Below are 72,089 nucleotides of genomic sequence, written 5' to 3' on the forward strand. Positions count from 1 at the left end.
TTCCTTGTCATATGAAAAGTATTTATTTTACATTGCAGTTAGCTGGAGCTTCTATGATGTGTCTGAGAAAGAGAAATGTTGTAATTGCTCTGTCAATTACTTTTAAAGTTCCGTTTTCACATTGCTCCACACTTTTTTACTTAGTGATCACAATTACTGAATTCACATCTCATACGTTATTTCTATAAAATCATATTTTTATAGTGGCCTTTTGTTGAAGAGGAATTAAATTGAAGGCCTTCGTCCTCTTTGGGCACTTCATGGCTTTTAGTTGCTGATTCACACTGTTTACACTGATGAGGTTAGTCTTGCTCATTGTAACTTGTTCTTCTTAGGCTCGTAACGCTATGTCCTTAACAATTTGACAAAATTCTTGATCAGATAGCTAAAATAGTTCTTGAAGCCTAATACTAGAAATGTTATATTTTTGTATATTATCTAGTTTAAATATATTAATTTTTAAACTTTGATGAATTTTTGTCACGATCCATTAATTTGTGTATATATATATATATATATATATATATATATATATATATATATTTTGCACATCTTCTCTTTATTAAAAGGTGCTTTAGATTAATATTTTATCGTCAAAATTATTATCGGAGAACAAAGGAAAGAGGGCAGTAATTGTTGTTGCCCTACGGTTTGGCCGAAGGCTGCTTGCAACCTTGGTCGAGAGCAAACCTTGCTACTCTTGGCCTGGCCAAAGGCAGCAAGGTCAAGGCAGCATGGCTGCTTATGGCCTAGGTATTGGCTATTAGGAATGAGTTTGCACTAAGAGGGGGAGGGGGGGGGGGGGGGGTGAATTAGTATCACGGTAAAAATGTTTGTTTCGAAAAATTCTTTTGTACGTTGAAAATCGATCTCGGAAATATGTTAACTTGAAAGTGTATGCGAGCATAAGCGTAGTAAAAGCATAGTAAGGAGGAGAGGCAGTTTGCTATAAAAGTAAATTGCTCAAAGTAAATGTAAGCCGAGTCTATAGTGGTTCGGTCGCCGTGACCTACATCCACTCTCGATTCCTCCTCCGTCAAGGCCATCGGCATCCACTATCGGTCTTCCTTCAATAGGCGAAGATCAATCACCTTTTACACCCCTCTTCTCCTTTTCACAGGTTTAGGAGACAACCTTTATAAGCATTCACTCCTCTCTCAAACTATTCTAACACTTAGACTAGAAGAGGAGGATTCTCACAAGAGATTACAATAGCGTTTTTCCCTTTTTAAATTCTCTATGTTTGTGTATTTTGACCAGAGACGAGAGGGGTATTTATAGGCCCTAATGTCTTCAAAATTAGAGTCAAAAAGTGTCACATCTCCGAATTTCGGAGTACTAGCGGTACCACTACCGTTATTGGGCAGTACTACCGTCGCTGGTCTGACACTAGGCGGTACCACCGCCTGACAGGGGCGGTACCACCATTGGCAGCATTCACTACCGGCGGTACCATCGCCCAAACAACCCGGGAGACTGTCACCTAGGCGATGCCACCATCGGTTGGGCTTTAAAGTTCTGAATGGGCTGTTCAATCTAGCCCACCATCGGCTGGGCTTTCAAGTTCTGAATGGGTTGTTCAATCTAGCCCAATTCAGCCTTGTTAAGGGCCCAGTTGGCCCCTAATTGAGTTAATGGGATTATCTCTAAATCTTAACTCCAATTATGTGCTAACTATGAAATTTAAGGTATATAATAAGCTAAATAAGTCCGGTTTCTTCCGACGATCTTCCGACGAACTTCCGACGATCTCTCGGTAATGTTCCGGTGGACTCCCAACAAGCTCCTGGACTTCACGACGATCTTCTTGGCAAGTTCCGACGAGCTTCTTTGGCAAGCTCCAAGACTTCTCGATCAATTCCGGTAGAACTTCTAACGAACGTTTGAACTTCCGACGAACTCTCGAACTCCCAACAAAATCGTGTTCTTGACTCCGCAACTTCATTTTGCTTTATGTCTTGCTATCGTTGTTAATCCTATACACATAAAAACCAACTTCGATCTAGATAATTATTACAAAGCTTGAATCATGTTGTTTGGCATGTTATTGGTTTATCGACGCTTCGTCCGATTTTTTGGCGCATCGTTCTCTCTTGTGGCCTATTGCCCAATCGGCTAGTTGACCTCCACAACTCCGATATCCTTAGCGTAAAATCCACTCTTCTTGGCCCGATGCCTGAATTCATGGCCCGAAGCCTTCTGTCGATACGTAAACCAATCCTTCGGCCCGACATCCTATCTTCTAACATGTTTGTTCCGGCCCAATATGATTCTTCCTACTTTAATTGTCTCATCCTAATCGAAGCTTCCTGCGTCACTCAAAACGCAGATTAAATCATAAACACTTATCAATTGGTTTCATCATCAAATTCGAGATTCAACAATCTTCCTCTTTTTTATGATGACAACCAATTGATGATGAAGTTTAAATAAACTCCTGGAGTTTAAATAAACTCCTGGAGTTTAAATAAACTTCTGGAGTTTAACCAAACTCCCCCTATCAATATACCATATTGATAGAACTCTTGGATTCAAAAATTCAAGCAACATGTTATCATAAACTTATGCATAACATCATACTTCCCCCCCTTTGTCATCAACAAAAAGGAGGTGTAACTTTCAAGTGTTTAGACATACAAGTTCAAATCATTGCATTATAAATATAATCTTCAGTTTTATCATCATGTAAGCTAGCAAAAATTTGAGTTTTGCAAGTTTGTAAATTTTGCTATATGTGCAAGTTTAGCTTGTTTTGCTTCTTGAGATAGGCAACATAGCACTATTGCTTCTCTTGAGATTGCAAGCTAGCAAGTCTTGGTGATGTTCAAGATAGCAAGTTCTACATCATGCAAGCTAGCAAATTTTTACATTATTTTTTAAAAAATATAAACTAGTAATATTTGAGATGTTCAAGAAAGCAACTTTTGCTTCTTGAAATATGCAAGTTAGCAATCTTTGCTTCTCCTTTGAAGTATGCAAGCTAGCAAGCTTTATCTCTCTCTTTGTCATTGTAAAAAATAAGGGAAGAATATAATGTTGTAGTTCTTTTCCATTTATAACAATTTTCAAAGTATGACAAAGATAAAGTATCAATCTTATTTCAATATGTTTGTGCATCATTATGGTTTCAATTTACAACATGCACAATTTCAAAACTTTGCATATCATCCTTACTCTATTATGCATGATACTAAAAATAAATCAATCATCATATCATACATGATACTAACATTGGTGTTCAAAACCTTCATCATTACTCCCATGCATGATAATAAAGCATTTCATGATACCAAACATTAAATCAATATTTTTAAGCATTTATCACTTCATGATTGTTGGTACCAAACATTCATCATTAAATCAACATTTTGATCATTTATTTTCTCTTTAACAATTGGCAAACAGAAACATAGGAGAAAAATGATATAATATCTTGATTGATGCATAAGAAGTCTCTAGTTATAAATCTCGAAAAATCAAGATAAAACTCATTCAAATTCAAATCGTCAAATCAAAATCATTTTCAAAAGATTCATAAAAAGGACATAAATAGATTCATTAATTTCTCCTTTTTAGAAAAATGATAAGAAGAAATATAGGAGTTCAAAAACAAGATCTTGATTCATAGAGAAATCTCATATATTAAATATCGAGAAATCAAGATGATGATTCTTATAAAAAATATCACAAGTTATAATCAAGAGAAAAATAATCATTTATCTTCAAATCATTCAACTTGTTAAATCAACAAAGTCACTTTTAAGAGATTCATAAAAATGATACAAATAGATTCATCAAAATCAATAAGATAGAGAAAAAAAATTTTCAAAAAAAATATTTTCCTCTTTTTGTTTCAACTTATTGATTGATTTCATATTTGCATGTTCTTTTTTTTATGTCAAATCCATGCATCATTCATTAACACCAAAAAAAAACTTTCAAAAGATCACAAAAACTATCATGAGTTCGAAATATAAACTCGTTAAGCATGCTTTCAAATCATCATTACATTTTCATTAAGACATCAAGCATTGTTTCGTTGAACATAATGTTGAATGATTCATAAAGATATCTAAACTTCTTTAGTTTCAATTTATGTGATTGACTTTATATTAGCATGCCCAATATTTGTTCTTATGTCAAAACCATGCATCATGTTTAGGTTCGAAAAGTAAATTTCGTCATAAAAACCATTAAGACTAAAAAAGTATAACACATTAAACATAAGACTTCTTTAAATAAGAGATTTGATTCATCATTTTAATTCAAATGATAATATATTTTTCTTTTTATGTGTTTTATTTTAAGTGATTAATTTCATATAAACATGCTCAAGTTTTTCATATGAAAACCATACATCATCGAAAGAGCAAATCTCATCATAAAAGTCATCAAGATCAATAAATCATAAATTATCCAAAAATTACTTTAAATCATCATGCATAATTAAATATAAAATTGTCAAGCATGATACTTACATTATGTCATTATTAAACCATTAAGCATGATCATTATGCATCATTACTTTGGGCATGATATCATCAATCATAGAGCATCTTTAATCAAAATCGAGAAACAATATGGAAATCAACATGATACACATTAATGCTTCTTAAAAATATACATAGGATTATCATTAGATTTAAATCTAATATTTTATTTCTTTATCATAAAACATGTAATTTTCATTATCATTTTCAAACTTACTAACATGATCCCAATTTTTTAGTATTTTCATTACATTATTAAACATATAATTTTTTAAAAAAATAATTAAACTAAATTAAAAATAACTCATGAAAAGCATCAAGTAATTTCGAAATAAACTAAGGGGATTTTGATTACCTCATCGTCAAAAGCCGTTAAGGCGTAGTTTGTCACATTGCCTTTATTGATTTTCTTCTCGTCTTCGGATGAGCTCAATTCGTCCCAAAGTGGTTCCCTCTTCTTGCGTTCATAGCAAGTAGTTACGTTTTTTTTGTTCTTTAATTTTTATTTGATGAACTTTTTAAATTTCATAGTGAGGAGTTCAAGTTAACCATCACTTGAGCTTATGCTCGAGTGGTCTTCAATTGTTCTAAGCCCAAAATTCTTCTTGTTCTTTGGAAGGTTGTTCTCATGTTCATTTTATGCATTGTGCATCATTTCATATGTCATTAATGAACCAAAAAGTTCTTCAAGTGAAAAGTTATTAAGATCTTTTGCCTCTTGTTTTTGTTGAATCTCGGATTTTGATAATGAAGTAAATTGTCATTTGTTGTCTAATCTATGTGTTGAGATAAGTGTGCAGGATTAACTACGATGAAAGTGAGACATGCAGCAGGAGTTGCGCCGGAGTCATGACAATGATCACGTTGGGAGTTCGAGAGCTCGACGGAAGTTCGGACAGTCGTCAGAGGTTCTGCGGGAACAAATCCGAGAAGTCCAGAAGCTTGCCAAAGAAGCTTGTCGGAACTTGCCAAGTGGATCGTCGCAAGTCCAGGAGTTTGCCGGAAGTCCGCAGGAGCATCACCGAGGGTTCATCGGATGATCGACGGAAGTTCGCCGAAAACTCGTCGGAAGAAGCGATTGACGCACCAGAGCAAGCTGCAGAAATTGTCTTAGGATTTATCGTAGTTAGCACTAATGATTAAGTTGAAAATGGGAGGTGATCCCATTAGCTTAATCTTGGGGCAATTGGGCCCCTGAAAAACCCAAATTGGGCCGAATGGATCAACCCATTCGGACCCTGGTTGCTATGGGAGGTGCAACCGCCCAAGCCAGGAGGTAGCACCGCCTGGCCTAAGTCTCCCAGGGAGACTGGGCGGTGCAACTGCCCCAGCCAGGAGGTGCAACCGCCTGGGCTCAGTCTCCGAGCGAGATTGGGCGGTGCAACCTCTCCTGACAAGAGGTGGCACCGCCTGAGCTCAAGTTTCGAGCTATGCCAAGCGGTGCAACCGCCCCAGTTAGGAGGTGCAACCGCCTGAGCTCGGTCTTCGAGCTCTAGCAGAGAGGTGCAACCGCCCCTGATAGAGGTGGCATCGCCCAGAGGCTCAGTCTTCGAGCTCTGCCAAGCGGTGCAACCGCCCCAGTCAGGAGGTGCAACCGCCTGATCCCGGAATTTCGGGAATTGACAGTTTTGAGCTCCAAATTTGAACTGGGTTGGGGCCTATAAATACCCCACCCATTCAGCACTGAAAGGTAGAACTTACACTCGAAATCTTGATATCTTTCTGTGATTCTTAGAGCTCAAAACTGTTGTAAAGACCAAAAGTTCTCCTCCTTCTGTTCTTCAAAGTTTGAGTTGTAAAGAGAGGAGGGAAAACTTCTGTAAGGGTTGTCTCCTAAGCCCGTCAAAAGGAGTGAATATGTAAAAGGGTGGTTGGCCTTCGCCTATTGAAGGAAGGCCTCTAGTTGACGTCGGTGACCTCGTCGGTGGAGGAAGCCAAAAGTGGAGTAGGTCAAGATTGACCGAACCACTCTAAATCTCGGTTTGCATTTCCTTTGAGCATTTTACCTTCACTGCAAACTTCTCAATAGCTTACTGCCTTCTGCGATTTTACAAACGAGTTTCTAAGTTCAGAACTTTCCGAATCTGCGTTTAGACGTAAATCAGCTTTTTTCGTACGATCATCATATTTCAGTTTACGTTTACGTTTTGATTTCAATCATAACTGTTTACTGCCTTCTGCGATCTTACGAATAAGTTTCTAAGTTCAGAACTTTCTAAATCTGCGTTTAGACGTAAATCGGCTTTTATCGTACGAACGTCGCATTTCAGTTTGCGCTTGTATTCTGCTTTCCATCATAAACTGCAAACTGCCTTCGTAGATCTACTTTAACGTCATCTCGCTTAATCTCAAGTTAAAGTAATCTTAGAATCGGCTTTCACATCGAAATCGTTTTTATCGAACGAACGCAGCTTTCGTTTTAATCGCTGAAAAATTTTCGCTGCACTAATTCACCCCCCCCCCCCCCCCCCCCTCTTAGTGCTCTTGATCCTAACAGTTTTGTGGTTACTTTCGGATCCCAACTCTTATTAAGAGAACATAAAATTTTGTTTACAAGTTCAAAATCCGAAAAACTTCTACCAAGTGCTTTTAAACCATTAACGACATCTATAAAACGGGTGTACATGTCTCCAATGGCTTCACTTGATTTCATATGAAACAATTCAAAATCATGCATCAAAAAGTTGATTTTCGAATCTTTAACTTTGCTATTGCCTTCATGTGTGATTTCAAGAGTATGCCAAATATTGTACGCAGTTTCGCAAATAGAAACATGATTAAATTCATTTTTATTTAAGGTGTAAAGTAAAGCATTCATAGCTTTCGTATTTAAAGAAAATTTTCTTCTCCAAATCATTCCAATGATTCATTGGAAGAGAAGACCTTTGAAATCCATTTTCGATAATAATCTATAAATCAACGAAAGCAAGAAAATTCTCATTCGAGTTTTCTAATATGTATAGTCCGTCTCATTGAACAAGGGAGGACGAATGAGAGAGTGACCCTCTTGAAAGCCAAAAAGAGTCATTTCTCTTGGGTGTTAAACCAAATGAGAAATCACGAGGCTCTTATACTAACTGTTAGGAACGAGTCACTGCTAGGAGGAGGAGGGGGGGGGGGGGGGGAATTAATGTAGCAGTAAAAATGTCGGTTTCAAAAAATTCTTTCATACGTTGAAAACCGATCTCGAAAATATGTTAACTTGAAAGCATATGCGAGCATAGGCATTGTAAAAGCATAGTAAGGAGGAGATGCAGTCTGCTATAAAAGTAAATTGTTCAGAGTAAATGCAAACCAAGTTTATAGTAGTTCGATCATCGTGACCTTCATCCACTCCCGATTCCTCCTCCGTCGAGGCCACCAGCATCCATTATCGGTCTTCTTTCAATAGGTGAAGACCAATCACCTTTTACACCCCTCTTCTCTTTTTCACAGGTTTAGGAGACAACCTTTACAAGTACTCACTCCTCTCTCAAACTATTCTAACACTTAGACTATAAGAGGAGGATTCTGATAAGAGATTACTATAACATTTTTCCCTTTTTAAATTCTCTATGGTTGTGTATTTTAAATAGAGATGAGAGGGGTATCTATAGGCTCCAATGGCTTCAAAATTAGAGCCAAAAAGTGTCATATCCCCTTCAGAGTACTAGTGGTACCACCGTCGTTACTAGGCGTTACTATCGTCGTTGGTCTGACATTAGGTGGTACCACCACTAGCACCATTTACGGCCGACAGTGCCATCGCCCAGTTTGGGTGGTACCACCGCCCATACAACCCGGGAGACTGTCCCCCAAGCGGTGCCACCGTCGGTTGGGCTTTTAAGTGCTGAATAGGCTATTCAATCCAACACAATTCAGCCTTGTTAAGGGCCCAGTTGGCTCCTAATTGAGTTAATGAGATTACCTCCCAATCCTAACTCCAATTATATGCTAACTACGAAATTTAAGATATATAATAAGCTAAATAAGTCTGGTTTCTTCCAGCGAGCTTCCGGCCAACTTCCGACGATCTCTCAGTAATGTTCCGGCGGACTCCCGGCAAGCTCTTGGACTTCACGACGATCTTATTGGTGAGTTCCGATGAGCTTCTTTGGTAAGCTCTAGGACTTCTCAATCAATTATAGTAGAACTTCCGACGAACGTCCGGACTTCCGACGAACTCTCGAACTCCCAACGAAATCGCGTTCTTGACTCCGGGCTTCATTTTGCTTTATGCCTTGCTATCGTAGTTAATCCTAAACACATAAAAACTAACTTCGATCTAGACAATTATTACAAAGCTTGAATCATGTTGTTTGGCATGTAATTGGTTCATCGACGCTTCATCCGATTCTTTGGCGCATCGTCCTCTCTTGCGGCCTATTGCCTAATCGGCCAGTTGACCTCTGTAACTCCAATATCCTTGGCACAATATCCGCTCTTCTTGGCCCGATGCCCAAATTCACGACCCGAAGCCTTTTGTTGATACATCGACCGATCCTTTGGCCCGACGTCCAATGTTCTAACATATTTGCTCTGGCCCAACATGATTATTCCTGCTTCAATTGTCTTATCCTGATCGAAGGTTCCTACGTCACTCAAAACGTAGATTAAATCATAAACACTTATCAATTTGTTTCATTATCAAAATTCAAGATTTAACATTGGCAGCCCCTACAACCATGGTTTTCTAGCTGCAAGGGGCTCCTCTGGCCGTTAGGGTTTTCTTGCTGCCAAGGAGACCCCGATGATCAAGATTCCTGGCCGCATGGGGAAAGCAGGCAGCCAGGTTTCCTAGCTGCCTAAGGCTACCCTATAGCTAGGGTTTCCTGGCTATATAGGACACCTTGGTAGCTAGGGTTTCTTAGCCACACAAGGTAGCCCTATGACTTAGGCTTCCTGGTTGCAAGGGAGTCCCTTATGGCTAAGATTTCCTAGCCACATATGGTAGGGTTCTCAAAATACTATAGAATAATTAATTAAATAGTTTAATTAATTATTATTATCTAGTAGTCCTACATGATGATGTAGGACTACTAGATAACACAATCTCCCTACGTATACGTAGTTTTTCAGTTTTACGGGTTTTTATGCACCAATCCTTGCACGATGATGAAACCTTATTTTTCTATCAGAATTCTAGGATTTTGTTTTTTATTCTTCCGCTGCACATGTGATGTCACCCTAGATTTCCCAATAATCGTAATGTAGATGAGCCTCGAGGGACTCAACCAACTCAACCTATAGTGGGAATCGATTTCTCCCTATAACGATGGAAGGCCACGTGGGTCAATCTAATTGCCTCACGTTTACTGACTTAATATTATCAAGAGAGGGGATTTTGATTCAATTTCCTAATATGACATTTCATACACATATATATATTTAATATATATCTACATCGTATCTATATATACATATATATTTGGTGTATAGTCAATCACACATTATATGAGCAATCACACCAGATAAACATGGACCACAGCCTAATGTGATCCGACCCGAGCTAGTGGGCCCAATCACTCACATCACGATCTTTGTGTGCATCGATGTATCTCTATGCCTTGTGATCGTCCATCTCATCATCATCAGTTCCATCGGTATCTCGACGTATCTCCATGCATCACGATCATTTGTCTCGACCTCGTAGGTCCTACTATCACCTTCATGCTCCCGCCATACCTCCTTGTGTAACTACAACTTAATCACAAGCAACCAGGCCTAACAATAAACATGAAAGAAAAATAGAGGCTCATAAGCCCCATTAATAATAATAATCACAATACACATATATCACATCACACAATCCATGATCATCTGTCCATATCACACATCATATATATACATCATCATATAGGACTAGTAGATAATAATAATAATTAATTAAACTATTTAGATAATTATTCTATAGTATTTTGAGAACCCTACCAAAGGGTGCCTCCACATGACAATTAGTCTCTTATGTGGCTAGGAAATCTTAGCCACGAGGGACTCCCTTGCGGCCAGGAAGCCTAAGCCATAGGGCTACCTTGTGTGGCTAAGAAACCCTAGCCACTAAGGAGTCCTCTATAGCCAGGAATGCTAATCATATGTGCCCTACAAGCCAATCACGTGAGTGATGGCACGTGTGATTTGACATGTAATTTTTTGCTTATTATATTTTTGACATTTATCACTTTATATTACTTGTTGCATATATATATATATATATATATATATATATATATATATATATATATATATATATATATATATATATATATATATATATATATATATATATATATATATATATTATGATGTCCTTGGATTTGTGCAATAGGACTCGAATCGTGATGCGATCACGATAATGAGATCGATTCGCCTTTAAACATAGATCCTAAATAATCCTGCTCATAGGTTACTCGACAGGGACATTGACATAACCGGATAGACTGGTGTGTTGTATACCCATTCATATGATGGATGCAGCTGGTCTCATAGTTGCTCATGTGGGGACACTAGGGATACAATACAGGTGCTCATTGGAGAATGAGTTCATTGATTAATCCGTTTACAGAATATTAGATGGTTGATGATGCCTTATTATTAAACAATGATTTCGTAGTCACAGTAGTGTATTTGGTCATTAGACTTGAGATACCAAGGATGTCCTGTATGAGTGCTCCACTCTTTGATACCGGACTTGTAGGTTTGGATGTCCAAGATCTAGCACAGCTGATCATCGGAAGTAGTAGTTAACCTTACGAGGGGTATTGAGTGTCGATAGATGATCATCCACTCTCGATGCCATGAGAAGAATATCCCACGAGTTCTTGCTCAAACAAATCCCTAGTTAGGGTCATTTGGATTGAGAGAGAAAGTGTTCTCTAGGAGAATCCGATTCGAGTGAGACTCGAGTAGAAACCGAATGAGTTTGATAGCACCATACCCGGTATATGGTCTCTAGAATATTAGATATATGAGGGACTATAGATACACAATAACTGAGGATAGACATGTCCAATGGATTGGATTCCTCTGTATCGTCTGGGGACTACAGCGTAGTGGCCTAGTACGTCCGCAGTCGATGAGTCGAGTGAATTTATTATGAAGATAATAATTCAATGTGTTAGAAGGAGTTTTGACAAGTATGACTCACGGCTAGCTCAATATTGGACCTAGAGGGTCACACACATATGGTAGGCATTGTGATATGTAGAGGTTCGGATATGAGATATCCACCGGAGCCCTTATCTTATTGGATATCTAATAAGCCCCTAAATTATTGGATCCTATAGATAAGATCCAATAAGAGCCCATGAGAGATTATTGGATAGAGATCCACTAATCTAAGAGGCTTGGGTAGTTGGATGGAGATCTAATACCCAATATGGGATGATCCATTAGGGTTAAGTTGATAAGGGACTTCTATAAATAGGAGGGAATCAGTGGTTCATAGACTAGAGCCTTTTGCTTGCCTCTCCTATTCTCCTACCCCTTTCCACCTCAAAGTAGGCTCTCTTAAGGTCACTCATGAAGGCACTAGCCGAGTGAAAGAGTCCAAAATCAACATCCTTGTGCACTCTTATGAACTTTTCCGAATGAAACCAAGTGAGTCCATCGGAGACATGTACACCCGGTTTACGGATGTCATCAATGGACTCAAAGCTCTTAGTAAAGATTTTACTAACTTTAAACTAGTAACTAAAATCTTAAGATCCCTCCCTAAAAGTTGGGATCCAAAAGTTACGGTCATTCAAGAGGCCAAAGACCTTAAAACATTCCCTTTTGAAGAACTCATTGGGTCTCTAATGACCTACGAAATGACATGTCAAGCTCATGTCGAGCTCGAGAACCCCCTTCCAAAGAACAGGAAGGATATGGCACTCAAATCACAAGAAGACCACTTGAAAGGAACATCAAGTGATGAGGACAGTGACAATGACATTGCACTTTTGACTCAAAAATTTAAAAAATATTTAAGAAAGAATAAATTTAAAAATAATATAAAAAATAAATTCGAACAAAAGAAGGACCAAGTGATTTGCTATGAATGCAAAAAACCGGGACACTACAAGAACGATTGTCCTCAAGCCAAAAAGAGAACATCAAAGAAGAAGGCGCTCAAGGCAACGTGGGATGATTCAAGCGCGTCCGAAGAAGAGGAGTCTAACACCGAGCAAGTTGCTCATTACGCCCTAATGGCCATCGGAGAAGAGGTAACAGATTTAATTGATGCAGATTTACCTTATCATGAATTATTAAATGCTTTCCATGAGTTATTTGATGAATGTAAGACAATTAGTAGAAAATACAAATTGCTAAAAAAGGAGCATGATAGTCCCACTTGTGATATCGATAAATTAAAAACTGAATATCATGATAGTTTAGCTCCATGTATAAAATGCCATGATCTAGAATCTCTCCAAAAGGAGAACTTGCTACTTAAGGACACCTTGAAGAAATTCGAGGTTGGTAGCAAATCTTTGAACATGATCCTTACAAATAAGGGTCACGTTCCTAAAAGAAATGGAATCGGATTTGTGAGAAGTCCTTACCAAAATCCAACCACCTTCATTAAAGGCCCTATCTTACATGTTCAACACCAAAGCAATTGTAACTTTTGTTGCAAATATGGACATAAAACTTATAAATGTCCATTCAAGAAGATTAGTCCGAACAAACTAATTTGGGTTCCTAAAGGAACCATGATCAATTCTATGCAATATGATGAACAAGTTAAATAAGTTTTTAAGGCACCCAAAAGAAAATGGGTACCTAAAAATAATCCCTTCTTGTAGAAACATACACCATCACAAGCTAGGAGCAAGAGATGGTATCTAGATAGTGGATGCTCAAGACATATGATTGGAGATCCATCTCATTTCTCTATGCTCACTAGCAAAGAAGAAGGGTACGTCACCTTCGGAGACAACAACCAAGGCAAAATCATTGGCAAGGGAACTATAGGTAACAAATTAAATTTTTCTATTGATGATGTCTTACTAGTTGATGGATTGAAACATAATCTCTTGAGTGTTAGTCAATTATGCGATAAAGGTTATATCGTTAGATTTGAATCAAATGTGTGTATTATTGAAAAACCAAACCATAACATAACTATGATTGCATTAAAACAAAATAATGTCTACACCATCAACCTTGATGAACTAAGTAATGAAATGTGCTTCTCCGCTTTAAATGATGATGCTTGGCTTTGGCATAGGAGACTAGGCCATGCAAGCATGAAACTAATATCTAAGATCTCATCTAGAGAATTAGTGCAAGGAATTCCAAATATAAAGTTTATTAAGGACAAAGTATGCGATGCATGTCAACTAGGTATACAAATAAAAACTAGTTTCAAACCAAAAACTCAAATTAGCACCACTAGACCATTACAATTGATTCATTTAGACTTATTTGGACCAATTGACACGACAAGTCTAGGAGGAAGCAAATATGCGTTTGTAATTGTGGATGACTATACTAGATACACTTAGACCTATTTCTTAGCTCACAAAAGTGATTGCTTCAAGTGTTTCTCTAAATTTTGTAAACTCACTCAAAAGGAAAAAAGGTTTCATGATTTCATCAATTCGGAGTGATCACGGTGGCAAATTTCAAAACCGTGACTTTCAAAATTTTTGTGAAGTTAATGGATACAATCATAACTTCTCCACTCTGAGGAATCCCCAACCAAATGGAGTAGTTGAAAAAAAAAATAGAAACCTACAAGAAATGGCAAGAACAATGTTAAATGAATATAGTCTACCCAAGTATTTTTGGGCCGAAGCCGTAAATACGACTTGCTACATCATGAATAGGGTCCTAATAAGACCATCCCTATCAAAAACTCCCTATGAATTATGGAATAGCAAAAAACCAAATATTTCCTATTTTAAAGTTTTCGGTTGTAAATGCTTTATTTTGAATGAAAGGGATGTCTTAGGAAAATTTGATGCTAAATCTGATAAAGGCATCTTTCTTGGTTACTCTTCCGTTTCTAAGGCTTTTCGAGTTTTTAACAAAAGAACCTTAGTAATAGAAGAGTCTATTCATGTAGTTTTTAATGAAATTTCTAATTTAAAGAAAAATAATTTTTATAATGATCTTGGTTTTGATAATTTGAATTTAAATGAACCCCCTCCTCAAAATAGCAACTTGGATGCACCTTCTTCCGAAATTTCCTTACCCAAGGAATGGAAGTATATAGATGCTCATCCAAAGGAGCTAATTATAGGAGATACATCAAAAGGGGTTCAAACTCGTTCCTCTTTCAAGAATTTTTGTGCTAACGCCGCCTTCCTTTCTCAAATCGAACCTAAATGCATTGACGAGGCCATAAAAGATGATTTTTGGGTAATTGCAATGCAAGAGGAATTGAATCAATTTGAGAGGAATAAGGTATGGAAGCTTGTTCCTAGACCTAGTGACCATTTAGTCATTGGTACTAAATGGGTCTTTAGAAACAAGCAAGACGAAAATGGTATCATGGTTAGAAACAAGGCTAGATTAGTGGCCAAAGGTTTCAACCAAGAAGAAGGTATCGATTACGAAGAAACCTTCACTCCCGTGGCTCGATTAGAAGCCATAAGGATGCTCCTTGCCTATGCTAGTAGTAATAATTTTAAACTATTTCAAATGGATGTCAAAAGTGCCTTCTTGAATGGTTTTATTTCCGAAGAAGTATATGTCGAACAACCTCCCGGATTTGAAAATTCTCTTCTTCCTAATCATGTATTCAAATTGACTAAGGCTCTCTATGGCTTGAAACAAGCTCCTAGAGCTTGGTATGAAAGGCTTAGTTCCTTTCTTATTTTAAATAATTTTACCAAAGGCAAGGTTGATACTACATTATTTATTAAACATTTTGAAAATAATTTTCTTATTGTGCAAATTTATGTTGACGATATTATTTTTGGCTCTTCGGATGAATCACTATGTGAATCATTTGCCAAATGTATGAGTCATGAATTTGAAATGAGTTTAATGGGTGAATTAACTTTCTTTTTAGGATTACAAATTAAACAACTTAGGGATGATATATTTCTTAACCAATCTAAATATACATTAGAATTGTTAAAACGATTTAACATGGATAATTCAAAAGCAATAAACACCCCTATGAGTACCGCGACTAAGTTAGATATGGATGAATATAGTGAAAATTTCGATCAAAAAACATATAGGGGAATGATAGGTAGTCTACTCTACCTCACTGCGACTAGACCAGATATTATGTTTAGTGTAGGACTTTACGCTAGGTTTCAATCAAAACCTAAATTATCTCATCTTAAAAGTGTTAAAAGAATATTTAGGTATCTTAAAGGAACTCCAAATCTAGGACTGTGGTATCCAAAATCTGAAAATTTTGATTTAATAGCTTATGCAGATGCCGATTTTGGCGGATGCAAGATAGATAAAAAAGTACATCCGGAACATGCCAATTTTTAGGACATGCACTTGTTTCTTGGACTTCCAAGAAACAAAATTTAGTTGCACTATCTACGGCGGAAGCCGAGTACATTGCTATAAGTGCATGTTGTGCACAAGTTGTTTGGATGAAAAATACATTAGAAGACTATGGAATTCACTTTAAAAATATTTCCATAAAATATGATAATACTAGTGCCATTTGTCTTACTAAAAATCTAATTCAGCACTCTAGAACTAAGCACATCGATGTTAGGCATCATTTCATATGCGATCATGTCCTTAACAATGATGTTGTTCTAGAATTCATTGACACAAAGCATCAATTAGCAGATATATTTACAAAAGCTTTGAATGAAGACCAATTTGAATTCATTAGAAGGGAATTAGGTATGTTAAATTGTCCCTAAAGAATAAACTTGTTTGAATGGATTTTTCGTAAAGTTTTTCATCCTCTCTCCATTCCTCGGTGAATCTAATCCTTCTCTTTCGATTCTAAATGACATATTAAATTATCTTATCCTACCTTGAGTCAAACGTCGCTCCCATCTGATCAAGATTAATGATTTTATGATATTTTGTGAATCTCGAAATTGATTTTGATGGCTTGATTATGAGTTTCAAGTTGACAATTTGAATTTAAATGAGTTTATATTCGAATTATGATCTTGACTTATTGGAGTTACTACTTGAATTTTTTTTTTTTAATCACAATCTCTTCTTTGTACACCTACAATTTTTGTTATTTATAGAAAGAAGAGATTTGATAAAATGGATGAATGTTGAATTTTCCTTTATGATGAACTCGGCGTAAATATTTTAGCATACTTAATTTTGGATGATAAAATTTTTGTATGATCAATGTTATAATCACAAATTATGTGCTTCAAGACTCATTCCCTTTTTGTTGATGACAAAGGGGGAGAAAAGTGATGACTTGTACCATTTTGATAGTATGACTTATATGAATTGCAAAAGCTTGTATGAATGTCTTATATGTCTTGCAAAATGCCTTGCAAAATCCTTGAGAATATCACAAGATTGATTGATCATATTGAAAGCATGTCTTACATCTATATCATGAAATTAATGTTGAAAATCTTTATCTCCTGTCATAGTAAAAATTGTATCTTATCATTCGACTTGAAAATGATTTTCATCGAAGTTTCGCATTTACTTATGCTTAATGAGAATAACGATAAGTTCTACGGTTAGAACTTATTGGTTTATGCTTGAATTCAATGGGATGAAATTCAAGTGTTTTTATCTTCTCATAATATGGCATATAGATAGGGGGAGTTATGTTTAACTCCATCATCAATTGATTGTCATCATCAAAAAGGGGGAGATTGTTGAATCTCGGATTTTGATGATAAAATCAATTGATGGGTTAATTGATCTAATCCATATTATTGAGCTAAGTGTACAGGATTAACTACGATAACCAGAAAACACAAAGCAAGAATACCAGAGTCAAGTTCGATGGACGTTTAAGAGTCCGAAGAATCGTCGGAGATGCTACCGGAACCAATCGAGAAGAAATCGGGAACCTGTCGGAATTTTCGGAAGTTCGCCGAAGAGATCGTCGGAGGTTCACGGAGATCATCGAGAAGGCTCGGCTACTCGTTAAAGTCATCACAAGTTCGGGAGCTTGCTGGGAGTCCGTCGGAAGAAGTTCGTCGGAAAGCTCGCCGAAACAAGACTCGAAGTTCACGGTTGAAAACTTGCTTAGGATGTTTTTTTTGTTTTGTTATGTAGTTCACTTGTAATTACGATTAGGATTAAGAGATAATCCTATATCCTGGTTATGGGCCAACTAGGCCCAAAATTAGACTTGGTTTGGGCTAAATTTGAAGCCCAACAAGTGAACTAAAGGGTCTGGCGGTGGCACCGCCCAGCACCCGAGAGCTGGGCGGTGGCACCGCCTAACACTGTCAATGTCTGACAGTGACAGGCGGTGGCACCGCCACTGACAGGCGGTGGCATTGCCAGCATCGGGAACCCAAAGAGAATTCAAATTTTGGAGCCCAAATTTGAATCCTCTTGAGGCCTATAAATACCACTCAAATCTCAACTGAGATTACAACTTTTTGAGAAGCAATTGATTGAGAGAAAGGTCTTAGAAAGTCTTAGCAAGTCTTGTTTTTCAATTTGCTAGAGAGTTCACCTCCTTCTTTCTTATTGAAAATTTGTAAGAGGTTGAACTGCTTGTAAAAGGTTGTAAGAGGGGTATTTGCCCTTCCATTTCAAGAGATTTGCTAGTGGAAGGTGGGAGCCTCATCGAAGAGGGGCCTCGCAAGTGGATGTAGGTCATTTGACCGAACCATTATAAAATCTGCGTTATCTGGTTTGCATCCTACTCTTATCATTTTCATACTGTAAACTTCTCTACTTAGTTACTACGCTTCCATACGTTTCTAAGTTATCAAGCTTCTAAAATCGGTTTCCATTGATATTGCTTTTCATCGTACGAAAGATTTATCAAAACCGAAGTTTTAATCCACTGCACTAATTCACCCCCCCCTCTTAGTGCCGCTCCGATCCTAACAGAAACCAATTAATATGTGTATATGATTTAATATGCGTTTTGAGTGACGCAGGAAGTGTCGATCAGGATGAACAATTAAAGCACGAAGAATCATGTTGGGCCGGTAGAATATGTTAAAAGATTGGACGTCTAGCCATAGGATCGGTCGACTTATCGCCAGAATGCTTCGGGCCATGGATTCAAGCATCGGGCCAAGAAGGGCGGATATTGCGCTAAGGATATCGGTATTATGGAGGTCAACTAGTCGATTAGGCAATAGGCTGCAAGAGAGGACGATACGCCAAAGAATCGGATGAAGCATCGATGAACTAATGACATGCCGGACAACATGATTCAAGCTTTATAATAATTGTCTAGATCAAAGTTAGTTTTTATGTATGCAGGATTAACTACGATAGCAAGATATAAAGCAAAATGAAGTCTCGGAGTTAAGAACGTGATTTCGTTAGGAGTTCGAGAGTTTGTCGAAAGTTCGGACATTCTATAACATCCCCCATATTTGAAAATTTAGTAAATGCGTGTTTATAAATACAAAAATTATTTAATTATTTTTTATATTAAATAATATTATATTAAAAGTTTATGGCTAGGGACCTAAGAGTAAATATTAGAAATTTGATATGATTTATGTAAGATTCATATTTAAGTTATAAAAAAAAATGGTGGACATGTGTCACTAGCTAACAAAAGGTTGATGCCACTTATGTTTGCTCTAAAGATGACACCTAGTCCCTTTCATTGCATGCATGACACCTTGCAACTTTTGCATAAGCCAAAACTCAAATAATTAGATGAAAGGTTAAAGAAAACAAAACTTAAGGGCTGCAGTCAACGTAAGTTTGAGAAGAGAAGAAGAAGAAGTTGCATAAGCCAAAACTCAAATAATTAGATGAAAGGTTAAAGAAAACAAAACTTAAGGGCTGCAGTCAACGTAAGTTTGAGAAGAGAAGAAGAAGAAGAAGAGTTTGAGGTTTTTTTATCAATTTTCTCACATTTGGGATTCAAACTATTTTAAGATAAGTATTCTAACCCCATCCCATAGTAATCCTAATCTTTATTTTTATTTTAATTCTATATAAATTTGAAAGATTCAACTGAGAACCATACATTTCTTTCGTTTTGATACAAAGCTATGAATCTATAATTTTTCGATAATCTGACCTCTATATACTGTTTTAGACCTAACTTTTAGCACTAAACTCTGATTTAGGTAAAGCCTGATCCATTTAAAAGTAAACTCAAATATCTTTATTTTGATATTGAGATCGAATGATTTGGAGTTTAAATGCCTATCAAGACTTCTATTTCGATTAACCCTATAGATTCTACAAAATAGGGACTGTAATTTCTGACCTCTTTTTGCTTAATTGCTTATAACTTTATGTTGTGAACTCAGATTCATGCAAAGTATGATTTATTCGAAGCTAGACTCAAAATTCTTTTTATATGTACCTGATTTGAAATTTTTGGAATACAAATGCAAATTAAAAATATCTATTTTCATTGACCCTATGGATTCAGTAAAATAGAGCTGATATTTTCATATCTTTCGCTACGAAATTATTTGTAACTCCCTATAGCTAACTCCAATTCATGCAGAACTTGATTTACCTAAAACTAGATTGACACATCTTTCGAATGATACTATTTTGTATAAATTGGACTATAAATGGTTATCTAAATAATTGATAGAATGTGCCTCTCAAATTCTGTCAGAATCGAGCTTTGGTCAATTTTGCCTTAAATTCTTTGGAAATCGATTTCAGTAAAAACCTTTACTTCAGTTGAGCTTTACATTATTGCCTTAAATTCTTGTATGCTCTTATCCTTTATTTATTTGTACATCTGATTTTATTATGTAAAGTTCATATTTGTATCATAATGTTTCGTATTAGGCATATGCATTCCATTGTTCCGCATGTGTTTCGCCTTAAATTCGCCTCTTCTTGTTTCTTCTCTTTGGAAATCAATTTCGATAAAAACCCTTACTTTAGTTGAGCTTTACATTATTACTCTAAATTCCTATATGCTCTTATCATGTAATTATTTATGTACCTGATTTTATTATGTAAAGTTCATGTTTGTATCGCAATGTTTCGTATAGGCACATGCATTCTGTTGCTCCGCATGTGTTTCTGATATGTTCCAATTTTATTTTTTACTATCGTAATTAGTCCTACATCATTTTTTTCAATACATCGATTAGATCACTAATTCATCAATTGATTTCATCATCAAAATATAGATTAAACTAATCTGATTATAATAAAATAAAATATTTAATAAAATAAAAATATATAATTAGAATATAATCAGAAATTGCAGATTAACAACAGACGAATTAGAGAAACAAAGAAAAGGTAAGAAAACGGACTCCTCAAACATTAAATGATAAAGAAAAACACTAAGAAGACGTAAAAGCATGAATGTTAAAGCCGCCTTTAACGGGAACGAAAAATATTAATTATAAATTCTTAATGCTTTTTATTAAGAAAATAAAAATGCAATAAAAATTTAGTTATCATAAAAAGAACTAAAATTTTGAGCCAAGAGCTAATCCGAGAAGCAAAACGTTTACAGAGTTGATTGCGTGGTCTCCTTTCTTCCTCTCTCTCTCTGTCTCTCTTCTCTTTGATATATTTTCTCCTGCCAAAAACTGTCCTAAAACAACTCATGTTGAGTTACTTCTACAAACACAAGCTCCTCGTTACATTGTGAATCCAAAAAAGAAGAGGAAAAATTAGAATAATCTTTAGAGAAAATTATATGATATATGCATGTCCATCTCTAATCTGGATTAAACAAAACCCAGCGAGTGATTGTGGTGGGAGCAATTATCAAATCCATCTGTAATCTGCCATCTCTCATCTAATTAATTAACGTAGGAACAAGCAGAGAATACTGTATTAATCCAGCATAAATACTCAAAAAAATTAAGCAAAAATAATTTTGATAATTTTTGTTTTCAAAAGATAAATAGTGAAGGTGAGATTTAGGACTTTGCGGTAAATTGTCAAAATTTTTATCAACTAAGTTAGTAGACATGTTTAAAAAAATATAATTTATAATTTAATTAACATGCTATAAATCCAAATTTGGTTAGAGTATATATAGATATTTCCTACAAAATAGAAATGTTACATTGAAATATCAAATTATATTAATGTGCTATAATATAATTTTTTCACACAAATATTTTTATCATCATTAGTATTTCCCCTTAATCATGATTGATATCATTAGTTTCTGTTAGAGCTAGTCCCAAGAAATTTACCACAAGATAATTTTGGTAACACAACAAAGATAATAAAGCGGAAAAGATAAAAGCGACAAGAACACCAGATTTACGTGGTTCGGTCAATTGACTTTGACCTACATCCACGGACGAAAGAAGAGCAAATCACTACTATAAAAGGGACAATTACAAATGCCTTAGGAAGATGTTCCTAGGCTATAAAACACTGACTTCAAAACCCAGGCCCTTATTTATAGTTTCAATAGGAGATAACAAGTCTGGTTTTCCCGATGTGGGACTATGGGACTTGCCAAACTAACAAATCTCCACCTTGACATGTCCCAACAAAACTTGCTCCACCTTCTTCATACCAGCCCCAACGGGCAATCACCAATAATGAATACCAACCAAGTCCAAGCACTGCTTGAACTTGTAAACTGGAAGAGGCTTCGTAAGCATATCAGCTGAATCGTCCTTCGTATGAATTTTCTGAACAAGGACTTTCCCCTCAGCAATGGTATCCCATTTGCATCCAACAATTTTCTTACCCGAAGACGACTTCACAAGATCCCAAGTTCTATTCCGATGAAGGGACTCAATTTCTTCATTCATCGCAATCAACCACTTAGCGGAATTATCACAAAAAACTACATCTGAGTAGGAAGTAGGCTCACCAACTTCACTTGTCTCTTCTGCAACAGACAAAGCATATGCAACCAAATTTACATATCTTTGTGGTGGTTGAATATTTCTCCGTGGTCTATCTTTGGCTATGGAATATTGCTCTTCCTCTAGATCAACTACGTCAGTAGTCTCGGGACCACCTACTGGCATTCTTTGAGTAGAAGAGTTCGACTTAAAAGAATCTGAACTACCAATCTCAAGCTCCACCTGCTTCTGCGCACTATCATTTGTACAACTAGTAGAATCCTCTTTAGAAGATAACATAAAAAATTCATCAAAAGTAACATCTCTACTGATTACAAATTTTGGGGATTTAGGATCAGAACACCATAATCTGTATCCTTTCACCCCAGAAGCATACCCAAGGAAAATGCACTTTTTAGCCCGAGACTCTAATTTTCCTTCATTTACATGCATGTATGCTGGACACCCAAAAATTTTAAAATCAGAGTAATCAGTAGGAGTACCTGACCAAACTTCCTCTGGAGTTTTAAAGTTAAGTGTTGCAGAAGGAGCGCGGTTGACAACGTAATAGGCCATATTAATCGCCTCTGCCCAAATGTCCTTTGTCAACCCTGCATTTGAGATCATACACCTTGCTCTCTCCAATAGTGTTCTGTTCATACGTTCGGCCACACTATTTTGTTGAGGTGTCATCCTAACAGTGCGATGCCGAGCAATTCCTTCATTTTTGCAAAAATTCTTCAAAGTCACCTTCACAAAATTCCATGTCATTATCTGTTCGAAGCCGCTTAATCTGTTTACCTGTTTGTTTCTCAATCAAAGCCTTCCATTGTTTAAATGTTAGAAAAACATCATTTTTATGCTTCAGAAAATAAACCCAAACTTTTCTGGAATAATCGTCAATGAAAGTCAACATATACCTGGCACCACCCTTAGATTGAACATGAGCTGGACCCCAAAGGTCTGAATGAATATAATCAAGAGTACCTTTCGTTTTGTAAACTGCCGGAGAAGTGAAGCTGACTCTTTTCTGCTTTCCAAAAATGTAGTGTTCACAAAAATCAAGTGGCCCAGTACTCTGTCCGCAAAGTAGACCCCTTTTGCTCAATATGCTCAAACCTTTTTCGCTCATATGACTCAAACGCATATGCCATAATTTGGTGATGTCAGAATCAGACAATGATGATGACGAAACTGCAACCGAACCTATGACAGTAGTTCCCTACATAATATACAAGCTACCAGACCTACAAGCTTTCATAACAACAAGAGCACTTCTAGAAACTTTCATAACCCCACCTTCAGTTGTGTATTTACACCAAAGGGCCTCTAGGGTGCCTAAAGAGATGAGATTCTTTTTTAAATCAAGAACATGTCTAACATTAGTGAGCGTCCTCACAATACCATCATGCATTTTAATTCGGATTGTGCCTCTACCAACAACATCATATGCGACATTATTGCCCATTAAAACAATTCCACCATTACAAGATTCATATGTGGAAAACAAATCTCTATTGGGACACATGTGATAAGAACAACCTGAATCTAAAATCCATTCATTTTTAGACCTCGTCCTGTCATCAATAGCAGAAAAAATATTTCCAACATTCTCATCAGTTGCTACACTAACTTCAGCGGATTCAGTAGTTTTTTCAACAAAATTTTCCTTTTGCTTTAATTTATTTTTCAATTTAAAGCAATCAGATTTAATGTGCCCCATTTTATGACAATATCTGTATTCCAAATTTCTATGTCTGGATTTAGATCTAGATTTAGATCTTGTCAAATTCTCTTTTATCCATTCTGATAAAAGAGAATGCAGATTCTCTCTACTTTCCCCAGTGATATTCCTGTCTATCTGCTCCTTAGATTTTAGTGCAGATTTAATTTCTTGATACAAAACTGTTTCTTTTCCATAAATCAAAGTATCACGGAAATGCTTAAAAGATTGGGGAAGAGAACACAAGAGTAACAAAGCCTTATCCTCATCATCAATTTTTGCATATATATTCTCTAAATCCATAACCAAAGAATCAAACTTATCGTATAGATGTACCTTCAATCATCCGAAGCATATATAGACTCTGCTTCAAGTAGAGACGATTCTCCACTGTCCTCTTCATGTACAAGCATATGTTCTCAGCTCCCTGTAGTGTTAAATCAACTCCGTCTTGAACCAGAATGGCCTCCATCTTGAGTTGCCACAAGCCGAAGTTGAGGCAACACAACAAAGACAATAAAGCGGAAAAGATAAAAGTGACAAGAACACCAGATTTACGTGGTTCGATCAATTGACTTTGACCTACATCCACGGACGAAAAAGGAGTAAATCACTACTATAAAAGGGACAATTACAAATGCCTTAGGAAGATGTTCCTAGGCCATAAAACACCCGAAAGCAAACACTTAGGTTCTTCTTGTGGTGCCTCTTGTGGTGCCACTTGTAGTGCATCTGACTTCAAAGCTCAGATCCTTATTTATAGTTCCAATAGGAGATAACAAGTTTGGTTTTCCCGATGTGGGACTATGGGACTTGCCAAACTAACAGGTTTCTTTTAGACATCACAAATGAGCTAATTATTTTTAATCTTAGCAAAAATATCCACTCCACATATATGTATATCTCAAAATTATACAGAATTTCTTTTAAAATTAAAATTTCTAAAGATTTCCTTTCAAAAATTTATAGATTAATGTTTAGATATATTTTGAAACTACATGTAGAAATAGTATCATAATGATTTGATCTTGCCATCGAGGTTCTTAATATTATTAGTTCTTAATCGAACTACCATAAACTTTTAATAACACAATTAAAATTTCTAAAAGAATAATTTCATAAAATTAAAATTGGATGATTTTACAAAATTTTTTTTTTTTGTATTTTCGGAGGTGCTCTTTTTCAAATTTCTTAAGTGGTGCCCACCTTTCCATCATCCCGAAATATTTTCACCTTTTTTTTCCAAACACATTAATTTAAAAATAATAATTTTAATAAATTTATAATATTTTTAAAACTTTCATCAAAACATTATAATTCTATTAAAAAACATTATAATTAAAATAAACTGACTCAAAACCCAATAAAAACTAACATAAAAAATAGGGTTTCAAATAATTATTTTTATTGGTTTAAAAATAAGAACAACCAAATATGAATGCTACAATATTAGTTATATTATTTTTGAATAAATTTATCCTATTTTTAGTATCTCCATCCAAATCATACAAGTCTATTCAAAGATATTATAACTGAAATAAATAAACTCAAAAACCGAAAAAAATCAACTCATATATATATTTTAAATATATATCTTTATTTAAAAATAAAAATAAATAAATAAAATTATAAAATAGTATAAATTTATTTAAAAATATTATAACTCATATATCGGTCTAAAATTGATGGACTGATTCAACGGACGTAGATCCTCCTCTCCCCATCCCTCTTTCACTTCCTCCGTTCTACTAGTTAAATCAAAAGATTGGGAAATAGCAATTGAGTAGAAATTTCAAATCAAATAAAGCCCGAGAACCGTTGCTGTCATTTCATTTTATTTGGTGTCAACCCTCATACATGCTGTTTTGCTTAACCTGTGAGTCACGTCCTCTTTGAACAGGCTTCCACATCATAGCCTACGACGGTCTTCTCTGAAGAGGCTTCCACCATCATAGCCTATGTCTTCAGTTGAAAGTTCTCTCTTTTGCCCTTGATCGTTCCGAAGCCCTGTAGCTCTTTTATCTTTTCGTGTTGCCAATGTTGATCAAATCCTACGGAGAGCAACGGGAAATGCATATCAAGTAAAGTAGTGTTATTGTGTTATATCAGGCGTATTTTGAAAATCATGAAAAGAGTGGATACCCTTTGGTAAATATAAAAAAATATTTTTGAAAATAATTATTAAAGTTTGCTATTGATAATCCTATTATTATTATTATTATTAGTAAATTTTTTAAAAATAAGATATAATTTTATTATTTATAACTCTTCGATACTAATTTTATTTTTTTATTTTCTATAATCTCTGAGCATTGCTCATTGCTCTTATTTTATCATCATTCGACGCTCACTTGACGTTCGACACTCGACGGTCGACGCTCGACGGACGATCGATGCCTCTCATGATTAGAAGAAAAAAAAATAAAAATAAAAATATTTACATCAAGCTATATTAGGAATATTAAAAATGGGTTCGTCGATTAAAATGTTAAGAGATATATTCCGAAGAAAAGCTTCCCGTGATGAGTCCAACAACAATTACTAATTGCTCAGTGGCATATTGGTAATTTAGCACTGGCAGAAGAGATATATACCTGAACGGCCACCGTGAGTCTCACTGGGGCTATCGGTTCTCGTTAGGGTTTTGCAGCGGCCCGCCGGTTTTTTTCTCTTTCCGATCCGATCTCAATGACTGCCCAAACGCAAGAAGAACTCCTCGCTGCTCATCTCGAGCAACAAAAGATCGACGTGAGCCTTCAAATCTAAACCCTTGTCCCCATGCTGTTCCTAAATTGATGTCTCTTTCTTTTTTTTGTTTTTCGTTTCTGCTCTTTGAACCTACTTTTTTGTTCACTTCTCATGTTTGAAATGTTAAAGATGTGATCTTTTTTTAATCTTGCTTTGAAAACTTCTTTGAGTTAAGGCGTGGGCCTTTTATTTTTGGGGTCAGTGTTTGAAATTCCTTTTTTCTGTATTCTGGTGATTTATGCGTTTTGAATTGAGTGTTCGTTTTAATCTTGTGTTTAACACGTTAAAAATGCGATCTTTTGTGATCGTGTTTTGGAAAATGTTTTCGATTCGTGTGAGATTTTTATGGGCCAGTTAATGATTCTGTTCGTTTTTCTGTTTTCTTCTATCAATTTCTGCGCGATGAACTGAGTTTCTGTTACGACTTAAGTGTTTGGAACGCTAAAGATATGATCTTTGACATCTTACTCCTGAATATTGCTTTGATATCAGTATGTAGGCGTGAGATTCTTATGGGTCTGTGGTGATATGTGGTTGAACTGGCACTTCAGCAAGGAAAAATGTCTATTTTCTGAGAGATTAAACTGATTCAAATGCGTTCGATTTCTTAATCTGACATCTCGTGTTGTCCTATGTTACGTTAGGGGGCTTTTAAAGAATCAATGAAGGCACGTAAAATAAATGTTACTTTAAGATAATTCTCATGACATATTCAAGGTGGATATCATCAAGAAACAAATTGTAGCAAGAATACTGCTAGGAACATATTAAGTTCCACGGTTTGTCTATAGGTTTGATCATATCATGTTTCAGTTGAGGTATTAGAAGAAAGTATTATGTGGGAGATTTTTTTTTGTTTGGTTATATAAGTGGTTTCCTCCAATGATTTGGTTAAGTAATGTAGGAATTGCATATTTAAATGAAAAAAAGTATGGCCCGGGAAACACCATCAGTTCTGGACTTTTCATAAATATATGATTGTAGTAAACAATTTTTTAGCAGGGGAATTTATTTTATTGCTGATCCAGGCTGCCAGTGATATTTGGTGCCTGGAGGTTTTTTTATGTGAGGGTTTGTGCAATACGTTTGGATGTTATCTAGTTGTTATGTGGCAATGACAGACTTCCAGATGAGTTCTAATTGATAGGTACATTGTCTGAAATGGTCTTTTGAGGGAGTGATTCTCTAAATTTGTCAATGATATCCTAATTTTTATTCTGGTGTAGGTTTGGTAACTTGTATGGTGAAATAATGTGATCTTTTCATGGGGTTTCATGGTGGTCAGGTGATTCTTAAATTTTGCCAAAATAAGACACTTGATACCCTTTCATGGTTCTACTTGTCCGTGGAATTGAACTTTTCTGTGAATGCGCCTGTCATAGTTAAAACAGGATATAAGATCATTAATTGTTCATAACAGATCCTTGTATTTTGTACAACATTGCTTTCATCAGAGTATTATCCTGTTGATGCCCTGCTGTAAGGATTATGTTGATTAAGCAATTGGCCATATCCCATAGATCATATCGTGTCAGGATTTGTGTCTCAGCTGTTATTTAGGTTTGTATTGATATTGGTCATCTATCTGCTAGTTAAATTCTGAAATTTGGATCACTATTTTGTTCGTCATGAGGAACTATCATATACTGTTCTCTGTCTCAGCTCTTAGCTTGATTTGTATTGATATTATCTTCTGGTACCAAATATTTTGATATTATATCTCATTTGTTGGTCTTCTATATTGACCTACATATGTATTATCTCCAGCGAGATTAGCCTTATCAAGGGCATCCTTACAGAATAGTAAGACCTAAGGTTACACATATAGATTGTAGATGGATCGACTCGAGTAATTTCTTAAGGTCTCTTATAAACTGGGTTGGGGCTCATTCTGAAATCTATGGTAGTAGTGCAGAAAACACAATTTAAGACATGCTAATATGCCAATCAGCAATACTGGCTGCCTGTTAAGCTTCTCTTTAAGCATCAGGGAAGTTAGTTCTGCTGCTTCTATTATGCAACCATTACTAAAGTCTATTTTTTTGTTTCTATTCATCTGCTAGTATTCATATGAAGATGTTTTGTACTGAATATAATGTTTGCCATTTATTTTACCGGTTTGCATCTAGTTCTATAAAATGATCAAGAGGGATGTGTTCCCTTTTGATCTGTTGACTCGTGTCAAGGATTGAGGGTTGTATTGGGTGTTGTACCATTCTATCCTTTGTATATACGGATATACAACTTTATTGAGAATATATTTGAAACATTAGTTTGTAAAAGCTCAGGCTATGAGAAATTATGTTTTTCTGCTCTATAATTTCTGCATTAAATACTGGTGTTTATTGACTTGAAAGTATTTAAAGATTGATACCTGGTCTATCCGATAGTTCTTTATTGAGAGGGACATTCATGTAAAACTGTTAGGACTCTAGCTTGGAGAGTCCTAATTGAGAGGGACATTCATGTAAAACTGTTAGGACTCTAGCTAGGAGAGTCCTAATTGAGAGGGACATTCTGTTAAGACTCTAGCTAGGAGAGTCCTAATTGAGAGGGGCATTCATGTAGGAGGTTTTTTCTTATAGAAGAATTAGGAGTTGTAAGGGAATAGGAGTCTTGAGTAGGAGTCCTATTAGGAGTTGGTTAGAAGTAAGAGTCTTAAGTAGGAGTCCTATTAGGAGTTAGGGTTTAGAAGCCCTATAAATAGCCATGTATTCCTCCTCTTTTCTCAAGGAATAGATGAATCTTTTCTGCAGCCTTTGAGCAGCAACTTGGAGGGAGGAACCCCTATAGAGTTCCAAGGAGGCCGATCCCCTAAAGAAATCAACCCCAAGTTTAGAATCTGCAAGGGTTCTAACAGTGTTGTACCATTCTATCCTTTGTATATACGGATATACAACTTTATTGAGAATATATTTGAAACATTAGTTTGTAAAAGCTCAAGCTATGAGAAATTATGTTTTTCTGCTCTATAATTTCTGCATTAAATACTGGTGTTTATTGACTTGAAAGTATTTAAAGATTGATACCTGGTCCATCCGATAGTTCTTTATTTGTGGAATTTCTAATTCAGAAATATATGTTAGATAGGCATCGGTGTAATTAAACATCAAATTGAAAAGAAAATTTAAGCAGTTGCTAAAATTTACTAACTGGTTCTTTATAGTATTCTGTCATATGATCCTAGATCTAAAACTAATGCACTTTACCTGTTGTTTATTGCCTTGTATTTTCTCTCTTATGTTCTATTGATCAGCTCAATATATTGTATTGTATCTGAATCAATATTTGAATAAAAAATGTGCATTTATCTAATATAAGTTTTTTCTTTGAAGCCTGATGAACCTGTCGTTGAAGATGACGAAGAGGAGGATGATGATGATGATGAAGATGATGACAAAGATGATGCTGAAGGTATGCCTGCTTTCTGTATTATCTCTGAGAACTTTTGAGAAGACTGGTGTATTTTAGACAAAGTTATATCTTTAATATAATGAGGGGTATTTTTGTTCTTTTCTTTTTCTTGTTAAATAAATAATGGTTAAGTTAAAGTTTGGGCCGTATGTCATCTGATTACTGCCAATTTCTGATAAATGGCTCCTTACTTTCCCAGTCTTGGACTCGTGTATTTGGAATTTGCTTCACTTTGGTGGTCACAAAAATATTTAGTAACTCTTTTCTGCATGCTGTAATTTCCATATTCATGTTTTCTTGTCAAGCCATTGGTGATTATATATCGTGGGAACTGCATAATCAAGATTAGACTCAACTTAGATTGATTTCAAATTGATCAGATCTTGAACATTCTTCTTGGTATTGGCCTACTGAAGATTAGTAGTATTAGCTATGAAAGATGGATAGATTGATTGCTGTGTCTTCCCAATTATATTCTTTAAAAAGAGTAAAGAAAAGAAAAGAAAATAATTTTTTTGTGAGCTGCCTTATAGATCGTAACCCTATGTCTTATCAGTTTGCAAGTAGTTATTTAAATCTAAAAGTCAGTTATAGCAGTGTATCCTGATCTTATTCGAGGCTCATTTAATTTCCCATAGTTGTCCACTAAAACACCACTATTGTAGAATAGTATGGTTCTCATATATATATGTTGCGCTGTTCTTTCTGCACTAAGTATTTATGGTACATCTTTTAGGCGTTTGACAGTTGGAGGTTTTTGCTGCATGTACTGTGAGCTCTCAAGTGAAAGTTGGTAACAAGGTTCTGTAATGATGCATTTATTTTACTTGCCATCCTTCTTTCCAAAGGGGTTCCACTTTTCTCGAGGATCCCATAGTTACATATTGAGCCTACATGATCATGGTTGTGGGTTTCTGATAGAAAAATGGAATGGTAGATTTTTTTGTTCTTTTAGCTTGAGATGGTTTTGAACATATGCCATTCTTGTGTATGTTTTATGGGTTATTTGTTTACCCTATATTCTCTTGAACTTTAAAAAGTTTGTATGATATCTCTTTAACTATTTGTAGGGCAAGCAGGTGATGCTTCTGGAAGATCAAAGCAGAGTAGAAGCGAGAAAAAAAGTCGAAAGGCTATGCTGAAGCTTGGTATGAAGCCAATACCTGGTGTTAGTCGTGTCACTGTGAAGAAGAGCAAAAATGTAAGTTGTGGGGAAAATTTGTACAATTTTATTTCTTGCTTTAGAATAGAATTCTAAAGAAAGAAAATTCTTGTGATGCCTCAGATATTATTTGTCATCTCAAAACCGGATGTTTTCAAGAGCCCAACCTCAGACACCTATGTCATTTTTGGAGAGGCCAAAATTGAGGACCTGAGCTCACAGTTGCAGACTCAGGCTGCGGAGCAGTTCAAGGCCCCTGATCTGAGCCATGTGATCTCAAAACCTGAGCCATCTGCCGCAGCACACGATGATGAAGAAGTTGACGAAACTGGGGTGGAGCTGAAAGACATCGAATTGGTGATGACCCAGGCTGGGGTTTCCAGGTCGAAGGCTGTCAAGGCACTCAAAGCAGCTGATGGTGATATTGTCACTGCTATCATGGAACTTACCAATTGATGTTTGAAATATCTAGAAAATGTTTTTGTCAGATCCTGTTGGTCAGTTTGTGTTTCCTCGAGGATATATGTGCTGAAGCCCGCTTCATTTGTTGGCTTGGGTGGTTTTATGTTTTTATTTATATGCTGTAGTACTAATGCGCTCTTATACTGCCTAATTATATTTGTTTGCTTGTGTTTTCTACTACTTGGGTGCTTCGGGGAGTAGGATTACTAGCAACTCCTAGTTGGCCTCCTCAGGGTCATGTTTTCATTTTCCACTGCCTATTTTAGAGATATGCATTATTATTTTCAATGTCCAAATGTGTAATGTGCCAGAGCTGTGACATAAAACTGGGTTCATCAAATAACTATTTTAGAGATAAAATCAGATGTCTCCACAATTGTTGATGTTCCACGGTGGTCGTAATTTACTGCTAGATGCTTTGCTGCATTGAAATGACAGGTGACTTTGCCACGTGAGAGAACAAGATTGTGCACGTAAATTACTCTAATCATTGTTTGAACTAAAATTATCAATATAAAGTTTGAGAAATCTTGGGGGCTATTAATAATTTTGAAACAGGAAGCTTGAAATTACCAAGTTAAAAAGCTTCCTTGTTTCTCCTGTGTTAGCCTAATGAAGGTAATCATACTGGCATATTTACATCATTTTAGCTTAGTTTGCACGCTTTGTAGTCTGCATGACGTCGGTGTCGAAGATAACATGCGCATTCTCAACTGGCAAGTCTGCAGTCCAATGTTCTAAAAGGCAGTCACAATGTTCGGGAGGCTCAAAGTGCTGCATACAATGTAACCTAGAAACTTGAAGCGATCCAAACTTTTATGTGATCTATATAAAGAGCACGATGTTGAATCTCGTATTTTGATGATGAAACTCCTTGATATATGTTTATGATTTAATCTACGTTTTGAGTGACGCAGGGTGCTTCGATCAGGATGAGACAATTAAAGCAGGAAAATCATGTTGTGCCGGAGGAACATGTCAGAAGATTGGACGTCGGGCCGGTGGATCGGTCGACGTATCGACAGAAGGCTTCGGGCCGTGGACTCGGGCATCGGGCCAAGAAGAGCGGGTATTGTGCCAAGGATATCGGAGTTGCGGAGTCAACTGGCCGATTGGGCAATAGGCTGCAGGAAAGGACGATGCGCCGAAGAATCGGACGAAGCGTCGAGGGACCAATGACATGCCGGACAACTTGATTAATTGCTTAGGATTAATTGTCTCGATCGAAGTTTTTGTTTTTGTGTGTGCAGGATTAACTACGATGAAAGAAAGATAAGCAGCAGGAGTTGCGCCGGAGTCAAGTTCATGATCACGTTGGGAGTTCGAGAGTTCGACGGAAGTTCGGACGGTCGTCGGAGGTTCTGCGAGAACAGATCCGAGAAGTCCAGAAGCTTGCCAAGCGAAGCTCGTCGGAACTTGCCAAGTGGATCGTCGCAAAGTCCAGGAGTTTGCCGGAAGTCCGCAGGAGCATCACCGAGGGTTCATCGGATGATCGACGGAAGTTCGCCGGAAACTCGCCGGAAGGAGCGATTGACGCACCGAAGCAAAGCTGCAGAAATTGTCTTAGATTTAATCGTAGTTAGCACGTTGATTAAGTTGGAAAATGGGAGGTGATCCCATTGGCTTAATCTTGGGGCAATTGGGCCCCTGAAAGACTGAAATTGGGCCGAATGGAATGAACCATTCGGACCCTGATTGCACCAGGAGGTGCAACCGCCCAGGCCAGGAGGTGGCACCGCCTGGGCTAGGCCTTCCAGCGAGACTGGGCGGTGCAACCTCTCCAGCCGGGAGGTGGCACCGCCTGAGCTCAGTCTTCGAGCTAGACTGGGCGGTGCAACCTCCCTGACAGAGAGGTGGCATCGCCTGAGCTCAGTCTTCGAGCAAGACTGGGCGGTGCAACCTCCCTGGCAGAGAGGTGGCACCGCCTGAGCTCGGTCTTCGAGCTCTGCCAGGCGGTGCAACCTCTCCAGTCAGGAGGTGCAACCGCCTGATCTCGGAATTCCGGGATTTGATTGTTTTGAGCTCCAAATTTGAACTGGGTTGGGGCCTATAAATACCCCACCCATTCAGCACTGAGACAAGCAAGAACTTACCCGAAATCTTGATCTTTTCAGTGGTTCTTAGAGCTCAAAACTGCTAGTTTTTCCTCCTCCTTCTGTTCTTCAAGTTTGAGTTGTAAAGAGAGGAGAGAAAACATCTGTAAGGGTTGTCTCCTAAGCCCGTCAAAAGGAGTGAATCTGTAAAAGGGTAGTTGGCCTTCGCCTATTGAAGGAAGGCCTCTAGTTGACGTCGGTAACCTCATCGGTGGAGGAAGCCAAAAGTGGAGTAGGTCAAGACTGACCGAACCACTCTAAATCTCTGGTTTGCGTTTATTTTGAGCACTTTATTATTACTGCAAACCTCCTACATAGCTACTGCTCTCTGCGCTTTTACGAACGAGTTCTGTGCAGTTTACGTTCACGTCTTAATTCCATTTACAAACTGCAAACTGCTCTCTGCGCTTTTATGAACGAATTCTGTGCAGTTTACGTTTACGTCTTGATTCCATCTACAAACTGCAAACTGTCTCTCTGCGCTTTTACAAATGAGTTCTGTGCAGTTTACGTTTACGTCTTGATTTCACTTACAACTGCAAACTGTCTTCTGCGCTTTTTTTTTACGGACAAGGTTCTGTGCAGTTTACGTTTACGTCTTGATTTCATTTACAACTGCAAACTGTCTTCTGCGCTTTTACGAACAAGGTTCTGTGCAGTTTACGTTTACGTCTTGATTTCATTTAGAACTGCAAACTGTCATCTGCGTTTAGACGCAAACTGCGTTTAGACGCAAACTACGTTTAGACGTAAACTGCGCTTAGACGCAAACTGCGTTTAGACACAAACTGCGTTTAGACGTAAACTGCGTTTAGACGTAAACTGCGCTTAGACGCAAACTGTGTTTAGACGCAAACTGCGCTTAGACACAAACTGTGTTTAAACGCAAACTGTGTTTAGACGCAAACTGCGCTTAGACGCAATCTGCGCTTAGACGCAAACTGCACTTAGATACAAACTGTGAATCAGCTTTTGCATCATAATAGTTTCTATCGAACGAAAGTAGCTTTCGGTTTTAATCGCTGTAAAATTTCCGCTGCACTAATTCACCCCCCCTCTTAGTGCTCTCGATCCTAACAATTGGTATCAGAGCGGGGTATTTCTCATTTCGGATTTACACCCGAGAGAAATGGCTCTTCAAGAGGGCTTTTCGATCTTTCGTCCACCGTTCTTTAACGGATTGGACTACACTTATTGGAAAACTCGAATGAGAGTTTTCTTGATTTCTCTAAATCTGGATTTATGGAATATCGTTGAAAACGGTTTTCAACTTCCCTCTAAACCGATGAACGAATGGTCGGATTTAGAGAAGAAGTATTTTTCTTTAAACGCAAAGGCTATGAATGCCTTATTTTGCGCTTTGGACAAAAATGAGTTCAATCGGGTTTCTTTGTGCGAAACGGCTTTCGATATTTGGCGTGCTCTTGAAATCACGCACGAGGGAACTAGTAGAGTCAAAGACTCGAAAGTTAATATTTTACTGCATGATTTCGAGCTTTTTATATGAAACCAAGCGAAACCGTTGTTGACATGTACACCCGTTTTACGGATGTCGTCAATGGTTTAAAATCACTTGGTAAAAGCTTTTCGGATTTTGAACTCGTTAACAAAGTTTTGCGCTCACTTTCTAAAACTTGGGATTCAAAAGTAACTGCTATTCAAGAATCGAAAAACTTGAACCAATTTCCACATGAAGAACTAATTGGTTCATTGATCACATATGAAATGACGTGCAATGCACGTGAAGAACTTGAGAACCACCTTCCAAAGAACAGGAAGGATTTGGGACATAGAAAATTTGAAGACCACTCGAGCATAAGCTCAAGTGATGGTGAACTTAAACTACAAATGAAACAAAAATTAAAAAGTAAAAAGAACGGAACTACTTGCTTTGAACGCAAGAAGAAGAACAAAAACTGGGATGAATCGAGCTCCTCCGAAGACGAGGAGAAAATCAACAAAGGCGAGGTGGCAAACTACGCCTTTACGCCTTTCGACGCTAAGGTAATCAAAATTCCTTTAATTTACTTCGAAATTGCATGATGTTCTTCATGATGCATTTTTCTTTTTCTTTAAATTTTCTTGAAAATTATATTTTTAATAATTTAATAATGTAAATGCAAAAATATGAAATGATATGGTTGCTATTACTGATAATGATATGGTTGCTATTACTGATAATGATATGGTTGCTATTACTGATGTTGATATGGTTGCTATCACTGATGCTATGATTAGGCCGTACTTGCATCACCAAGAAATATATGATTGCTATCATTGCTATATGCCCTGTATCAAGATATCAAACAAAATCTTGCTTCACACTTTTACGCATTGATATCTTACCATATGATGAAATGCTACAATTGATGAACACTTGAAATGTAATCCTCTATCTTATTGATCTTTCAATAAATCTATGCTTGTCATACATGAATTTATTGAATGTAATTTTGAGGATGATTTCAGATTTGTCAAATGTTTGATTCGTATTTACGACATAAGATACACTTTAAATATGAAACATGCTTCAATCATGTTAAATGCTTCAATCATTTTCTATCTCTAGAGTTCTCGATTTTGATGAAATACAAGTGATAAATTCATTTATGATATCTTGTAAATCACTTGAATTATGAATAAGTTTTTTATGATGTGTTAAAAGAATCACTTAAAAAGAAAATGCTTTTCCCATCTTATCGAGATTAATGATTTCATGATATTGTGTGAATCTCGAAATTGATTTTGATGAAATAGTAATAACGTTATTCATGTTATGAATCTCAAAAATGATAATATGCTTCATGTGATAATATGAATACACGAAACACTTATGATATGATTTTTATACAATTCCGTGTATTCATAAAATATTTATCTCCTCATCCAATAACTTTTCTTGATATTCCTTATGAGATGAAATGAAATAATACATGAAATACAAATGAGGAGTTATTGATCATGCATGGTAGGATATAATTTGACAAAATTGATACCATCATGATATGAAACATTTATGATTTGCAATTATGCATGCAATACTTGTGCTTTCTAATTATGATGTGATGTATTGCATATGATGTAAATCATGATGAGTGCTAAGTTACACATTTTGAGAAGAAATTGCTATATTGAAACATTAATGTAATTATGAATGATGATATGATATTATGCATGTAATACTTCAACTTATGATAATGCAATGATAAAATATTCATGATGAAAAATTGTCTTGACATTCATAACTTGATTATTCATCCTTTGTCATGATTTTGAAATCGTTGTAAAAGGAAAAAGAACTACAAAACTGTATTCTTCCTTTCTTTTTGACAATGACAAAGGGGGAGATAGCTAGCTTGCACAAGTCAAGAAGATGCAAAAACTTGATTGCTAGCTTGCCTATCTTAAGTAGCAAAGATTGCTAACTTGCTTATTTCAAGAAGCAAAAGTTGTCTTCTTGAACATCACCATCTTGAATATCTCAAGAAGCAAGACTTGCAACCTGCACATTACAATAGGAAGCAATAATCATGAGCCTACACAAGAAAGTTATCTTGCATTTGCTTTCGAAGTTTTTTGCTAACTTGTATATCGTAAAAAAAAAATGCTAGCTTGTAGTCTAAAGAGAAGCGAAAAGTTGCTATCTCAAAAGAAGCAAATGTGCTATCTTGCCTATCTCAAGAGGCAAAAATGCTAACTTGCACATCTAGCAAGACTTGACAAATTTGCATATCTCAAGAAGCAAGAGTTGCTTTCTTGAACATCTCTAAATTGCTAGCTTGCATGTTCTAAAAGTGCTATCTTGTATACTGTAGAACTTGCATATCTGAAACTTGATAGCCTGAATATTCTAAGCATGATGTAACATTTGCTAAATTTTTTGGCTTCAAAACTGCATGATGATAAAACTTGATAATATGTTTTTCATGCAATAAGTTAAACCAATATCACAAACACTTGATTGTGATACTTCTCCTTTTTGTTGATGACAAAGGGGGAGAAGTATGTTGATGACATGACATGTGATGCATAAGTTTATGCATATGTTCATGTTGACGTGTTGCAAGTATTCATGATGAATATTGCAATGACTTGAATTCAGTTTGAATTCAAGGTTCTATCAATATGGCATATTGATAGGGGGAGTTTGTTTAAACTCTAGGAGTTAAGGTTAACTCCGATTATGATGACATTTTGCTTAGATTTTTGAATCTAAGAGTTTCTATCAATAAGGTATATTGATAGGGGGAGTTTGTTTAAACTTCGGGAGTTAAGTTTAACTTCGTCATCAAGTAGTTGTCATCATCAAAAAGGGGGAGATTGTTGAATCTCGTATTTTGATGATGAAACTCCTTGATATATGTTTATGATTTAATCTGCGTTTTGAGTGACGCAGGGTACTTCGATCAGGATGAGACAATTAAAGCAGGAAAATCATGTTGTGCCGGAGGAACATGTCAGAAGATTGGACGTCGGGCCGGTGGATCGGTCGACGTATCGACAGAAGGCTTCGGGCTGTGGACTCGGGCATCGGGCCAAGAAGAGCGGGTATTGTGCCAAGGATATTGGAGTTGCGGAGTCAACTGGCCGATTGGGCAATAGGCTGCAGGAAAGGACGATGCGCCGAAGAATCGGACGAAGCGTCGAGGGACCAATGACATGCCGGACAACTTGATTAATTGCTTAGGATTAATTGTCTCGATCGAAGTTTTTGTTTTTGTGTGTGCAGGATTAACTACGATGAAAGAAAGATAAGCAGCAGGAGTTGCGCCGGAGTCAAGTTCATGATCACGTTGGGAGTTCGAGAGTTCGACGGAAGTTCGGACGGTCGTCGGAGGTTCTGCGAGAACAGATCCGAGAAGTCCAGAAGCTTGCCAAGCGAAGCTCGTCGGAACTTGCCAAGTGGATCGTCGCAAAGTCCAGGAGTTTGCCGGATGTTCGCAGGAACATCACTGAGGGTTCATCGGATGATCGACGGAAGTTCGCCGGAAACTCGCCGGAAGGAGCGATTGACGCACCGAAGCAAAGCTACAGAAATTGTCTTAGATTTAATCGTAGTTAGCATGTTGATTAAGTTGGAAAATGGGAGGTGATCCCATTGGCTTAATCTTGGGGCAATTGGGCCCCTGAAAGACTGAAATTGGGCCGAATGGAATGAACCATTCAGACCCTGATTGCACCAGGAGGTGCAACCGCCCAGGCCAGGAGGTGGCACCGCCTGGGCTAGGCCTTCCAGCGAGACTGGGCGGTGCAACCTCTCCAGCCGGGAGGTGGCACCGCCTGAGCTCAGTCTTCGAGCTAGACTGGGCGGTGCAACCTCCCTGACAGAGAGGTGGCACCGCCTGAGCTCAGTCTTCGAGCAAGACTGGGCGGTGCAACCTCCCTGGCAGAGAGGTGGCACCGCCTGAGCTCGGTCTTCGAGCTCTGCCAGGCGGTGCAACCTCTCCAGTCAGGAGGTGCAACCGCCTGATCCCGGAATTCCGGGATTTGATTGTTTTGAGCTCCAAATTTGAACTGGGTTGGGGCCTATAAATACCCCACCCATTCAGCACTGAGACAAGCAAGAACTTACCCGAAATCTTGATCTTTTCAGTGGTTCTTAGAGCTCAAAACTGCTAGTTTTTCCTCCTCCTTCTGTTCTTCAAGTTTGAGTTGTAAAGAGAGGAGAGAAAACATCTGTAAGGGTTGTCTCCTAAGCCCGTCAAAAGGAGTGAATCTGTAAAAGGGTAGTTGGCCTTCGCCTATTGAAGGAAGGCCTCTAGTTGACATCGGTAACCTCATCGGTGGAGGAAGCCAAAAGTGGAGTAGGTCAAGACTGACCGAACCACTCTAAATCTCTGGTTTGCGTTTATTTTGAGCACTTTATTATTACTGCAAACCTCCTACATAGCTACTGCTCTCTGCGCTTTTACGAACGAGTTCTGTGCAGTTTACGTTCACGTCTTAATTCCATTTACAAACTGCAAACTGCTCTCTGCGCTTTTACGAACGAATTCTGTGCAGTTTACGTTTACGTCTTAATTCCATCTACAAACTGCAAACTGTCTCTCTGCGCTTTTACAAATGAGTTCTGTGCAGTTTACGTTTACGTCTTGATTTCACTTACAATTGCAAACTGTCTTCTGCGCTTTTTTTTTACGGACAAGGTTCTGTGCAGTTTACGTTTACGTCTTGATTTCATTTACAACTGCAAACTGTCTTCTGCGCTTTTACGAACAAGGTTCTGTGCAGTTTACGTTTACGTCTTGATTTCATTTACAACTGCAAACTGTCATCTGCGTTTAGACGCAAACTGCGTTTAGACGTAAACTGCGCTTAGACGCAAACTGCGTTTAGACGTAAACTGCGCTTAGACGCAAACTGCGTTTAGACACAAACTGCGTTTAGACGTAAACTGCGTTTAGACGTAAACTGCGCTTAGACGCAAACTGTGTTTAGACGCAAACTGCGCTTAGACGCAAACTGTGTTTAAACACAAACTGTGTTTAGACGTAAACTGCGCTTAGACGCAATCTGCGCTTAGACGCAAACTGCACTTAGATACAAACTGTGAATCAGCTTTTGCATCATAATAGTTTCTATCGAACGAACGTAGCTTTCGGTTTTAATCGCTGTAAAATTTCTGCTGCACTAATTCACCCCCCCTCTTAGTGCTCTCGATCCTAACAATTGGTATCAGAGCGGGGTATTTCTCATTTCGGATTTACACCCGAGAGAAATGGCTCTTCAAGAGGGCTTTTCGATCTTTCGTCCACCGTTCTTTAACGGATTGGACTACACTTATTGGAAAACTCGAATGAGAGTTTTCTTGATTTCTCTAAATCTGGATTTATGGAATATCGTTGAAAACGGTTTTCAACTTCCCTCTAAACCGATGAACGAATGGTCGGATTTAGAGAAGAAGTATTTTTCTTTAAACGCAAAGGCTATGAATGCCTTATTTTGCGTTTTGGACAAAAATGAGTTCAATCGGGTTTCTTTGTGCGAAACGGCTTTCGATATTTGGCGTGCTCTTGAAATCACGCACGAGGGAACTAGTAGAGTCAAAGACTCGAAAGTTAATATTTTACTGCATGATTTCGAGCTTTTTCATATGAAACCAAGCGAAACCGTTGTTGACATGTACACCCGTTTTACGGATGTCGTCAATGGTTTAAAATCACTTGGTAAAAGCTTTTCAGATTTTGAACTCGTTAACAAAGTTTTGCGCTCACTTTCTAAAACTTGGGATTCAAAAGTAACTGCTATTCAAGAATCGAAAAACTTGAACCAATTTCCACTTGAAGAACTAATTGGTTCATTGATCACATATGAAATGACGTGCAATGCACGTGAAGAACTTGAGAACCACCTTCCAAAGAACAGGAAGGATTTGGGACATAGAAAATTTGAAGACCACTCGAGCATAAGCTCAAGTGATGGTGAACTTAAACTACAAATGAAACAAAAATTAAAAAGTAAAAAGAACAGAACTACTTGCTTTGAACGCAAGAAGAAGAACAAAAACTGGGATGAATCGAGCTCCTCCGAAGACGAGGAGAAAATCAACAAAGGCGAGGTGGCAAACTACGCCTTTACGCCTTTCGACGCTAAGGTAATCAAAATACCTTTAATTTACTTCGAAATTACATGATGTTCTTCATGATGCATTTTTCTTTTTCTTTAAATTTTCTTGAAAATTATATTTTTAATAATTTAATAATGTAAATGCAAAAATATGAAATGATATGGTTGCTATTACTGATAATGATATGGTTGCTATTACTGATAATGATATGGTTGCTATTACTGATGTTGATATGGTTGCTATCACTGATGCTATGATTAGGCCGTACTTGCATCACCAAGAAATATATGATTGCTATCATTGCTATGTGCCCTGTATCAAGATATCAAACAAAATCTTGCTTCACACTTTTACGCATTGATATCTTACCATATGATGAAACGCTACAATTGATGAACACTTGAAATGTAATCCTCTATCTTATTGATCTTTCAATAAATCTATGCTTGTCATACATGAATTTATTGAATGTAATTTTGAGGATGATTTCAGATTTGTCAAATGTTTGATTCGTATTTACGACATAAGATACACTTTAAATATGAAACATGCTTCAATCATGTTAAATGCTTCAATCATTTTCTATCTCTAGAGTTCTCGATTTTGATGAAATACAGGTGATAAATTCATTTATGATATCTTGTAAATCACTTGAATTATGAATGAGTTTTTTATGATGTGTTAAAAGAATCACTTAAAAAGAAAATGCTTTTCCCAATCTTATCGAGATTAATGATTTCATGATATTGTGTGAATCTCGAAATTGATTTTGATGAAATAGTAATAACGTTATTCATGTTATGAATCTCAAAAATGATAATATGCTTCATGTGATAATATGAATACACGAAACACTTATGATATGATTTTTATACAATTCCGTGTATTCATAAAATATTTATCTCCTCATCCAATAACTTTTCTTGATATTCCTTATGAGATGAAATGAAATAATGCATGAAATACAAATGAGGAGTTATTGATCATGCATGGTAGGATATAATTTGACAAAATTGATACCATCATGATATGAAACATTTATGATTTGCAATTATGCATGCAATACTTGTGCTTTCTAATTATGATGTGATGTATTGCATATGATGTAAATCATGATGAGTGCTAAGTTACACATTTTGAGAAGAAATTGCTATATTGAAACATTAATGTAATTATGAATGATGATATGATATTATGCATGTAATACTTCAACTTATGATAATGCAATGATAAAATATTCATGATGACAAATTGTCTTGACATTCATAACTTGATTATTCATCCTTTGTCATGATTTTGAAATCGTTGTAAAAGGAAAAAGAACTACAAAACTGTATTCTTCCTTTCTTTTTGACAATGACAAAGGGGGAGATAGCTAGCTTGCACAAGTCAAGAAGATGCAAAAACTTGATTGCTAGCTTGCCTATCTTAAGTAGCAAAGATTGCTAACTTGCTTATTTCAAGAAGCAAAAGTTGTCTTCTTGAACATCACCATCTTGAATATCTCAAGAAGCAAGACTTGCAACCTGCACATTACAATAGGAAGCAATAATCATGAGCCTACACAAGAAAGTTATCTTGCATTTGCTTTCCAAGTTTTTTGCTAACTTGTATATCGTAAAAAAAAAAATACTAGCTTGTAGTCTGAAGAGAAGCGAAAAGTTACTATCTCAAAAGAAGCAAATGTGCTATCTTGCCTATCTCAAGAGGCAAAAATGCCAACTTGCACATCTAGCAAGACTTGACAAATTTGCATATCTCAAGAAGCAAGAGTTGCTTTCTTGAACATCTCTAAATTGCTAGCTTGCATGTTCTAAAAGTGCTATCTTGTATACTGTAGAACTTGCATATCTGAAACTTGATAGCCTGAATATTCTAAGCATGATGTAACATTTGCTAAATTTTTTGGCTTCAAAACTGCATGATGATAAAACTTGATAATATGTTTTTCATGCAATAAGTTAAACCAATATCACAAACACTTGATTGTGATACTTCTCCTTTTTGTTGATGACAAAGGGGGAGAAGTATGTTGATGACATGACATGTGATGCATAAGTTTATGCATATGTTCATGTTGACGTGTTGCAAGTATTCATGATGAATATTGCAATGACTTGAATTCAGTTTGAATTCAAGGTTCTATCAATATGGCATATTGATAGGGGGAGTTTGTTTAAACTCTGGGAGTTAAGGTTAACTCCGATTATGATGACATATTGCTTAGATTTTTGAATCTAAGAGTTTCTATCAATAAGGTATATTGATAGGGGGAGTTTGTTTAAACTTCGGGAGTTAAGTTTAACTCCATCATCAAGTAGTTGTCATCATCAAAAAGGGGGAGATTGTTGAATCTCATATTTTGATGATGAAACTCCTTGATATATGTTTATGATTTAATCTGCGTTTTGAGTGACGCAGGGTGCTTCGATCAGGATGAGACAATTAAAGCAGGAAAATCATGTTGTGCCGGAGGAACATGTCAGAAGATTGGACGTCGGGCCGGTGGATCGGTCGACGTATCGACAGAAGGCTTCGGGCCGTGGACTCGGGCATCGGGCCAAGAAGAGCGGGTATTGTGCCAAGGATATCGGAGTTGCGGAGTCAACTGGCCGATTGGGCAATAGGCTGCAGGAAAGGACGATGCGCCGAAGAATCGGACGAAGCGTCAAGGGACCAATGACATGCCGGACAACTTGATTAATTGCTTAGGATTAATTGTCTCGATCGAAGTTTTTGTTTTTGTGTGTGCAGGATTAACTACGATGAAAGAAAGATAAGCAGCAGGAGTTGCGCCGGAGTCAAGTTCATGATCACGTTGGGAGTTCGAGAGTTCGACGGAAGTTCGGACGGTCGTCGGAGGTTCTGCGAGAACAGATCCGAGAAGTCCAGAAGCTTGCCAAGCGAAGCTCGTCGGAACTTGCCAAGTGGATCGTCGCAAAGTCCAGGAGTTTGCCGGAAGTCCGCAGGAGCATCACCGAGGGTTCATCGGATGATCGACGGAAGTTCGCCGGAAACTCGCCGGAAGGAGCGATTGACGCACCGAAGCAAAGCTGCAGAAATTGTCTTAGATTTAATCGTAGTTAGCACGTTGATTAAGTTGGAAAATGGGAGGTGATCCCATTGGCTTAATCTTGGGGCAATTGGGCCCCTGAAAGACTGAAATTGGGCCGAATGGAATGAACCATTCTGACCTTGATTGCACCAGGAGGTGCAACCGCCCAGGCCAGGAGGTGGCACCGCCTGGGCTAGGCCTTCCAGCGAGACTGGGCGGTGCAACCTCTCCAGCCGGGAGGTGGCACCGCCTGAGCTCAGTCTTCGAGCTAGACTGGGCGGTGCAACCTCCCTGACAGAGAGGTGGCACCGCCTGAGCTCAGTCTTCGAGCAAGACTGGGCGGTGCAACCTCCCTGGCAGAGAGGTGGCACCGCCTGAGCTCGGTCTTCGAGCTCTGCCAGGCGGTGCAACCTCTCCAGTCAGGAGGTGCAACCGCCTGATCCCGGAATTCCGGGATTTGATTGTTTTGAGCTCCAAATTTGAACTGGGTTGGGGCCTATAAATACCCCACCCATTCAGCACTGAGACAAGCAAGAACTTACCCGAAATCTTGATCTTTTCAGTGGTTCTTAGAGCTCAAAACTGCTAGTTTTTCCTCCTCCTTCTGTTCTTCAAGTTTGAGTTGTAAAGAGAGGAGAGAAAACATCTGTAAGGGTTGTCTCCTAAGCCCGTCAAAAGGAGTGAATCTGTAAAAGGGTAGTTGGCCTTCGCCTATTGAAGGAAGGCCTCTAGTTGACGTCGGTAACCTCATCGGTGGAGGAAGCCAAAAGTGGAGTAGGTCAAGACTGACCGAACCACTCTAAATCTCTGGTTTGCGTTTATTTTGAGCACTTTATTATTACTGCAAACCTCCTACATAGCTACTGCTCTCTGCGCTTTTACGAACGAGTTCTGTGCAGTTTACGTTCACGTCTTAATTCCATTTACAAACTGCAAACTGCTCTCTGCGCTTTTACGAACGAATTCTGTGCAGTTTACGTTTACGTCTTGATTCCATCTACAAACTGCAAACTGTCTCTCTGCGCTTTTACAAATGAGTTCTGTGCAGTTTACGTTTACGTCTTGATTTCACTTACAACTGCAAACTGTCTTCTGCGCTTTTTTTTTACGGACAAGGTTCTGTGCAGTTTACGTTTACGTCTTGATTTCATTTACAACTGCAAACTGTCTTCCGCGCTTTTACGAACAAGGTTCTGTGCAGTTTACGTTTACGTCTTGATTTCATTTAGAACTGCAAACTGTCATCTGCGTTTAGACACAAACTGCGTTTAGACGCAAACTGCGTTTAGACGTAAACTGTGCTTAGACGCAAACTGCGTTTAGACACAAACTGCGTTTAGACGTAAACTGCGTTTAGACGTAAACTGCGCTTAGACGCAAACTGTGTTTAGACGCAAACTGCGCTTAGACGCAAACTGTGTTTAGACGCAAACTGTGTTTAGACGCAAACTGCGCTTAGACGCAATCTGCGCTTAGACGCAAACTGCACTTAGATACAAACTGTGAATCAGCTTTTGCATCATAATAGTTTCTATCGAACGAACGTAGCTTTCGGTTTTAATCGCTGTAAAATTTCCGCTGCACTAATTCACCCCCCCTCTTAGTGCTCTCGATCCTAACACATGAGACCTAAAATGAAACATGAATGATGATGATGTAGCACCAGCAAGGTGTAAAACATGCCCCATAGCAGATGATGGTTTTTTGGCATGCTGAAGCTGACGCTGAAGAGGTAATCTTGCAAACTGAAGTCATACTGTATTAAGCACTCCAAACACATCTTTTTTTGAATATATAGTTCAATGAAATAATTATGACCCAAAATACTTGTAGGTCCAAATTGTGATCCGTTCAAGTTTCCAGAAACTTGTAACATTCTGATAATGAGAAAAGAGGGGTGTTTGTTATATATCATCATGATTCAACTTTCTCCAAGATCAGAATTCTCCCTTTATTCTGGTGCTTTATTTCATGTTTTATTCGTAGGTAGGTAGGTAGGAGATGATTCATCAACCTTACAAGTTAGTTTCTAGAAGCTTATTTGGTAGACGGGCTGCTTGTTGGGATAAAACAGGCCAAAGTTCTGCTCGATCCCTCCAGCCTTCTGGTTCTCGTTGAACATCTCGAATATGTACGCCTCGATCTCCTTCCCTGGTCTCCTCGGCGTTCCTCCGCCAACATGCCTGATCAAGTTCTGGTTGTACGTCTGCGCGTTGCTGGTGCTCGCTTCGGCTCCTCCGCCCGCCGACGGCCACCCGCTCTCCGACACCACCACCGCCACGTTCGCCCCTCCCACTCTCTCCAGCGCCGCGAAGACCGCGTCGACGATGGCGTCGAACAGGTTCTGATAGCTGAATCGCCCATCCTGCACGACGACGCCGGAGGCCGTGAACAGGGCGTAGGGCAGCGAGATCTGTCCCGGGTTGCCGGTGTAGCTAAAATAAGGGTACACATTGACCAGGAGCGGCGCTCCGTTACTCGCCAAGAACTGCACGATGGGGCTCAGGTACGCCTGGGCGGCGGAGGAGAAGGCGCCGGCGGAGGGAGGGTAGGACGTGCCGAGGACGCCCGTGTCGACCGCGGTCGAGACCTTGATCTGGTTTTGCAGGCCAGCCGAGGACAAAGCATTGTAGATGTTGCGCATGGCGGGGAGGATGTACTGCGCCAGATCCGATCCGGGGATCAGCTCGTTTCCGACAGCTATGTATCGAAAGGAGACGCTGGGCCAGTAGGCGACGACGTTCCTCCGGATCCAGTCGCCGGCGGCCGAAGGATTGGAGGCCAGTGACTGCACGTCGGATCGGGGGACATCCAACAGGACTTGGATGTTGGAGTTCCTGAGGGCTTGCAGGGCGGCTTGGTTTGGATCGTAGAGTCTCATCCTCGCGATGTTGTTGGATTTGTAGAGACTGACCACCTCGCTGGGCGGGGGAAGATTGTTGCCGAGCATGCCGTAGCAGACACCAATCGATTGCACTCCTGCAGTAGAACACATCGGAGACTTAGCTGTGGTGCTCTATGGAAGATGATCAAGCAAATTGGTCGTGCATCTGCAAGTGGAGTAAGACTAATCTGCATTGAAAGGACTACTCATTTTATTCAGATAAAGCGAACATACGTGTGAATTATACCAAGTTTCTACCTATAATATATATATATATATATATATATATATATAGCATTGTTTCTAAAATCAATTAATTTTTTTTATCCGTTAACCAATAATCCCAAATATTTAAACAGTTACATATGAGCTAACTCAAGTAGATGACGTAAGCCAATCAAGGAAAAGAATATTGCATGAAATAAAGAGAGCAAAATGCAGGTTACAAGTTTTGAAAATATAACCTACCATGATTAAATTATCAAAAGCTTGAACTCTTATAAAAACCCTAATAAATTTGTAAGAGCTAACAATCAAATATATAATATGAGAGAGAGAGAGAGAGAGAGAGAGAGAGAGAGAGAGAGAGAGAGAGAGAGAGAGAGAGAGAACTTGTTGGAACTGCTACAAGGACTGAAACCAGCAAGGCAAAGCCTTTTATGGAGAGAGAAGCTTTTGTTGCCATGACAACAACTCTGTCAAAAGGGTTCTCTTCTTCCCCGCTGAAATGGTTTGTGTTCATCAACATGCTGTGTTCCTACTCCTTATATAGAGGTTTCGACACAGACATCATCCCCTCAGGTCTACCCTCCTCTTGAAACTCTTGGCTTCCTGATAGAAGAAAACGAAAGGCAACAGCTTGTTCTTTCTCCCCACCATCCTTATCCCTTCCAAAATTCTGGATGAGGACTTGGAAGTCTTGTTCCATTTGGAATATGGGTCACAAATAGTGGAATAGATTCTTGTCATCACATGTCCTTGACCTAATTAAGACGATGCATTGATCAAAAGAGTTAAAGATGGAAGAGACGTAATCCATGCATGCATCTAATCAACAGTCTTTAAGATGAGGTCAGGTACATTTGCAACTTGCTACCATCAACCATTTTCTCATGCTCAGCAGTAGTCACCAGACTGGACAAACCGAGTTGGTCCGTCAGTGCGTGAACTCTTCCAATTCCACATTGATGGAAAATTTGGAGTGCTTACACAGCTAACAGCCATCATAGTTTATCATCAGGAAGGGAGAATATTGCTCACACGTTTGATCCTTGACTCCCAGGGGATAAGCCTATAGTTGTGGAAGTCACACCAAGCTGCAAACTGCTGCATTGATTAGACATGACTTCAAAAAATCAATTTTCCTGTACATGTGTTCAAAAATTTCAACCTTATGGTTTACAGTTTAATTCATTAATTTCTATGTCCCTACCAGACTTTAATGGCTAGAGAACTTTTTTTTTTCCAATCAGATTAATCAAATTATTATTAATTTTAATTAAAAATAAGTGACTAAGATGAGATTCAAACTATCAAGATTTTTATCATCTAAAATAACTGATACCTACCTTATTAATTTTATTAATCCAAATTACGGAGAGTACTCTTAAAATCGGTTCGGTCATCAATCTCAATTACGGATATAACTCGATCTGATTTGAGTTCGAATTTTAGCGTGCAACAAGAATCTTGTCCAGAGACCACTGATATTAAAAGTCAGCTAAGGTTGTGGCAAATCTTTGTGTTCAGAAAAGAACGTTGCTGGGAGAGAGAACCTCATTGTTTAGAGTTGCAGTTTGAAGGATCATTATTTATAGTGAGGATTTGATTAAGTGAATATTTTGATGTTGTGCTTTGTGATGACGGAACAAATTTAATTACCCTACTTTGTTGTTTCTATCGTGTGGACGGTGAAAACTACCTTTGACATATTTGCTTTATATGTCAGCCATATGATCTTCAAAATTAAAATAACTTTAGATGGGAGAAGAATTTTGTATTCAATCTCCAAAAATAGAGGAGTCCGGGAATGTTAGGCTAAATACCAAACAATAAAAATTTAATTTAATTTAATTAATAAAATAAAAAAGAATAGATTTTAGAATTCATCCAAAATCATTATCAACTTTTCTAAGGAATGATTTTGCCCCTTCGTGCAGATTTATGGTTGAATCAATTCCCAAGATAAGTTGTAGTATCACAAGCACAAACAGAACAACATTAGAGAAAATTTAAGGAAAAGATAGAAGAGAAGATTTTTCACCATTTAAAACCAAATAGCTGATTAAAGATTTGACTTGGTTATATTATTTTTGAATTAGCTTAGAAGATAATATAAGTGGTTCAAGACCTTCGTTTTTTGGACCAATTTTTCAAAATAGGTTTCATGCTTACGTGGAACCTCAAATTCAAAACACATTTTATAGAAGGACCCGGCAAAGGACAAAGGCCAATACTTCTAATATAATAAAGACGGGCAATAGAAGAAGAACCGCAAAGAATACATTGCAGAAAAGATGAACCAGAAGCTTGGAAAAGCTTCAAGTACATTCATAATCAGTCTCAAGTTATTAGATTTTTGTGATAGTGCAAGGGTATTGGATATCGGTACTGCTTATCACATCTATAATTCATTGCAGATTCTAACAAAGCCTAAGAGATTGACTAAAGGCGAGATTAACCTCAAGATGGACAATAGAGCAAGAGTTGCTACTATTGTTGTCAACGAGGTCACTTTACAAAAGTTGCTGCTGTTGTTGTCTGTGAGCTACTATTCCATTTCATGTTTGACAATGAATGATTATAAAATTATTTTAGAGAACAATAGATATTCAATTATTAAGGATGATAAGATCATCACTAGAGGGATATCGCATAATGATTTGTTTATGTTAGACACTACTCTACATATCATGAATGTAAGTGTGTCTAAAAGAAAACAAGGTGAGGAGAACAGTGCATACTTGTGGCATTGTAGACTGGGTCATATCTATAAGGGAATGATTCGAAAGTTGCTGGAGGATGGATATGCTAGTCATAAGTGCCCCGCAAGCTAATTACGTGAGTGATGGCATATGTGAATTACACGCAGTCTTTTTATTTATTATTATTATTCGATATTTTATCACTTTATATTACTTATTGCATATTGTGATGTCCATGGATCCATGCAATGAGAATTGGATCATGATGAGATCATGATAATGAGACCGATTCGTCTTTAAATGCATATCATAAATAATCTCAATCATAGGTTACTCGAGAGGGACATCGATATAATAAGATAGACTAGTGTATTGTATACCTATACATATGATTGAGGTGACTAGTCTCATAGCTGCTCGTGTGGGGACACTAGGAACACAATGCAAGTGCTCATTGGAGAATGAGTTCACTGATTGATCCACTTATGAAATGCTAGATGGTTAATGATACCTCATTGTCAAATAGTAATTTCGTTATCCTAGTGGTGTACTTGGTCCTTAGACTTAAGACACCAAGGATGTCCTGTATGAGTACTACACTATTTGATACTAGACTTATAGGTTTGAAAGTTCTAGATCTAGCACAATTGGTCATCGGGAGTGGTAGCCAACCTTATGAGAACTATTGAGTTTCGATAGAGGATCATCTACCCTCGGTGTCATAAGAGGAATATCTCATGTGTTCTTGCTCAGACAAATCCCTAGCCAAGGTCATTCGGATTGAGAGAGAAAGAGTTCTTCGGGAGAATTCGATTAGAGCGAGACTCGAGTAGAAACTGTATGGGCTCGATAGTACTATACTCGGTATACGGTCTTTGGGGTTTTAGATGGATGAGAGACTATAGATACACGACAACTAAGGATAGACAAGTCCAATGGATTGGATTTTCTTGTATCATCTGGAGACTACGACGTAGTAGCCTAGAATGTCTGCAGTCGATGAGTTGAGTGAATTATTATGGAAATAATAATTCACTGAGCCAGAAGGAGTTCTGATAGGTATGACTCACAGCCAGTTCGATATTGGGCCTAGAGGGTCACACACATATGGTAGATATTGCAACGAGTAGAGGTTCGAATATGAGATATCCGTTGGAGCCCCTATCTTATTGGATACCCAATAAACCCATAAATTATTGGATCCTATGGATGAGATCCAATAAGAGTCAATGAGAGTTTATTGGATAGAGATCTACTAATCTAAGAGGCTTGGGTAATTGGATGTAAATCCAGTACCCAATAGGGTAGGATCCATTATGGTAAAGTTGATAAAGGGCCTATATAAATAGAAGAGAACTAAACACCCATAGGCTAGAGCTTCTTTTGTCTTCCATCTCTTATTCTTATCTCCCCTTCTCCTACTCAGATAGTAGGCCTGAAGATTTGAGAAGCATCGTTATAGCCCTATTGTGTGGATAACCACTAGAGAGGAGGATGCTTGACCTCCTTCATCCTCTCCTACAGATCTACAAGGATTTAGGGATATACGATCTCACTAGGTAAAACATAAACTATCTTATGCGTGGTTTTCGATTTTATGGATTTTGCGCACCAATCTTCACACGACGATGAACACAATTTATGAGAAATTTGGAGATTTTTGTTTTATGTTTTTCCACTGCGCATGTGATGTCGCCCTTAGATTTTCCCTATAAAGGTATCAAAGCAGGTTGTTCGTGTGAAAGATTGGTTTTGAACTGCGTGTGTTGTGTTTTGGAAAAGTTTTTGACATCAATTTCATTAATGCAAAGGCAAGAATGGGTAGCAATCGTAGCTGCCCTTGTTGCCCTCGTAGAAGTGGCCAAAGGCTGCTTGCAGCCTTAGCCACCTACGTGTAGGTGGTCGGTGTCCGACGGCCTACCTGCAGCGACGACGCTTGTTTGTAGGTTGCTCGCAGGCAAGCCACCTGCATGCAACGACAACGCTTATGGGTAGGGCTCCCGTAGGCGGGCGATGTGGGCGAGCCGCCCATAGGCAAGCGGCACATCGCCCACGGGTGAGCCGCCTGCGGGGGGCGGCCATCACCCGCAAGGGCAACGCTGCCCGCGGGCACAACACCAGTGGGCAAGTCGCCCGTAGGGGCATGCTGGCGTACATTGCCAATAGGCAAGGACTCGCTCGCCCGCAGAGGGCCGCCATCGATAGAGTTTTTTCGGCAAAAGATAGTTTTGCCCCTCGAAATTTCAGAAATTCTAAATTCTATCCTTTGTCCAAATTATAAAAATACCCCTCATAATTCAAAAAATTCCCTACATGTCCATAATTAAAAAAAAAATTTAGTTAATTAAAATATTTAATTAACTATTATTATTATCTAATAGTCTTATGTAATGATATTTACATGTGATGTATGATATGGACGGATAATCATGGACCGTGTGATGTGTGTATTTGTGATTATTATTATTATTATTATTATTATTATTATTATTGGGGCTTACGAGCTACCACTTTATTTCTCATTTATTATCGAGTTTGCGTGACTATGGTTAAGTTGTAATCACACGAGGAGATGTAGTGGGAGCGTGGAAGCGATAGCAGGACCCACGAGATCGAGACGGACGATCGCGACACATGGAGATGCATCGAGATGCCAACGGAACCAACAAGGACGAGATAGATGATCATAAGGCATGAAGATATACAACTGCACACATGGATCTTGATGTGAGTAATTAGGTCTATTGGCTCAGGCTTAATCATATTAGATTATGATCCATGATTATATGGTGAGATTGCTCATATGATATGTGATTGCTTATATACCTACTAGATATGTATATATATTTACATACGATATAGATATATATTAAATATGTATATGTGTGACAAATTCTTATCATTTTAATGCAGTCATTATAAAGGTATTGTTATGATATAAGTCCACGTCGACGTAAGAAAATAGGTTTAAAGAATTTTGTCAGATTTTTTCCAGGAATACTTCGAACAGTAGGACCTACAAACTTTCCGGATATTGCCAATTAGATTCAGCCACTGTCCTGTTATTTATTGTAAATAGCTGCATCATTTAGTTGTACATAAGAAAAGCAAAAAAAAAATATGATAAGCTTCGCATAAAGAGAAAAGAATATGAGCATAAGATGGGAAAGGGAAAAGTGAAGGATCAGGAAATAGTAAGGGGAACCTCGAGGAATCTTGAGGCACACAATCTCTTTTGTTTATTGGTTTTTTTTGTTGCATAACAAATCTAAAATATCATTAATTCGATGTCCCATAAACCATATTAGTTATTTCATAGAACTTTCTATCATAGCTACACTTATGGCTCATTAACGTAGAACTGAAGCTGGAAACTTTAAAATCTATTGGAGAACATAGAAGGTTTTCTTTTTAAGAGCCTGGATGTCTGAATTGCAATATAGACTTTTAATGTGTAAACCCACACCTTTAAGCAGTACCCTCGTTGGATGTCTTCCAAGTTTTCTTTCTGCCACATCTGTAATAAATAATGCCAGCATTTGATATTAGTAGATATCCACGGAAATCAAAGGTGAAAGTTGATTGATTCCTGAAGTGAAAAAAGTTTCTAATTCTTGATTACTCCAACAATGGAAGATATGTACAGATTCTTGTTTGTAGTACCTCATTCCCTATAAACTGATGATTGGGTTGGAAAGAGAATACTATGAATGTTATTATGGTTTCTACTGAGTTCGTCGAAAGTCAATGAAATGATACCAAGAAACATACTTTCATCTGAATTGGAACCAGATGTGCTAATTGTCCATGTTTCAGAACAAATTAAATTGTATTGTGTTTGCTCATCCCATGTGGCATTCATTGCAATTGTTATCGTCATTTAATTCTTTTATGTTATTTCTTTGCCATTTCAAGCCATTTGATCACAAAATCTTTTGGCTGACTTTCATTTCTTGATTACAAATTCTTTTGGCTGACTTTCATAAATGATTACTTGGCATAATTTCTTTTATTGAATCGAGAGACATAGGGAACTTTTTGATATTCTAAGTTCTTTATTCTGAATTTTTTTGACGGAAGGGTTAGTTTTTTTGGTTGCATAAGGATATGCATTCTACTTGGGAGGTCGTTTGCTAATCCTTTTTGTTGAGATTTGATTCATAGTTATCTAGGTAGTTATCATGATCTAATAGTTATAGGAGGTCATTTGCTAATCCTTTTTGTTGAGATTTGATTCATAGTTATCTAGGTAGTTATCATGATCTAGTAGTTATAGGGTGGATTCAATAACTATTTTCAATCATGATCTAGTAGTTACAGGGTAGTTTCAATAACTACTTCAATCATGGGTGATATAGAGAGTGAGGTAGTTACCACTAGGTTCTATAAATAGGACCATAGTTCATGAAGCAAGGTATATAGAAAGTGTGTGCACTTGGGAATATCTTGTAAGTGTTCTTTTCAATCCTCCTATTTTGAATACTACATCATCAAAAGGATTCCTTTTAATTGCATCGTAGTATTCTGTTTTATCGTTTTCTTACTCCTTCATCCCCAACATTTGTGGTATCAGAGCCTAGTTTCAATCTAAACTGGGCATTATGGCTTTCAATGACAATTCTGTTGAATCTCAAATTTTGATGATAAAATCAATTAATGGGTTAATTGATCTAATCCATATTATTAAGTTAAGTATGCAAGATTAACTATGATAGCCTGAAAACATAAAGCAAGTCTACCGGAGTCAAGTTCGATGGGTGTTCGAGAGTCCTAAGATTCGTCGGAGATGCTGCCGGAACCAACCGAGAAGAAATCGGGGACTTGTCGAAGTTTTCAGAAGTCCGCCGAAGAAGATCGTCGGAGGTTCGTGGAGATCACCGAGAAGGCTCGGCTACTCGCTGAACTCGCCACAAGATTGGGAGCCTGCTGGGAGTCCACTGGAAGAAATCCGAGGGTGTATCGGAAGTCCGCCGGAAGATCGTTGGAAAGCTTGCCAGAAGGAGACTCAATGTTTGCCGGTTAAAAACTTACTTAGGACTATGTTTTCAATTACGTAGTTTGCATGTAATTAGGGTTAGGATTAAGGGATTATCCTATATCCTGGCTAGGGGCCAACTAGGCCCGAATATGACCTGGTTTGGGCCAGATTTGAAGCCCATCCAATGACCCGTAAGTCGGGCTGTGGAACCGTCGGACTTAGCGGTGGCATCGACCAGAACTCAAAGGACCGGGCGGTGGAACCGCCGGACTGGATGGTGGCACTGCCCAGAACTTGAAGGATCGGGCGGTGGTACTACTGGACTGGGCGGTGGCACCACCCAACACCCGAATGGTCGGGCGGTGGCACCGCCACCGATAGGCGATGGCACCGCCAATAAACAATCAATATGACATTGACAGGCAGCTTCGGGAACCCAAGAGAATTCAAATTTGGAGCTCAAATTTGAATTCTCTTGGGGTCTATAAATACCCCTTAATTCTTAGTAGAGAATACAACTTTTTTAGAAGCAATAGATTGAGATAAAAGCCTTAGCAAAGTCTTTAGCAAGCCTTATTTTCAATTGCTTGAGTGTTCACCTCCTTCCTTTTCATTGAAAATTTGTAAGAGTGTGAACCACTTGTAAAAGGTTTTAAGAGGGGTATTTGTCCTTTCATTTCGAAGTGATTTGCTAGTGGAAGTTGGGAGCCTCATCGAAGAAGGCTTCACAAGTGGATGTAGGTCCTTTGACCGAACCACTTTAAATTGGTGTGTTCCTTGAATTTTTGAGTACTCACCTTTCTGAAATTGTTATTTACACTACAACAAGCTTTCGTTTTCATCTTCTCACTTTACTCAAGTTACTATCGAATCGAAATCTCCTCACATTTATGAATTCATTTTCAAACTTACAAGTTTTAATCCGCTGCACTAATTCACCACCCCTCTGTTAGGATCGGAGCGGCACTAAGAGGGGGGGGATGAATTAGTGCAACGGATTAAAACTTGTAAGTTTGAAACCGAATTCGTAAATGCGAGGAGATTTCGATTCGACAATAACTTGAGTAAAGTGAGAAGATAAAAACGAAAGCTTGCTGCAGTGTAAATAACAATTTCAGAAAGGTAAGTACTCACACATTCAAGGAACACACCAATTTAAAGTGGTTTGGTCAAATGACTTACATCCACTTGCGAAGCCTTCTTCGATGAGGCTCCCAACTTTCACTAATAAATCACTTTGAAAGGGAAGGACAAATACCCCTCTTATAACTTTTACAAGAGGTTTACACTCTTACAAATTTTCAACGAAAAGGAAGGAGGTGAACACTCAAGCAATTGAAAATAAGGCTTGCTAAAAACTTTACAAAGGCTTTTGTCTCAATCTATTGTTACTCAAAAAGTTGTATTCTCTGTTGAGAATTGAGGGATATTTATAGGCCCCAAGAGGATTCAAATTTGGGCTCCAAATTTTGAATTATCTTGGGTTCCCGATGCTGGCGGTGCCACCACCTGTTAGTGTTTGACACTGATAGTGTACTAGTGGTGGCGGACCTCTCGGGTGCTGGGCAGTGCCACCGCCTAGTGCGACGGTACCACCGCCCGATCCTCGGGTTCTAGGCGGTGCCACTGCCCAGTCCAGTGGTTCCACCGCCCGACTTTACTGGTCATTGGTTGGGCTTCAAATCCGACCCAAACCAAGTCTTATTCGGGTCCAATTGGCCTCTTAACCAGGATATAGGATTATCCCTTAATCCTAACCCTAATTACATACAAACTACGCAACTGAAAACATAGTCCTAAGCAATTTTTTAACTGGCAAACGTCGAGTGTCCTTCCGGTGAGCTTTCCGGTGATCTTCCGGCGGACTTCCGATACACCCTCGGATTTCTTCCGGCGGACTCCCTGTTGAATCTCCGATTTTGATGATAAAATCAATTGATGGGTTAATTGATCTAATCTATATTATTGAGTTAAGTGTGCATGATTAACTACGATAACTAGAAAACACAAAGCAAGAATATCGAAGTCAAGTTCGATGGACGTTTAAGAGTCCGAAGAATCGTCGGAGATGCTGCCGGAACCAACCGAGAAGAAATCGGGAACCTGTCGGAATTTTTGGAAGTTCGCCAAAGAGATCGTCGGAGGTTCACGGAGATCACCGAGAAGGCTCGGCTACTCGATAAAGTCATCACAAGTTCGGGAGCTTGCTGGGAGTCCGTCGGAAAGCTCGCTGGAACAAGACTCGACGTTCGCAGTTGAAAACTTGCTTAGGATGTTTTTTTTGTTATGTAGTTCACTTGTAATTAGGATTAGGATTAAGAGATAATCCTATATCCTGGTTAGGGGCCAACTGGGCCCAAAATTAGACATAGTTTGGGCTAAATTGAAGCCCAATAAGTCAACCGAAGGGTCTGGCGGTGGCACCGCCAGACTGGGCGGTTGCACCGCCCAGCACCCGAGAGCTGGGCGGTGGCACCACCTGGGCTGGGCGGTGGCACCGCCCAACACCCGAGAGTTGGGCGGTGGCACCGCCTTGTCACGGACAAACTTCTAAACAAGGTGTTTGATGTAATGCTTATGTATGTCCGTGTCTTTTGGCATGTTCATGCCTTGTACAACATGTAAAGGGGCGGCCGAAGGCTTAATAGTTCCATTTTAGTTGGGTTGGTGGCCTCTTTAGGCTTGTAAATAAAGGTTGTGTCATGTGGACACGTGCGAGAGATTTTCAATCTGTAATGGACCATTTTACCCTTTGTTGTGCCACTATTCAGAGCTTGTAAAGTCTGTTTGTAATTTGCATTGTCTATAAAGTGTTTTTCGGAAATGTTTGCTTGTGGATCCCGGTTGAGGCGTTCTCTCTAACCCGTTCTCTCTTTTGTTGGTCCTAAGGGACAATGAGAGGCTTCGGGGAGGCTGACCTTTGCGGACGGACATGCAAGGGTGCCGCACGACTTAGGCAAAACCAGCTAAGTCCGTGACAGATGGTATTAGAGCGGGACAAGCACTCATAGAAACACTTGACATGCAAACATGGGGGACCTAGCGGAGCTGCGTTGAGGGCAGTCAGCACACGCGCTACCGTTTGGGAGAAAACGAGCATGGAGATGTAGGGAAAATGAGTCGCTCGGAGGAGCAGGCATCTGACATTGGCATTCAGAGGAATGGCCAACCCTTCGCGCAAGAGGCACCACGAGAACAGATAAGCTTGGAAGAATGTGGAGTGCACAAAGGTTGGGATGGCTGAGTTTGAGCTACGGCTCAACGTTGACAACTATACTTGATGGTGCTCAAGGCAAGCAAGGCGCTTGGTAAAGGATGAGACCATGCAAGGTGGAATGAGTTGCTCAACGACCAAAAGAGTTATACAAAGCTCACAGAGGTGAGGGGAATTGCTAACTCGGAGAATTTGGTACTCATGCATGGGCTTGTATGTGGACGATGGAATGTTCGTGGCCATCCCAAGGCGACCGAAACTCGGCGCCATGGAGCATTGAAACTTTCTCTTCGGCATGCGAAGGATACGTCCGTAGGAGGCTGAAGTATGCAACGAGTTCAGTATGTTGCTAGGCCTTGAGTGGCGCAGCGGGGGCTGTATTGACGTGGAGTCGCAATCTAGCAAGTGCATTTGCAGGAGGCAAAACAATGCACAGTTTGTTCAGCAGATTGGAGTAGTCCAAGGGGATGGTGGTCTCCGAAACGAAGAGAGATGTTGCTCCAATGGGATAGTTATCCAGGAGGGATAAGTCCCGGCTCTCCAGAGGGAGAATCATGTGAGACAGACCTCATAAGTTGAGGAGGAGTACCTCAACAAACAACAACTCCACGAAGCTCAATGGACTGAGCAAGCAGCGAGGAGTCGTTGCATGATCTCGCTCGAGAGAATGCATTGGTGGATGCATTGCGAGATCAAGTGGGGGAGCGACCCAAAGCAACACAAATGAAGGCACACTTGGAGTCGATATGGAGATCAGACTCAAGGGAGGGCTAACCCATGGAATGGTGGGCGTGAGGGCCACCATCAACTCAATGCAAAAACGAGGAGCGGAGCAACTTGGGTGTAACTTGGCGAAGTACCCAAGCCGCATGAAGGGAGCCAGCATAGAAGTTGGAACATGGAGCGGAGGCACAGTGCTTTCCTTAGACAAAGATCAAGAACATGAACTCTTGCAGAGGCAAGAGTAGAATCATGTTATTCCATGGGTCCTTCATTCTAACGGAGCGGACTCATCTTGCATGGTGCCAAAGACGAAGGGAGCTTCTGGGCACATGCACCTTATCTCGGAGGAGCATTTGATGGAGGAACTAAGGCGACTCAATTTGCGGAAGCGAAGTTGAGTTCAGAAGACCTTAGCACGGGGCAAGAGGACTCAGAGGTGGGTACTCTTGAAGAATATGCCACAGTGTTGCCATTCAAGTTGCCATGAAGGAAGCGGTGCACAATGGAGATTGTGCTGGTAGGGGCAGAGGCCCAGGATCCAGACAATGGTGCACAAATTACAGAGAAGTCGGTGGACTTCGAGAGTTACTAGGCGACTGACTATCCTAGAGCGGTGCTTCATCTAGGTGTGACCCAAGAGTGGGTGGATGAAGGTCGATTGCCAAAGGAGCGAACAAAATCGAAGGTGGAAGAGACCCTGCGATGTATTGGCAGAGGCCACACATGGAGGGTTCATAATTCGAGTTTATTCCACAAGGATCAGAATGCAATGGAGATGTCACCAAGAGGCGACATGGTGCAGCGGATCGTGGTGGAACAGTTCGTGGCAATGCAATACACACAATCTAGACCCATGAGGGACTAGATCATATAGAGGTATGATCGGGAGCTACTGGAAGCTCCACTTCGGTGAACAACACAACGATAAGAAGGACTATAGATTCAATGAGTGAAGGCCATGGTACCGCAGAGGCGGGTCTTCCGTGCGTGCATCGAATTTTGCATCGGATTAAAATCTTGGTCATCAGCATATGGGGGCTGTGTTCCACCAAGGGAAAAGTTCGAATGCAAGTACCAGTGAGTTCCATGGGAGGGACTTGATCATGCAGAGGTATGATCGAAGCAGCTGGAGAGTTGGACTGCTCCAGAGCTCATATTCGTTTAAGGGAGCCCGACAAGTCAGAGGACAAGGTCGAGTAAGCGAACGTTGCTACCAAGGAAACTAGGGAGAGCAGAATCGGTGCAAACCTTATAATGCGATGGCAAAGGCCATGCATGGGAGTTGTAGTCTGTCTTTCCATCGACCAGAGGGAGCTGCTTGGAGAACACAGAGGTATTGAAGCAAGGGGTTGAAAGGGGCGAGGAAGCGACGACGAGTCCAGAGGGACTTAGCTACCCAGAATCAAGCATCAGTTAGAATGGAGGTGGACTCAGAGGAGTGCCACGGAGATATATCTACTGATCGTGAAGAAAAGGGATGCAGATGCGAGGTGATGGATAGTAGGGCCATGGGCATGGCAGCGCCATGGTACCACAGAGGCGGGACTTCTGTGAAAGTCATTGATCCCTTGCTCCCATGGAGGGAGAGTGCTTGGTCGTGAAAGGGGCCGAGGAGGTGGAGCATGCAGAGGCAATCTCCAAGTACCGAGACAAGGCTGAAGGGCAAAGGCCGAGGAACTTTGTAAGACCAGTGTCAAGGAGCTTCTCATCAAGATAGCCAAAAGTGAAGGACTTCGGGTCATGCAAGAGTGCATAACCAAGGAACGAAGCAGGTAGTACGCGGTGCTGTACCTTTGCTACTCAGTGGAGTAGGCGGCAGGGTTGATGGAGAAGACGGTAGAATCCCAAAGGCGACCAAACCTATGAGAGAATTACTCCAAGTTGGGGTGAAAACTTCCTGCATTCCAGAAGTTCGATGGCATTGAGAAGGTGAATCACAGTAACTAACTCAACGCAAGGAGTGCAAACACTTCAAGTGCTTCAGAAGTGTGAGCAAAGAGCAGGCGAAGGCTAGTAACCAGCTCGATGCATGAAGTACAACCTCGAGGAGGCGGGCGAAGTCAAGTAACCTTTGCCTTCTCAACTCTTAAGAGAATGGGTGAAACCGAGTACCCCAATTCTCTTATCTATCCAGCAGAGGAGCTCTGCACAAGTTCAAAGACCCTTCGAAGATAATGAAAGACAATAGTTGTCAAATCCTCACCTACGGTGATCAGTGCTACTGAGAGTAGATTGTCCGCTTCATTTCCCAACGAAATGCCAATCAAAAGCGGAAGTGATGCGAACCTACTTGGATGTGACAACTAAGTGAAAAAAGAGTCAATGAGCAAATTTTATGGAGGAAGGACCCAAAACTTCAGAAGTTTGCGAGATGATGCTCGTTAAAGCTCCAACAAGCATCCAACTAGTTCAAGCAGCATGAGGAATTTGAGAAACTGGCGCAGTAAGGATGGTATTTTCCTTCATATGGGGGATCCGTAGGAATCAACAAGGATCAACACAACTCAGCCAACCCCACACCAGAGTCAGAGTCATTGGTGAGTTGAAGCAGCATGGCGGATCAAAGGTTCGACTACTCAAAAACAGCAGTGGAGAGCAGCTAGGAGCCAAGAGGCGCATTGTAGCTAGAGCAGAAGATTGAAGACTCAGCAAAGGCGAGGAGTTGCAGTGTCGACAAAGGCTTTAATGAGGACGTCGAAGGAATAAGTGGGGGAGAATGTCACGGACAAACTTCTAAACAAGGTGTTTGATGTAATGCTTATGCATGTCCGTGTCTTTTGGCATGTTCATGCCTTGTACAGCATGTAAAGGGGTGGCCGAAGGCTTAATAGTCCCATTTTAGTTGGGTTGGTGGCCTCTTTAGGCTTGTAAATAAAGGTTGTGTCATGTGGACACGTGCGAGAGATTTTCGGTCTGTAATGGACCATTTTACCCTTTGTTGTGCCACTGTTCAGAGCTTGTAAAATCTGTTTGTAATTTGCATTGTCTATGAAGTGTTTTTCGGAGATGTTTGCTTGTGGATCCCGATTGAGGCGTTCTCTCTAACCCGTTCTCTCTTTTGTTGGTCCTAAGGGACAATGGGAGGCTGACCTTTGCGGACGGACACGCAAGGGTGCCGCATGACTTAGGCAAAATCAGCTAAGTCCGTGATAGCCTGGCTGGGCGGTGGCACCGCCCATCACTGTCAGTGTCTAACACTGACAGGCGGTGGCACCGCCAGCATTGGGAACCCAAAGAGAATTCAAATTTTGGAGCCCAAATTTGAATCCTCTTGAGGCCTATAAATACCCCTCAAATCTCAGCTGAGATTACAACTTTTTGAGCAGCAATTGTTTGAGAGAAAGGTCTTAGAAAAGTCTTTGCTAGTCTTGTTTTCAATTTGCTAGTGTTCACCTCCTTCTTTCTTGCTGAAAATCTGTAAGAGAGTGAACCGCTTGTAAAAAGTTATAAGAGGGGTATTTACCCTTCCCCTTCAAGAGATTTGCTAGTGGAAGGTGGGAGCCTCATCGAAGAGGGGCCTTACAAGTGGATGTAGGTCATTTGACCGAACCACTGTAAAATCGGCGTGATCTCTGGTTTGCATTTACTTATTGTCATTTACATTACTGCAAACCATTTGTACTTTAATGCTCTACTTCTTTGTCTCCGTCTTACTTATCTCTTCAAGTTAAAACGCAATCGAAACGGTTTCAAACGAAAACATTACTTTTATCGTACGAAGTTTCCGAAAGTGTTTAAATCGTCAAAAGTTTATCACACTTTACCGCTGCACTAATTCACCCCCCCCTCTTAGTGCCGCTCCGATCCTAACAATTGGTATCAGAGCTAGGCTCACTCTCATATTTGGTTTGATACCCAAGAGAGATGGCTTACTCCGGCATACATGAGGGTCATTCTATCACACGTCCACCCTTGTTTAATGAGTCGGATTATACTTATTGGAAGACTCGTATGAGGATCTTCCTCATTTCCATGGATTTCGAGCTTTGGACTATTGTTGAAAACGGATTTAAAAAATCTTCTCTTCCGATGAGCGAATGGAATGAATCGGAGAAGAAGGTTTTTGCCTTAAATGCAAAGGCTATGAATGCCTTGTTTTGTGCACTAGACAAAAATGAATTTAATCGTGTTTCAATTTGTGATTCGACTTTTGATATTTGGAGAACTCTTGAGGTCACTCATGAAGGCACTAGCCGAGTGAAAGAGTCCAAAATCAACATCCTTGTGCACTCTTACGAACTTTTCCAAATGAAACCAAGTGAGTCCATCGGAGACATGTACACCCGGTTTACGGATGTCATCAATGGACTCAAAGCTCTTGGTAAAGATTTTACTAACTTTGAACTAGTAACTAAAATCTTAAGATCCTTCCCTAAACGTTGGGATCCAAAAGTTACGGCCATTCAAGAGGCCAAAGACCTTAAAACATTCCCTCTTGAAGAACTCATTGGGTCTCTAATGACCTACGAAATGACATGTCAAGCTCATGACGAGCTCGAGAACCCCCTTCCAAAGAACAGGAAGGATATGACACTCAAATCACAAGAAGACCACTTGAAAGGAACATCAAGTGATGAGGACAGTGACAATGACATTGCACTTTTGACTCAAAAAATTAAAAAATATTTAAGAAAGAACAAATTTAAAAATAATATAAAAAATAAATTCGAACAAAAGAAGGACCAAGTGATTTGCTATGAATGCAAAAAACCGGGACACTATAAGAACGATTGTCCTCAAGCCAAAAAGAGAACATCAAAGAAGAAGGCGCTCAAGGCAACGTGGGATGATTCAAGCGCGTCCAAAGAAGAGGAGTCCAACACCGAGCAAGTTGCTCATTACGCCCTAATGGCCATCGGAGAAGAGGTAACGGATTTAATTGATGCAGATTTACCTTATCATGAATTGTTAAATGCTTTCCATGAGTTATTTGATGAATGTAAGATAATTAGTAGAAAATATAAATTGCTAAAAAAGGAGCATGATAGTCTCACTTGTGATATCGATAAATTAAAAACTGAATATCATGATAGTTTAGCTCCATGTATAAAATGCCATGATCTAGAATCTCTCCAAAAGGAGAACTTGCTACTTAAGGACACCTTGAAGAAATTCGAGGTTGGTAGCAAATCTTTGAACATGATCCTTACAAATAAGGGTCACGTTCATAAAAGAAGTGGAATCGGATTTGTGCGAAGTCTTCACCAAAATCCAACCACCTTCATTAAAGGCCCCGTCTTACATGTTCGGCACCAAAGCAATTGCAACTTTTGTTGCAAATATGGACATAAAACTTATAAATGTCCATTCAAGAAAATTAGTCCGAACAAACTAATTTGGGTTCCTAAAGGAACCATGATCAATTCTATGCAATATGATGAACAAGTTTTTAAGGCACCCAAACGTGTGTATTATTGAAAAACCAAACCATAACATAACTACGATTGCATTAAAACAAAATAATGTCTACACCATCAACCTTGATGAACTAAGTAATGAAATGTGCTTCTCTGCTTTAAATGATGATGCTTGGCTTTGGCATAGGAGACTAGGCCATGCAAGCATGAAACTAATATCTAAGATCTCATCTAGAGATTTAGTGCGAGGAATTCCAAATATAAAGTTTATTAAGGACAAAATATGCGATGCATGTCAACTAGGTAAACAAATAAAAACTAGTTTCAAACCAAAAACTCAAATTAGCACCACTAGACCATTACAATTGATTCATTTGGACTTATTTGGACCAATTGACACAACAAGTCTAGGGGGAAGCAAATATGCGTTTGTAATTGTGGATGACTATACTAGATACACTTGGACCTATTTCTTAGCTCACAAAAGTGATTGCTTCAAGTGTTTCTCTAAATTTTGTAAACTCACTCAAAACGAAAAAGGTTTCATGATTTCATCAATTCGGAGTGATCACGGTGGCGAATTTCAAAACCGTACTTTCAAAATTTTTGTGAGGTTAATGGATACAATCACAACTTCTCCACTCGGAGGAATCCCCAACAAAATGGAGTAGTTGAATGAAAAAATAGAAACCTACAAGAAATGGCAAGAACTATGTTAAATGAACATAGTTTACCTAAGTATTTTTGGGCCGAAGCCGTAAATACGGCTTGCTACATCATGAATAGAGTCCTAATAAGACCATCCTTATCAAAAACTCCCTATGAATTATGGAATAACAAAAAACCAAATATTTCCTATTTTAAAGTTTTCGATTGTAAATGCTTTATTTTGAATGAAAGGGATGCCTTAGGAAAATTTGATGCTAAATCCGATGAAGGCATCTTTCTTGGTTACTCTTCCGTTTCTAAGGCTTTTCAGGTTTTTAACAAAAGAACCTTAATAATAGAAGAGTCTATTCATGTAGTTTTTAATGAAATTTCTAATTTAAAGAAAAATTATTTTGATGATGATCTTGGTTTTGATAATTTGAATTTAAATGAACCTCCTCCTCAAAATAGCAACTTGGATGCACCTTCTTCTGAAATTTCCTTACCCAAGGAATGAAAGTATATAGATGCTCATCCAAAGGAGCTAATTATAGGAGATACATCAAAAGGGGTTCAAACTCGTTCCTCTTTCAAGGATTTTTGTGCTAACGCCGCCTTCCTTTCTCAAATCGAACCTAAATGCATTGACGAGGCCATAAAAGATGATTTTTGGGTTATCGCAATGCAAGAGGAATTGAATCAATTTGAGAGGAATAAGGTATGGAAGCTTGTTCCTAGACCTAGTGACCATTTAGTCATTGGTACTAAATGGGTCTTTAGAAACAAGCAAGACGAAAATGGTATCGTGGTTAGAAACAAGGCTAGATTAGTGGCCAAAGGTTTCAACCAAGAAGAAGGTATCGATTACGAAGAAACCTTCACTCCCATGGCTCGATTAGAAGCCATAAGAATGCTCCTTGCCTATGCTAGTAGTAATAATTTTAAACTATTTCAAATGGATGTCAAAAGTGCTTTCTTGAATGGTTTTATTTCTGAAGAAATATATGTCGAACAACCTCCCGGATTTGAAAATTCTCTTCTTCCTAACCATGTATTCAAATTGACTAAGGCTCTCTATGGCTTGAAACAAGCTCCTAGAGCTTGGTATGAAAGGCTTAGTTCCTTTCTTATTTTAAATAATTTTACTAAAGGCAAGGTTGATACTACATTGTTTATTAAACATTTTAAAAATAATTTTCTTATTGTGCAAATTTATGTTGACGATATTATTTTTGGCTCTTCGGATAAATCACTATGTGAATCATTTGCCAAATGTATGAGTCATGAATTTGAAATGAGTTTAATGGGTGAATTAACTTTCTTTTTGGGATTACAAATCAAACAACTTAGTGATGGTATATTTCTTAACAAATCTAAATATACATTAGAATTGTTAAAATGATTTAACATGGATAATTCAAAAGCAATAAACACCCCTATGAGTACTGCGACTAAGTTAGATATGGATGAAAATAGTAAATATTTTGATCAAAAAACATATAGGGGAATGATAGGTAGTCTACTCTACCTCACCGCGATTAGACTGGATATTATGTTTAGTGTAGGACTTTGCGCTAGGTTTCAATCAAATCCTAAATTATCTCATCTTAAAAGTGTTAAAAGAATATTTAGGTATTTTAAAGGAACTCCAAATCTAGGATTGTGGTATCCAAAATCTGAAAAATTCGATTGAATAGCTTATGCAGATGCCGATTTTGGCAGATGCAGGATAGATAGAAAAAGTACATCCGGAACATGCCAATTTTTAGGACATGCACTTGTTTCTTGGACTTCCAAGAAACAAAATTCAATTGCACTATCTACGGCGGAAGCCGAATACATTGCTGCAAGTGCATGCTGTGCACAAGTTGTTTGGATGAAAAATACATTAGAAGACTATGGAATTCACTTTAAAAACATTCCCATAAAATGTGATAATACTAGTGCCATATGTCTTACTAAAAATCCAATTCAGCACTCTAGAACTAAGCACATCGACGTTAGGCATCATTTCATATGCGATCATGTCCTTAACAATGATGTTGTTCTAGAATTCATTGACACAAAGCATTAATTAGCAGATATATTTACAAAAGCCTTGAATGAAGACCAATTTGAATTCATTAGAAGGGAATTAGGTATGTTAAATTGTCCCTAAGAATAAACTTGTTTGAATGGATTTTCCGTAAAGTTTTTCATCCTCTCTCCGTTCCTCGGTGAATCTAATCCTTCTCTTTCTATTCTAAATGACATGTTAAATTATCTTATCCTACCTTGAGTCAAACACCGCTCCCATCCGATCAAGATTAATGATTTTATGATATTTTGTGAATCTCAAAATTAATTTTGATGGCTTGATTATGAGTTTCAAATTGACAATTTGAATTTGAATGAGTTTGTATTTGAATTATGATCTTGACTTATTGGAGTTACTACTTAAATTTTTTAATCACAATCTCTTCCTTGTACACCTACAATTTTTGTTAGAAAGAAGAGATTTGATAAAATGGATGAATGTTGAATTTTCCTTTATGATGAACTCTACGTAAATATTTTAGCATACTTAATCTTGGATGATAAAATTTTTGTATGATCAATGTTATAATCACAAATTATGTGCTTCAAGACTCATTCCCTTTTTGTTGATGACAAAGGGGGAGAAAAGTGATGACTTGTACCATTTTGATAGTATGACTTATATGAATTGCAAAAGCTTGTATGAATGTCTTATATGTCTTGCAAAATGCCTTGCAAAATCCTTGAGAATATCACAAGATTGATTGATCATATTGAAAGCATGCCTTACATCTATATCATGAAATTAATGTTGAAAATCTTTATCTCCTGTCATAGTAAAAATTGTATCTTATCATTCGACTTGAAAATGATTTTCATCGAAGTTTCGCACTTATGCTTAATGAGAATAACGATAAGTTCTATGGTTAGAACTTATCGGTTTATGCTTGAATTCAATGGGATGGAATCCAAGTGTTTTTATCTTCTCATAATATGGCATATGGATAGGGGGAGTTATGTTTAACTCCGTCATTAATTGATTGTCATCATAAAAAAAGGGAGATTGTTGAATCTCGGATTTTGATGATAAAATCAATTGATGGGTTAATTGATCTAATCCATATTATTGAGTTAAGTGTGCAGGATTAACTACGATAACTAGAAAACACAAAGCAAGAATACCAGAGTCAAGTTCGATGGACGTTTAAGAGTCCGAAGAATCGTCGGAGATGCTGCCGGAACCAACCGAGAAGAAATCGGGAACCTGTCGGAATTTTCGGAAGTTCGCCGAAGAGATCGTCGGAGGTTCATGGAGATCACCGAGAAGGCTCGGCTACTCGATAAAGTCATCACAAGTTCGGGAGCTTGCTAGGAGTCCGTCGGAAGAAGTTCGTCGGAAAGCTCGCCGGAACAAGACTCGACGTTCGCAGTTGAAAACTTGCTTAGGATGTTTTTTTTGTTATGTAGTTCACTTGTAATTAGGATTAGGATTAAGAGATAATCCTATATCCTGGTTAGGGGCCAATTGAGCCCAAAATTAGACTTGGTTTGGGCTAAATTGAAGCCCAACAAGTCAACCGAAGGGTCTGGCGGTGGCACCGCCAGACTAGGCGGTTGCACCGCCTAGCACTGTCAGTGTCTGACACTGACAGGCAGTGGCACCGCCACTGATAAGCAGTGGCACCGCCTGCATCGGGAACCCAAAGAGAATTCAAATTTTGGAGCCCAATTTTGAATCCTCTTGAGGCCTATAAATACCCTTCAAATCTCAGCTGAGATTACAACTTTTTGAGCAGCAATTGTTTAAGAGAAAGGTCTTAGAAAAGTCTTTTCTAGTCTTGTTTTCAATTTGCTAGTGTTCACCTCCTTCTTTCTTGCTGAAAATCTGTAAGAGAGTGAACCGCTTGTAAAAAGTTGTAAGAGGGGTATTTACCCTTCCCCTTCAAGAGATTTGCTAGTGGAAGGTGGGAGCCTCATCGAAGAGGGGCCTCGCAAGTGGATGTAGGTCATTTGACCAAACCACTGTAAAATCGGCTTGATCTCTGGTTTGCATTTACTTATTGTCATTTACATTACTGCAAACTATTTGCACTTTAATGCTCTACTTCTTTGTCTCCGTCTTACTTATCTCTTCAAGTGAAAACGTAATCGAAATGGTTTCAAACGAAAATGTTACTTTTATCTTACGAAGTTTCCGAAAGTGTTTAAATCGTCAAAAGTTTATCACACTTTACCGCTGCACTAATTCACCCCCCCCCTCTTAGTGCCGCTCCAATCCTAACACTCCCAGCAAGCTCCCGATCTTGTGGCGAGTTCAGCGAGTAGCCGAGCCTTCTCAGTGATCTCCGCGAACCTCCGACGATTTCTTCGACGGACTTCCAAAAGTCCCCGATTTCTTCTCGGTTGGTTCCGGTAGCATCCCCGACGAATCTTCGGATTCTCGAACACCCATCAAAGTTGACTCCGGCAGACTTGCTTTATGTCTTCAAGCTATCGTAGTTAATCCTGCACACTTAACTCAATAATATGGATTAGATCAATTAATCCATCAATTGATTTCATTATCAAAATCCGAGATTCAACAATCTCCCTCTTTTTGACGATGACAATCAATTGATGACGGAGTTAAATATAGCTCCCCCTATCTATATGTCATATTATGAGAGGATAAAAACACTTGAATTTAATCTCTTTGAATTGAAGCCTAAGCCGATAAGTTCTATCCATTTGAACTTATCATTATTCTCAATAAGCATGAGCAAATACGAAACTTCGTATTTCTCATAATTTCAAGCTATGAAAATTATTTTCAAGTCGAATGATAAAAGACAATTATCATTTTGACAAGAGATATGAACTTTCAACATAAATCTCATGATATAAATGTAAGGCATGATTTCATATGATCATGAGATGAAACGACAACCAATCTAAAAACTTTCATATTGTGATATTCTCAAAAAGTTTTACGATGCATATAAGACATTTTTGCGATGCATATAAGACATTTGCATTACACAACATATTAGCTTTTGCAATTCATATAAGTCATGCTATCACATTTGCGATGCATATAAGATATTTGCATTACACAAGCTTTTGCAATTCATATAAGTCATGCTATCACATTTGCGATGCATATAAGACATTTGCATTACACAAGCTTTTACAATTCATATAAGTCATGCTATCGGTGCATATAAGACATTTGCATTACACAAGCTTTTGCAATTCATATAAGTCATACTATTGATGTATATAAGACATTTGCATTACACAACATATTAGCTTTTGCAATTCATATTTTGCACAAGTCATTAATCTTTTGCACATTCTTCTCCCACTTTGTCATCAACAAAAAGGAGATGAGGTTTTAAGCATAAAACTTGTGATCATTGAAGCCATTCATAAAATCATCTCATAAGAAAAAAAATCTTGAAAAGGAGATGGCAAAATTGATAAAGCTTCAACTTGGCATTAATATTGATCATTCAAGGAATACATCAAATCATCCAAAATAATATGAAGGAGCCATCAAAATATTGACAAAATTTCAGAAAGAAACTTCCAACATCATATACTAGGATAATGTCAAACGCATGTCAAGATAGTATAGAGGTTTACAATAATAAGAAAGAAGTCAAATCCACGAAAACCAAAAAGGGGATGAAAATTTTTTGAAAAATATATACAATCAAGCACATTCACAAGGACAATTCAACATACCTAGTTCCCTTCAAATAAAGTCAAATTGATCTTCATTTAAGACTTTTGTAAAAATGTCCACTAATTGATGCTTTGTATCAATAAATTCTAGAATGACATTATTATTATTGACACGATCTTATATAAAGTGATGCTTAATGTCAATATGCTTAGTTCTAGAGTGTTAAATTAGATTTTTGATTAGACAAATAGCACTTGTATTATCACATTTTATGGGAATATTCTTTAAGTAAATTCCATAGTCTTCCAACGTATTTTTCATCCAAACAACTTGTGCACAATATGCACTTGCAGCTATGTATTTGGCTTCCGCCGTAGATAATGCAACCAAATTTTGTTTCTTGGAAGTCCAAGAAACAAGTGCATGTCCTAAAAATTGACATGTTCCGGATGTGCTTTTTCTATCTATCCTACATCCGCCAAAATCGGCATCTGCATAAGTTATTAAATCAAAATTATTGGATTTTGGATACTATAATCCTAAATTAGGAGTTCTTTTAAGATATCTAAGGATTCTTTTAACACTTTTAAGATGAGACATTTTAGGATTAGCTTGAAACCTAGCATAAAGTCCTACACTAAACATGATATCCAATCTAGTTGCGATGAGGTAAAGTAAACTACCAATCATTCCCCTATATGTTTTTTGATCAAAGCTTTCACCACTTTCAGCCATGTCTAACTTAGTGGAAGTACTCATAGGAGTGTTTATAGCTTTTGAACCATCCATGTTAAATCGTTTTAACAATTCTAATGTATATTTAGATTGATTAAGAAATATACTATTATTAAGTTGTTTAATTTGTAATCCTAAAAAGAGGGTTAATTCTCCCATTAGGCTCATTTCAAATTCATGACTCATATATTTGACAAATGATTCACATAGTGATTCATCCGAAGAACCAAAAATAATATCATCAACATAAATTTGAACAATAAGAAAATTATTTTCAAAATGTTTGATAAATAATGTAGTATCAACCTTGCCTTTTGTAAAATTATTTAAAATAATAAAGGAACTATGCCTTTCATACCAAGCTCTAGGAGCTTGTTTTAAGCCATAGAGAGCCTTAG

The 72,089-nt window shown here is 38.3% G+C and overlaps 3 protein-coding genes across 3 annotated transcripts in view; 2 read left to right on the plus strand and 1 right to left on the minus strand.

Moving 5' to 3' along the window:
* The window catches only part of LOC135594860 (uncharacterized), a 2,470-nt gene extending 2,429 nt beyond the window's left edge, over positions 1–41 (plus strand). Inside the window, exon 2 of the mRNA XM_065085366.1 lies at positions 1–41. This exon is cut by the window's left edge and continues 519 nt beyond it. The gene's annotated coding sequence lies outside the window, so the exon portion shown is untranslated.
* A 26,595-nt stretch (positions 42–26,636) lies between these two features.
* Positions 26,637–32,007, plus strand: LOC135595142 (nascent polypeptide-associated complex subunit alpha-like protein 1). The gene is made up of 4 exons (XM_065085676.1): positions 26,637–26,792; positions 30,128–30,206; positions 31,277–31,407; positions 31,492–32,007. Exons 1-4 carry the CDS (start codon positions 26,733–26,735, stop codon positions 31,822–31,824), a joined length of 603 nt encoding a protein of 200 aa, XP_064941748.1. The 5' UTR covers positions 26,637–26,732; the 3' UTR covers positions 31,825–32,007.
* Positions 32,008–46,429: 14,422 nt separating this feature from the next.
* LOC135595143 (glucan endo-1,3-beta-glucosidase-like) lies at positions 46,430–48,199 on the minus strand. Its single transcript, XM_065085677.1, has 2 exons — positions 48,042–48,199; positions 46,430–47,524 (listed from the first exon to the last, which is right to left on the minus strand). Exons 1-2 carry the CDS (start codon positions 48,175–48,177, stop codon positions 46,575–46,577), a joined length of 1,086 nt encoding a protein of 361 aa, XP_064941749.1. The 5' UTR covers positions 48,178–48,199; the 3' UTR covers positions 46,430–46,574.
* Positions 48,200–72,089: the final 23,890 nt, after the last annotated feature.

This window comes from Musa acuminata, chromosome BXJ1-10 (genome assembly GCF_036884655.1).
Source record: "Musa acuminata AAA Group cultivar baxijiao chromosome BXJ1-10, Cavendish_Baxijiao_AAA, whole genome shotgun sequence".
In the NCBI taxonomy this organism is placed as follows: domain Eukaryota; kingdom Viridiplantae; phylum Streptophyta; class Magnoliopsida; order Zingiberales; family Musaceae; genus Musa; species Musa acuminata.

Coding starts and splice junctions, on each gene's coding strand:
- LOC135595142 (XM_065085676.1), top strand. CDS start 26,733: ATGACTGCCCAAACGCAAGAAGAACTCCTCGCTGCTCATCTCGAGCAA. Junction 26,793..30,127: donor TCGAGCAACAAAAGATCGAC/GTGAGCCTTCAA, acceptor TTTTCTTTGAAG/CCTGATGAACCTGTCGTTGA. Junction 31,408..31,491: donor CTGTGAAGAAGAGCAAAAAT/GTAAGTTGTGGG, acceptor GTGATGCCTCAG/ATATTATTTGTCATCTCAAA.
- LOC135595143 (XM_065085677.1), bottom strand. CDS start 48,177: ATGTTGATGAACACAAACCATTTCAGCGGGGAAGAAGAGAACCCTTTT. Junction 47,525..48,041: donor CCTTGTAGCAGTTCCAACAA/GTTCTCTCTCTC, acceptor GTTCTACTGCAG/GAGTGCAATCGATTGGTGTC.